Source organism: Meriones unguiculatus, chromosome 11 (genome assembly GCF_030254825.1).
Source record: "Meriones unguiculatus strain TT.TT164.6M chromosome 11, Bangor_MerUng_6.1, whole genome shotgun sequence".
In the NCBI taxonomy this organism is placed as follows: Eukaryota; Metazoa; Chordata; class Mammalia; order Rodentia; family Muridae; genus Meriones; species Meriones unguiculatus.
Window position 1 is genome coordinate 1,097,520 of NC_083359.1, and position 60,948 is coordinate 1,158,467.

The 60,948-nt window shown below is 42.9% G+C and overlaps 1 protein-coding gene across 1 annotated transcript; it reads right to left on the bottom strand.

Annotated features, from left to right (window-relative positions):
* Window positions 1-5,630: 5,630 nt before the first annotated feature.
* Window positions 5,631-58,104, bottom strand: LOC110563436 (NACHT, LRR and PYD domains-containing protein 1a-like). Its single transcript, XM_060365005.1, has 14 exons — window positions 58,044-58,104; window positions 55,649-55,657; window positions 50,138-51,812; window positions 36,144-36,314; window positions 35,263-35,433; window positions 32,343-32,432; window positions 30,295-30,386; window positions 28,713-28,872; window positions 24,412-24,635; window positions 16,634-16,896; window positions 16,052-16,177; window positions 14,994-15,135; window positions 7,107-7,151; window positions 5,631-6,734 (listed from the first exon to the last, which is right to left on the bottom strand). Exons 1-14 carry the CDS (start codon window positions 58,102-58,104, stop codon window positions 6,442-6,444), a joined length of 3,522 nt encoding a protein of 1,173 aa, XP_060220988.1. The 3' UTR covers window positions 5,631-6,441.
* Between the last annotated feature and the right edge of the window lie 2,844 nt (window positions 58,105-60,948).

Here is a 60,948-nt window from a genome sequence, read left to right on the forward strand (position 1 = left end):
TCATCTGCTTTTGTGATTTTCTTTATGGCTATGAAGCAATCTTTCTTCACACCTAGAGACCTTTTTGCTGAGAAGGTATATAAACCTAAATACAAAAATAAAAGTTATGCATACCTCTTTTCTTCATCCATTTTGTGTGTGTGTGTGTGCCTGTGTGTGTGTTTCTTTCCTTTCTCTTTCCCACTGGCTCAGAGAGTCTTAGTAAGTTCTGAGCCCCAAGCAGGCCACTTCACCTGCCTGTCTTTGAAGTAAAAAAAAAAAAAACAATTTTTTTCCATAGGCTTAAGCTGCTTTTCTTAACAGCCTGCTGCCAATTAGCAGGAGGCATTAGCTAGGGAAAGCAGCCCTTTCTTCAGCTAGTGCATCAGACTTTAGGTTTCTTTTCTTTTTCAGAATTCTGCAGTGACTGGTAGAGGCCCAGAGAATTTCAGAGTTTCTTGCCTGTTGTAAAGTTTTGGTCCCTAAAGAGTTATATCACCTGTTATAAGTTACGACTATCCTCCTTCACCAGCTCTGTATGTACCTCCACAGTTTTTCCTCTACGTCCTGCCAAAGAGGATGCTGGGGCCAGAGCCCATGTCCTCCTTCTTACATAGCAAGTGCTTTGTCCCCTGATCCTTCTCTCAGCTCTTACCCATCTGTTAAGCACCTGTGGAATCTGCCTCTTCACTGCCCAAGGAGACTGCTGGGCCAGCCCCTATCCTGTGTCTCTTCCAGCATCCTAACTCTTCTGCTATTTTTTGTCTATTCTCAGTCTTGAAGCCAGAGTCACACACCTAATAGGTAAATTAATTTAAATAACCTCCTCACCTAATCTTTCAATCCTCCCTGTCTTGCTCTGAGTGAAAATCATCTTTATTGCAGTTTTTCACAAGGCTCTCCATAACCTGCTCATTCCCACCCTGCCCTCTTTCTGGCTCCCTCTTCATGCTCCTCATGTACTCTCCCATTGGTTATCTGCTGTGCCTTTCTATTCCTTGACTACAGCAGGAACACGCTCACTCAGGGCCTTCACACTGGCTTTACCATTCTCTTGGAATGACTTTGCTCTAGTCAGGAGCTTGCTACCTGCTTTCTGAAGCAGCACACCTCCCAGAATTCCCTCCTTTACTCTCCTGTTGACACTTGTTACGATCCAGCACCACACACTTGCAAAGAGAATCAAAGCTCTTGGCAGACAGGACTTAGCCTGCTTTGTGACTGTTGTGTCCCCTGTGCCCAAGTTAGTGCCTGACACACAACAGCACAAGAGTGCTCACAGTCTCTGAGAGGTGGGTATGTTTAAATGTTAACATTTATTTGTGTGTGTGTGTGTGTGTGTGTGTATGGGAGTATGCTTGTGGTGTGTGTCTATAAAACGCATGTATGTCTGTACTCTGCATGTGGTGTATGTTTGTTTCTATATGTGTGGTGTGTATGGGTAAGTATGTGGTGTGTGTGTGTGTGTGTGTGTGTTCCCACAGAACCTGGGCAGTGAGAGCATTAAGCAAAATAGATGTTCCCCAGCCCATCTCTGGTCTTCATTCCATCACTAAAATTCTCAAGTTGAAATAATCTGATTAAATGTAACACTTGCTTATATACAATTTTACACTCAGTCCATATCTGCATTAATGTGTAGCCTCAACTTTGTATGTTTAAATATTTGTTGACCAACTGTGTGTGGCCTTTCTAGGGATATGTAAAATTAATGTCTGTTCCTATCTCCTGACCTCACCACAGCACAAGGAATGACTGATTGGACCATCATTATGAACAGACAAGAATTTATTAGAGATTACATATGGAGAAACAGAAGACCAGATCCTGCTGGTCTGGGCAAACACTGTCCACCTTGGGAAGGTTTGCTTGTTTCACTGCAGTTTGGCATTTGGGACAGCTGCATTCAGGCTGCAAGGTGGACATGAAGAGGATTGAGAGGTCTGGTCTCATTCACCAGCTGATACACAGCCCAGACCAATCATGGCGGCCACACCTTGAAGGAATCACTGCTCCCTGGTTAAAGTAACCTTGTAACCAAGCCAGCTAATGCACCCACGAACCTGTTGCAAACCCTATGACCTTGTAGACCAGTAGAATCCAGAACTGACATTGTGAGGAAGAATGGTAAAGAAAGGGTCGGCATACTTCTAAGGTTTAATGATGTCAGATGGTGTTGGGAGACGTCACAGTTTGAAATTACACCAGAAGGAAGAATGATACAAAATTAGATCAGATTTTACTAAATGGAAATAATAGAGCAATGCTGGCTTCCATAAGTTAAGGGCTTGAAGTATGAGGGCATTTCCTTGACTTTCACTAGATTCTGGATTTTTTCAAATTTTTAACATTTAGAGCACATAAAAAAAGTTTGTGTTATAGGGAAATGCTTTGAAAATAACACCCATTTTATGCTAATCATGATTTTTTGGAATAAGAGGTTTTTTTTTTTAATTTAATTTTTCTTTTTAGTTACATTTTGTTAACTCTGTGTCCCCGCTGTATCCTGCTCCCTCATTCCCTCCCCAACCCCACACTCCCTCCCTGGTCTCCTCCCTGCCCCTTTCCAAGTCCACTGATAGGGAAGGACCTCCTCCCCTTTCATTTGACCCTGTTTTATCAGGTATCTTCAGGGCTGGCTGTAGAGTCCTCCTCTGTGACCTAGCAGGACTGCTCCTCCCCTAGGGGGGTGGGGGGAGTCAAGGAGCCTGACCTTGAGATCCTGTTAGAAATAGTCCTTGTTTCCCTTACTTTGGAAAACTACTTGGTTACTGAGCTACCATGGGCCACATCCGAGCAGAAGTTCTAGGTTATATCCATAGATGGTCCTTGGTTGAGTGTCAGTCTCAGAAAAAACCCTGTGCCCGGATATATTTGGTCCTTGTAGACCATTCTAACTTTCCATATCATACTAACTCCCCTTTTTTCATATGATTCCCTGCACTCTGCCGAGGGTTTGGTTATGAGTCTTAGTGTCTACTTTGAAACACTGCTAGGTAGAGTCTTTCAGATGCCTTTGCAGTAGATTCCTGTCATACCTTCAATGCACCTCCCATTTGTCTTTCTAAATGAGGATTGATCATCTCCGCCTGTGTGCATTTTCTTGATTATCTTCTTTAGGTTTGTAGATTTCATTATGTCTATCATATCTTGTAGGTCTATATAAGCGAGTATATACCATGTTTGTCTTTCTCCTTCTGGGATACTTCACTCAGAATGATCTTTTCTAGATCCCACCACTTGCCTGCAAATTTCATGATTTCCTCCTTTTTGATTGCTGAGTAGTATTCCATTGTGTAGAAATACCACAATTTCTGTATCCATTCCTCCGTTGATGGACATCTGGGTTGTTTCCAAGTTCTGGCTATTACAAATAAAGCTGCTACAAACATGGTTGAACAAATGTCCTTGTTGTGTACTTGAGCAAATTTTGGGTATATACCTAGGAGTGGTATAGCTGGGTCTTGAGGTAGCACTATTCCTAATTGTCTGAGAAAGCGCCAGATTGACTTCCAAAGTGGTTGTACCAGTTTACATTCCCACCAGCAATGGAGGAGAGTTCCCCTTTCTCCACAACCTCTCCAGCATGTGTTATCGCTTAAGTTTTTCATCTTGGCCATTCTGATGGGTGTAAGGTGAAATCTCAGGGTCGTTTTGATTTGCATTTCCCTAATGGCTAATGAGGTTGAGCATTTCTTTAAGTGTTTCTCTGCCATTCAATGTTCCTCTTTCGAGAATTCTCTGTTTAGCTCCATTCCCCATTTTTTAATGGGATTACTTGGTTTGTTGCTTTTCTGCTTCTTTAGTTCTTTATATATGCTGGATATTAGCCCTCTGTCAGATAAAGGGTTGGTGAAGATTCTTTCCCAATCTGTAGGCTGTCGTTTTGTTTTGATGACTGTCTTTTGCTTTACAGAAGATTTTCAGTTTCATGAGGTCCCATTTATTGATTGTTGCTCTTAGAGCCTGTGCTGTTGGTGCTCTGTTCAGGAAGTTGTCTCCTGTGTCAATGAGTTCTAGGCTGTTCCCCACTTTTTTTTCCAACTGATTTAGAGTATCTGGTTTTATGTTGAGGTCCTTGATCCACTTTGACTTTAGTTTTGTACAGGGTGATAAATATGTATCTATTTTCATTTTTCTGCATGTAGACATCCAGTTGGTCCAGCACCATTTGTTGAAGATGCTGTCTTTTTTCCATTGAATGGATTTAGCTTCTTTGTCAAATATTGAGTATTCATAGGTGTGTGGGTTTATTTCTGGGTCTTCTATGCGGTTCCATTGATCCTCCTTTCTGTTTCTATGCCAATACCATGCAGTTTTTATTACTGTTTCCCTGTAGTACAGCTTGAGATCGGGGATGGAGATACCTCCAGATGACCTGTTGTACAGGATCGTTTTGGAGATTCTAGGTTTTTTGTTTCTCCATATGAAGCTGAGAATCTTTTTTTCAAGGTCTGTAAAGAATTGAGTTGGTATTTTGATGGGAATTGCATTGAATCTGTAGATTGCCTTTGGCAGGATGGCCATTTTCACAATGTTAATCCATGAGCACGGGAGATCTTTCCATCTTCTGAGATCTTCTTCGATTTCTTTCTTCAGAGACTTGAAGTTTTTCTCAAACAGGTCTTTCACTTGCTTGGTTAGAGTCACCCCAAGGTACTTTATGTTATTAGTGGGTATTGTGAAGGGTGTTGTTTCCCTGATTTCTTTCTCGCCCTTTTGTCTTTGGTATACAGGAGGGCTTCTGATTTTTTTGAGTTGATTTTGTATCCTGCCACTTTGCTGAAGGTGTTTATCAGCTGAAGGAGTTCTCTGGTTGAATTTTTGGGGTCGCTCATGTATACTATCATATCATCTGCAAATAGTGACACTTTGACCTCTTCCTTTCCGATTTAAATCCCCTTGATCTCCTTTAGTTGTCTTATTGCTCTGGCTAGGACTTCAAGTACTATGTTGAAGAGATATGGAGACAATGGGCAGCCTTGTCTTGTCCCTGATTTCAGTGGGATTGATTTAAGTTTCTCTCCATTGAGTTTGATGTTGGCTGTAGGCTTGCTGTATATTGCCTTTACTATCTTTAGGTATGTGCCTTGTATCCCTTATCTCTCCAAGACTTTAAACATGAATGGGTGTTGGACTTTGTCAAATGCTTTTTCAGCATCTAAGGAGATGATCATGTGGTTTTTCTCCTTTAGTTTGTTTATGTGGTGGATTACATTGATGGATTTCCGTATGTTGAACCACCCTTGCATGCCTGGGATGAAGCCTACTTGGTCATGGTGGATGATATCTTTGATATGTTCTTGGATTCGGTTTGCAAGTATTTTATTGAGTATTTTTGCATCAATGTTCATAAGAGAGATAGGTCTGAAGTTCTCTTTTTTTGTTGGATCTTTGTGTGGTTTAGGTAGCAAGGTGACTGTGGCTTCATAGAAGAGTTTTTTTTTTTAATAGACTAAAAAGTAGAGATAGTTTTTGTTTTAAAAAATAGTAAAATGTTTTTTAAATTTTTTATTTAACTTTTATTAATTACATTTTATTCATTTTGTATCTCCCCATAAGCCCCTTCATCCTCCCCTCCCGATCTCACCCTCCCTCCCCTTTCTGCATCCATGCCCCTCCCCAAGTCTACTGATAGGGACTCTCCTTCTTTCTCCTCTCCTTCTTTCTGATCTTAGTAGATGCCAGGAGCCAAAGTTTTTGGTTTTTAACTTTGTAAGGTTTATCTTGGAAAACACAAAATATTAAATAAAGAATTCTAACATTGTAAGGAAGGATCAAGCTTGAAAACCCAGCTATGCCTCCTCCAACCCCCAGCAAAGAAACAAGACCATTCGGCTCTCTGTAGTGACACAGGTAAACACATTTTATTGACCGTAAGCCACAGCTGGTGACTTGACACAAAATGGTCTTAATTAACGTGTATTTCCAGAGAAGGTGTCAAGACCTTGACAAGAACAAAGGTTTGTGCATGTGCGACTGCTCAGGATCACTTCACAGTGCGCACTAGTCTGCAGTGTCTGTGCTGTGAGCACCGTGTTGTGTCACGTGACTTCCTACACCTGTGTTTCTGAGCAGCGAGTGTAAAGAGCCCCTTCCTTTCCTATTCCAAAGACAGTCACTTTCCAGGGAAAAGTAGCATCTCTTTGTTCCCAGTCCTGCTTGTATCATGGTGGGTCAGGGTGGCTCGTGGCTGGCCACTCTGACCATAGAGCTGGACAAGGCCTCTATAGACTTGCAGGCTCCACTGGGTGTTTTCTGAGATGCTCAATCTGCATGAACATCTGGCTGGGGAAGGCCAAGACTGGACCTCTGAGTCCCCAAGAGATGTCCTGGATACAGTGCTGTCATAAAGGCAACTCAGATGGCCAGTGGGTATAGATGGAGAAACTGAGAGCCAGAGGAGGGTCAGGAAGAGTCAGGACCCTAAGCAGAGTGCTGACCCCTCAGTCACTATAGATGTCAGGATCCCACAGAGACCCCAGACAACTTCTCAAGGAGGTCCATGATCAGGTAAGGATGGGTTTCCTTCAGAGCCTGGTAGAGTAGGTCTTTGCTGTCCCTGCTCCAGGAGCGGCTGAGGCTGAAGAGCTTCCGCATCTTGTCTGGCCTGGTGGCTTCAGTCCGCACGGCCTCATACTCCTCCTCACTCAGCACCAGACCATGCAGCTTGTCCAAGACAGGGTCCACTGATGTCACACGAGCCACCAGCTGCTCCCGATGCTGGTCCACAAAGTGCAGCAAGACAGGAGCATCTAGGAGTAAAGATGAGAATGGCAGTGAGCAAGGAAAAGCTCCTTTCAGGGTCTCCTACTCGCTTCTCACTTCTTGCGCTTTCCCTCTGGAAGGTCATTTCTTGAGGCAAGTTATTAGTCTGACATTTTGCCTGACCAGCGCACGGGGTCACGGTGGGTCCCTAAGGTTGGGAGTGGGTGGAGTTATTGTCACCATGGGAAGCAGCAAGGGGCATGAGAGGAACTGTATCCTGGGTTTGCACCTCTCCTACCTTTCCTGGTGAGGTCTGCAAAGTGAGGATTTCTCCTTTCTCACTGCCCTTCTCTCAAGAGTCAGATGATATACGTGCAGAATACCATTGGTGTCTATGGCCTCTTACAGTCTTTACTAACCTCTGGGGGCTGGAGCGATCCTGGGCAGCACAGGTCTGAGGTCCCCTGGAAGAAATGAGACATGAAGCACATGTCATGATGCTCATACCCACACTCAGTGCACTTGGTGACAATCCCACCCATGCCTGAGATCTTGGGAATGAACCACAGATTCTGATATTGTCTGGAAGGTGAGCATTTCCTTGGTTATACAGGGCATCTTAGTCCCTGAGCCTTAGTCATAGAGAGAGAAAACATGTAAATGAGCAATTCATGATTACAGCTTCAATTTTATCCTAGACTGAATTCCTCACAGTGAACGAACCAAGTCTCTTGCTTGATAGAGCAGATCATTTGACATCTCATTTTGACTTTGTATGCTCAGATGCCACAAATGTGTATTCTGGATTTAATGGCAGAATCAAGATGAATGAAGAGTGAGCAAATGGAAGCAATGAGTTACTTTTAGCAACAATTAAGACAATTAGTAAAATTCAGCTTACAAACGAGCCCCAAGGGTTTGAGAAAACCCTACATTCACTGTGCTCTTACAGTTTAGGAGTCATCCCAAGGACCTAGTTTGTAGTATTGGGAGCCTGGTTCCATTTGTGTGAAGGAAGGATGGTTTTGCTTACAGTCCATGCTTGCTGGACCATCTTGGTACATCCTGACTTGTAGCAACTAATGAAGAAAGTAACTGAGTGGCCATGAATTTTAGAACCAACATGTAAGATTGGGGATACAAGGGAGGACCATGATTACAATCTTCCAATGCCTGAGTACTTTCCTACATGGAAAGGACTAGATCTTAATGAGTCAATTATAAAATTTAGGAAAAAAAATATGTGTAAGAAGCTGGCTTAGTATAAAGAAAAAACAGCATCATTGTTCCCATCAACTAAAAATAACCTGTGTCTAGGAACAACATTTAACCTTTCCAAAAATGAAATGAATTGCTCATTCTGATCTTTGGTTCACAGGTGAGGAACGTCAGACTCAAATGTGTTAAGTTGTTTTCCAAGCTTGCTGAGTGAATCAGTGCTGGAGTGAGACTCAAACCCTGGCCTGATTCTGGGGCAGGACAGTTCCCCGCCTGTGTATCATGCAGGTGAAGGCAGAGCAACGACTATTCTCTGACACGTGTGTAGTCTGTCTGTAGCATCCCAGGAGCAGGAGCCACCACTGTGTGACACCTGACAAGGGCTGGGCATCCCCAGAGGTCTGATCAGAGGAGCTTGGTTTTGGCATTGTGAGTGCTGGACTAGGGCTGTACTGTTACTGAACTTAAAATTTTCACTATTTTCACAGTTTCCTCCTGTCTATGTCAGCTGGAAAATGTTGATGAGATAAAATAGCAACAAACAAACAAATAAAATAAAATGCTGGACAGAACACCTAAGAATAGAAATAACAGAACTCTGCAACAAAACCTTTAAATTATACATCACAGAAATAAAACAAGGAAACCCTTAGAAAATGAAAGGACACCCTAGCCGTGTTCATTGTTTAAAAGAATAAATATTGTGAAAACAGCTATCCTGCTAAAAGAATGCTACAGATTCAATGCTGCCCCAATTAAGATTCCAGGAACGTCTTAACAAATAGTAGGACAACACACAAGGAACCACAAGAAACATAGGACAGTCAAATTAATGTTGAACAAAAACCCTGTTATACAAAGCCACAGTAATTAAAACAGCATGGTATGGGCACAAACAGACACCCAGAAATCAAATAGAGAGTCTGGATAAGGTGTACACAACCACAGCTACCTGGCTTTTGATGAGGAAGCTAAGAATATACTCTAGAGAAAAGACAACCTGTGACATGTGGAAGAATTCCACTAGACTTCTGAACGTCACATCTAAGAACTCACCTCCAAAATAATGAAAACCTAAGTGTAAGAAACAATCACTGAACCTGGTAAAGCGGTAAGTAGGGCGAACATTTCAACATAGCAACATGAGAAGGATTGTCTGAGTAAGACTCTGGTAGCACAGGAAGCAAAGCAGCAACAGATAAATCGGATCTCATGACACTAAAAATGTTCTGTATGGTAAAAACAAAAAAAATAAAAATAAAAACAAAAACAAAAAACTCATTTGACTAAAGATTCATCGAAGGAGGAGACAAACTATTTCTCCACTAATATCTAGCAGTAGATTAGTAACCATAATATACACAGAATTTAAAAATTTTAAATTCCAGTTATAATCTAATAACTCAATTATAAGAAGGGCCATAAGAGTAACCAGAGAATTCCCAAAAGAGGAAAGGCACATAGATAGGGAACATTTAGCTATTAGGAAAATTCAGGGTAAAATGACTTATGATTCCATCTTATCTCGTGCCTTGAAACTGTCCAATATCAAGGAAACATGATAACACACGCTGGAGTGGATGAGGGGAAAGAGGATCACTTGCTCACTGCAGTGAGGTGTCAACTAGTGCAGCCACTAGGAAATCAATCCACAGGATTCTTAAGACCTAGAACCACCATATAACCCAGCTGTTTACCTGTAATACATCCAACAAAATTTACATTCTACCATGGAGACATTTGCACAGCCATGCTCCCTGAAGGTCTGTTCACAACAGCTAGGAAATGCAGCCAGCCTAGATGTCCACCAACAGACGATTCGGGAACAGATTTGTGGCACATGTGTACCATGGGATTTGACTCAGGTGTGAAGAAGATGACTTTACAAAAGGTCAGTGTACAGAGCAGGAAAAGTTTCAAGCAACATAACCCAGGTCCAGAAGGAAACACAACACCTCTCACGGGCAGTTTCTACCCTGGAGTCTTTAGCTTGTGGTGTTTACATGGAGTGCCCCGGAAACCTGAAATCTAGATTGGGGTCAGGGCCTTAGGGGGGAAAGGTCGACAGCAGCATGGCAGTAAAATGAGGGAAGAGAGGAAACACTGGGGCAGAGATGTTTTAACTGGAAGAGTGTGGGGGAGGGAGGAGGGAGGAGTGGGTGGGATAGATGTTTGAAAATGAAGCTAGTGTTTAAAATCATATAGGACATTTTATTTGATACATAATATAAAAAAATCAGAAAGAAATTTGCACACAAGATACCCTATGAGGCTTTAAATGGGAGGTCTTAGAAGAACTAAGTTTCAAAACAATAATCTAGTTCTGGGTGTGGGATACCTTCATAGGAGATTTGGGCAGAGTGGCCCTGGAGGTTCTAAGGTTACGCTGCTCTTCTTGGTCCCCATCAGAACTAGTGGCTAAGACACTACCCTGGATAAGGTGGTCTAGAGAATCCAAACATCCTGGATATGTGCCATAAAGAATTCCAGCTGGAATTGGGCTCCTTCCCGTTGCTAGGGTTTCCTAGTGTTATGCAACAACTGTCTGTCCCAGGTGTGTGCTCTGTGATATTTGTCTTTTCTTTTTTGTTTATTCTCTCATATATTTCATTCTGACCACAGTTCCCCCCCTTTCCTCTCCTAGATCCGCTTTCTTTCAGAGAAGGACAGGACTCCCAGGGATAGCAATCAAACCTTGCATAACAAGTCACAACCAGACCAGGCCTGTCTCCTCATACTAAGGCTGGATGAGGCGACCCAGTAATAGCAAAAGGGTCCCAAAAGCAGACAGTCAGAGGAAGCCCCATTTCCACTGTTAGGAGCCCCATAATATCACTAAGCTACACAAACATAACATATGCCGAGGACCCAGATTACACATGTACAAGCTCCCTGATTGTCGCAGCTGGGAGCTGCTATGAGCTCTGACTAGTTGATTCTGGGGCCGTGTTATATAACCAATCTGCCATGTCACATGGCACCACTGCTGTACTAGCAGCACAACTATGGTGGGAGCAACCAGTTAGCCCTCTGTCAGATGTATGGTTGGCGAAGATCTTTTCCAATCTGTAGACTGATGTTCTGTTCTATTGACAGTGTCCTTTGCCTTACAGAAGCTTTTCAGTTTCATGAGGTCCCATTTGTTAATTTTTGATCTTAGAGCCTGAGCTGTTGGTGCTCTGTTCAGGAAGTTGTCTCCCGTGCCAACGAGTTCAAGGTTCTTTCAGACATCTTTTTGTAACAGTGCCTAGTTTTATGTTGAGGTCTTTGATCCACTTGGACTTGAATTTTGTGCAGGGTGATAAATATGGATGTATTTGCATTTTTCTACATGTAGACCTGCAGTTAGACCAGAACCATTTGCTCAAGATTTTTCTTTTTTTCCACTGTATGGTTTTTGCTCCTTTGTAAAAACTCAAGTGTCCATAGGTATGTGGGTTTATTCTTCAATTCAATTCCATTAACCAAACAGTCTGTTTCTATGCCAGTATAATGCAGTTTTATTACTATTGTTCTGTAGTACAGTCTGAGATCAGGGATGGAGACACCTCCAGAAGGTCTTGTATTGTACAGGATTGTTATTGCTCACCTGGGTTTTTTATTTTTCCATAAGAAGTTGAGAATTTCTCTTTTAAGGTCTGTAAAGAATTGTGTTGGTATTTTGACGGGAAGTCATTGAAGCTGTAGATTGCTTTTGGTAAGATTGTTAATTCTACTGATCCAGGAGCATGGGAGATCTTTCCATCTCTGATATTTTCTTTAAGTTATTTTTTCAGATACTTGAAGTTCATGTCATACAGATCTTTCACTTGCTTGGTTAGAGTTACACTAAGATACTTTTTTTTGTGGCGATTGTGAAGTGTGTTGTTTCCCTCATTTCTTTATCAGCCAGTTTATCATTTCTAGTGATGAGGGCTACTGATTTTTTTGAGTTAATTTTTTTGAATTAATTAAAGTATCCAGCCACTTTGCTAAAGGTGCTTATCAAATGTAGGAGTTCTCTGGTAGAATTTAATGGTATATTATCATGTCATCTGTGAATAGGAATACTTTGACTTCTTCCTTTCCAATTTCTTTTAAAAAATTATTTAATTTTATTCTCTGTGCATTGGTATGAAGGTGTCAGAATGTGTGGAACTGGAGTTACGAACAGTTGTGGATGCTGGGAATTGAACCCGGGTCCTTTGAAAGAGCAGACAGAACTGTTAACCACAGAGTCATCTCTCCAGCCCCTTTCCAATTTCTATCCCCTTGATCTTTATTTGTCTTATTGCTCTACCTAGGACTTTAAGTACTGTGTTGAACAGATATGGAGAGAATGGACACCTTGTTTGTCCTTGATTTTAGTGGAAACTCTTTAAGTTTCTCTCCATTCAAATTGATGTTGGCTATGGGCTTTCTGTATATTGCTTTATATGTTTAGGTATATTCCTTGCATTCCCTGTTCTTTCCAAGACTCTAATCATGAAGTGGTTTAGATTTTGTCAAATGCTTTTTAGGCATCTAATGAGATGACCTTGTGTTTTTATTTTTTCAGTTTGTTTATATGGTGGATTATGTTGATGGATGTTCATACATTAAACCACCCCTGCATGCCTGTGATGAATCCTATCTGATCATGTTGGATGATATTTTTGATGTGTTCCTGGATTTGGTTTGTAAGTATTTTTTTTTTTCACATTTGCACACGCCTTTAATTCCAGGACCAGAGAAACAAAGACAAGTGGATCTCTGTGAATTCAAGGCCAGGCTGGTATAAATACCCAGCTTCTCTACATAGTCCTAGTTGTCCTAGAACTCACAATGTAGAACAGGTTGGCCTTGGACTTGTGATCTATCTGCCTTTGGTTTGCAAGTATTTTATTGAGTATTTTTGCATCAATGTTCATAATGGAAATTTGGTCTGAAATTCTTTCTTTATTGTGTGGTTTATGTATCAGGGTGACTATGGACTCAGAATGAGTTTGGTAATGTTTTTGTTTTGATTTTGTGGAATAGCTTGAGGAGTATTGGTATTAGCTCTTTGCTCTTATTGAAAGTCTGGTAGAATTCTGTGCTGAAACCATATGGCCTCTTTTCTTTCTTTTCTTTTTTTTCTTTTCTTTTTTTAGATGGGAGACTTTTAATGACTGCTTCTATTTATTTAATGGTTATAGGACTATTTAACTTGTTTATCTGATCTTGATTTAACTTTGGTAATGGAGACTGAAGAGGTCACCTTCTAACTAGACAGGACTTCTAGTTTAGGAAGAGGAACACCAACCCACCCACAAAAAATTGGACCCAAAATTTAGCCTTCCTATAAGATATACAGAGATAAAAATAAAGCAGAGATTTAGGGATGTTCTATCAAGGACTGGCCCAACCTGAGACCCACCCCACAGGAGAGAGCCAACCTATGACACTAGTGATGATATTCTGCTGTGCTTGCAGGCAGGAGCCTAGAATAACTGTCCTCTGAGAGGCTTTACCCAGCAAAAGATTGAAACAGATGTTGAGACTCACAGCCAAACATTGGGATGATCACAGGGAGTCTTATGGGAGAGAGAGGGGGGGGGAATAGAGGGACCTGGAGGGGACAGGAACTCCATAAGAAGATCAAGAGAGCCAAGTAACCAGGGCCTAGGGGAGCTTGCAGAAACTGGAGCACCAACCAAGGACCATGTATGGACTGGACCTAGGCCCCCTACACATATGCACCCAACGGGTGACTCAGTCTTCATGTGAGTCCTTTAGTAAGGGGAGCAGGAGCTGTTTCTGACATGGACTCTTTTGCCTGATTTTTGTTCACTTCCCTGTGGCAGGGCTTCCTCACCAGGAAGGGGGGGGGGCAGGATATGCTCAGTCCTGATGCAACTTGATGTGATGGGGTGGGTTGGTATGTGTGTGTGTGTGTGTGTGTGTGTGTGTGTGTGTGCTCCCTTTCCTGAGGAATGGGGAAGGGAGGATGGGGGAAGAGGGAGGGAGGGTGAGACCAGGAGGAGAGGAGGGACAGGGCTATGATCGGAATGTAAAGTGAATAAATCGAAAAAAAAAAAAAAAGAAAAGGGACTGTTGAGAGGAAGAAGATAATATATATATATATATATTATACTTATATACATGGGTGGAGTGCAAAGAATGCATTGTATGCATGTTTAAATTGTTAAAAAACAAAATTTATTAATAGAAATTATGGATGGATTTAAATCAAGCATCTCATGTTGGCAAAAATCCCTTCACTTTAAAGGTTAGCTTTTATGTGCACTGGAGCCAGATCTTTGTGCATCTCCATCTGCCGCTGCCAGGGCAGTGGGGGCAGAAACTGTACAGGACTGAGAAAATTGGACTTAGGGTGTGTGATGGTTTAAATAGAATATGTTTTCTGAGGAATGATCATGTGTTGAAGGACTAGTCCTCCACCAGTGTTTTGAGGTGACTAGTCCTGAGGGCTGTAAATTTAGGAATGAACTCACACACAAATGCACTCATTATTGTGTGAATGTGAGGGTGGCATTAGCACCAATGTAAGACTGTATGGATGGAGGAAGTAGGCCACTGGGCCATGCCCTGGAAGAGAAAAACTTGCATGGAATTCCTCCCTCCTTCTCTTTACTCCTCTCTTCCTCCGATCCTTTCCACCTACGCCTCCTCTTTTCTCCTTCTCTTCTCTTAGCGTCCTCTTCTCGCCTCTCCATCTGCTTATCTCTCTCCTCCGCTCTGCTTTGGAGTTAACTGGAGAACAGCCTTTTCTCTCACAAGCTCCCACTCCATGGTATTCTGTTTCACCTCAGGTCCAAAAGAGGTGGAGGCAGCTGATTATGGACTGAAACTTGGTTCAAAGACCTTGAATCCAAACAAACCTTTATTCTTTTTTTTTTTTTTTTTTTTTTGTTGTTGTATGAATTGATAAATATTCTTTTTTTTTTTTTTTTTCAATGCAGTTTATTCAGGAACATTGATCAATCCTCGGACAAAATTCTTCTAGCATGTTTTCTCACAACAGGAAAGCTGACTAACACAACCTCACAGTTTAAATTGTGCTCATACCACCTGCTATGGATCTAGCAAAAGTCACACAACTGATTCTGGCTTTAAATCAATTTTACCTGGTTTCAGCAAAGACTGCCATATGAGATTATTATGCTTCTTGTCTGTGATTTGCAGCTTAATCCCCGAATCCATGTGGCCAACGTAGATCTCAGAGAAGAGCTGGGATTCCCCAGGGCTCCGGTAGCACAGCTCCAGTTCCTGGAGGGGGGTTAAGAAGAGGAAGAGGGAGAGAGAGAGAGAGAGAGAGAGGAAGAGGGTGAGGTAGAGAGAGAAGGGGGGAGAGAGAGAGGGAAGGAGAGAGGGGGCGCTTTCCCCACCTCATACTTTTTAAATTTTGCTCACATTGGACACTGTCTATCTTTTGCACTGAGGTAACCCACAGCCTTTGAACACAGATCTTCACTCTGGGGACTGAGGACCCATTTGGGAGCCCCATGTGCTGTTTTCCTTCTCATCGGTGTAACAAAAACCTGACAGAGAACAACTTAAGGAAGGGTTTATTTTGTTGTTTAGTTTCATGGTGGCAAATGCATGGAAGCTTTGGTTCCATTCTTGGGGGCAGGACCTTGTGGCACTGCTTGTTATATTTCAGAGGATCAGAGTCAGAGAGCATGAGGTGAGGAGCAAGTCATGGCTATAACCCTCCAGGCCTGCCACTGATGACCTGCTTCTCATAGCCAGACCCTGTGTCTTTTGTATCTACAAACTCCCAAAATACTTCTGCTATCAAAATACTAACTACTGAAATACTAACACTGGTAAGACCCCGTGTTTAAACAGTTAGGAGACATTTCAGATTCAAACAGAACAGCCTCGGATGACTGGGCGCTCATCCTGAACGTGCTGCTCGCTCAGCCTGGCTGGCACTCTCCGCGTTTAGATGGACCTCGCTCTGTGCGGTATTGAATCTAATTCTTCAGTTCTCCAGGCCTAGTCTGCATTGCTGTGTGGTCCTTTAAAGGGATTCCCGCCAAACTTGGATATATTCTTGCTCATCCCAAATTGCAATTGCTTTCTACATGATCGCAACTCTCTGCAAAGCCGTGTGACCTGCCCCACAGGGTTTCAAGTCTGGACTCAGACCCTGACGAGCAGTGAACACCTGGATGCTTACCTCTGGGGTGATTTCAAGTTTCTTGGAGCCAGACACGATGTAGCGGGAGCCGATGTAGAGAGAGTCTACGGGGGGTGGCTTGTTTATTCGCACAAACTGGAACTTCATTTCTTCATCATCAATGGCCTAGGGAACATTACAGTGAGCGATTTAGCTAGTTTTCAGGGTTACGACATCTGGTGTGAAGGAGGTACATTTGTGTGGGATAGCAATGGTGGCATCTCCTGGACACCTTGAGTTCTGCCACACAGATGGTTGGATTCCTGACCCTGCCATGTTCATTGTGAGGACAGGGCCAGAGGGGAGGGGAGTTGACCACAGGTTGGGCATGGATAATTCTGATGGTTGGAAAGAGACTATAGAAGGCTCTTCAGGGACTATTAAAGGGGCCTTAAACACAGTTGTTGGAGACTCTGGTGTAAGGGAGCCAAGAAGATGGCAGAATCATGAATACCAGGGTTCCCCTATGCAAATGCATCCCAACTTTCAGTTGAGAGTCTCTCCAAGGGGCTCTCTCTAGTTGGGTCCACGGTGCATTTCTGTCACCCACTCTGGGCCCACTTTGGAGGCTATCTGTGTCACCTTCCGAATGGTGCAGTCATTGGGGACCAGGTAAAGGTGAAGGGTGACATCCTTAAGACTGAGGTGATAGTAGGTCAGTGTGATGGAAGTGATGGGAATGTTGTGCCCAACAGCAGAAAATATTTTTAGTAGAACTCCCATTGAGGAGAAGCTTGGGTTTTCCAGGACTGTGTAGTGCTGCTCCACCCTGGCTGGCTTTTCTAGGACCATCCCGTGTTCTTGAAAGTGGGCCACATGGAACAAGGAGGCGTCCATCTGACCTTCTGTGAAAAAACAGATTCAAAGATGCAGATTTAGTGTTTCCATTGATCTATGTTTGGCTTAAAAAATAGCACTCTACTCTTTAAAATGACTGTGGTGATTTGGATGAGAATGGCTTTTACAGTTGGTGGAGCTGTTTGGGAAGAATTAGGAGATGTGGGCCTCATTGGAGGAGGTGTGTCGCTGGGATAAATTTTAAAGTTTTAGAAGCTCAGGCTATTTCTAGTTTCCTTTCTCTCTCTCCTTCGTTTGGATAAGAAATAAGGTCTCGGTTACCGCTTTAGTGCCATGCCTGCCTGTCTGCTGCTGTGCTCCATGGCATAATGCTCATGGCTTCACCCTCTGGATTTTTAAGTACCCCCCAAATATTTTTTCTCTAAGTTTACTGGGTCATTATGTCTTTTTAGATTTATTTATTTTTTAATGTCTATGAGTAAAACTGTGACCAAAAATTATAAGTGTTATTAATCTCCAGTGAGAACACAAAAGATCAATTAACATTTTTTTTTTCTCACCATCAATTCTTCATGCCAGGGAGGGTGAATGTGACTGGAGGGTGACTCGTCCAGACTGCCTCTCATTGGAGGCTCCTTGGCTTTGCCCCTGACTAGCTGCTGGGTGAGTATTCACAGTGAGTGGAGGTTCTTGATGGTCTCATCTATAAACTCGTAGCTCTGGGCCACGCCTGTGGGAGGTAGGAGCATTGTGGCCACTTGCTGCATTGTTTTTAGAAAATGTCCCCTAAGACTCTCTACTAATTTCTCTCCCAAACCCTGCTCCTGGCACACTTTAAAAAGAATTTCATTCTGTAGGGCCACAAAGCTGTTTAGTGTGTAGAGAAAGGGATGCCCAGTCCATAGCAAAGGGGGCTGGAAAGAGTGAAGATTGTTGGCCAATGTAACTGTTTCTTCTGGTTATTTTTTTAGCCAGAAGGAGGCTGGACTGGAGCAGCATATTCTTTAGAAAAGAAACAAACAAACAAAACCAAAGTCTTTTTTCTTTTCTTTTCTTTCTTTTTTTTTTTTTTTTTTTTTTTTTTTTCTTTGAGACAGGGTTTTTCTGTGTGTAGCCCTGGCTGGCCTCAAATCCAGAGGGATCTCCCTGCCTCTGCCTCCTGAGTGCTGGGATTAAAGGTGTTTGATGCCACCACCACCACCACCACCACCTGGCTAACAGGTCTTTCTTATGTGGTGGTATGGCTAAAACCCAGGGTCCTCTGGGTGATCGGCACTCCACCACCAAGCTCCATGCCCAGCCCACCTCGTATTCTTTATTTCTCAGCAGATGAATTTAAAATCCACTCTCCGAGTTTCCAAAGAGTTTTTTTTTTTTTTTTTTTTTTTTAAGGGATGGGTGAGGCTTCAATTTAACTTGTTTTGTTTTTTTAAGACAGGGTCTCACTATGTACACTAGGCTGGCCTTGAACTCATAGCGATCTGCCTGCCTTTGCCTCTGTAGGGCTGGGATTAAAGGCAACTAACTTTTAAAACAAGAGTCAGCTGATGAGGGAAAAGATAGCAAGGACAGCAACAGCTTCTCTGTGACTCCATTACTGGAGAGAGAGAAAAGCTCCATTGAAACCACAACCCGGAAGCAAGGAAAGTTTTGTTTGTTTGTTTGTTTGTTTATGAGAGAGGATGTCATGTAGCCCAGGTTGGCCTCAAACCCCTATGTAGAAGTTGACAACCTCGAACTCCAGACCTACTTGCCTTCCACTTTGTAGGTGCTAAGATTACAGGCATGAGCCAATGCATCCATTTTCTTTTCTCGTAATTAAAAATGGCAGAGCAGTGAAAAGGCTCAGTGAGTAAGGGCACTTGCCGGGTCAGCTTAAGTTTGATCACTGAGACCTTCAGGATGGCAGGAGAGAACCAACTCCTACAGGTTGTTCTTTGGCCTCCACATGCTCTACATAGCATGCACATCCCTTCCTCGCGAGCGCGCGCACACGTGTGCGCGCACACTCACACACGTACTGTAATTTTTAAATGCCAAGGATAAAGCTGCCCTCTGAAGGCAGGAAACTGGAGATGGAAAGCAGTGGAAACCTTCCAGATGTTTGGACCATAGATGAGTGCTATGAAGAATACAGCCTCAGAGGCTGCCCTCAGAACCTTGAAAACCAGCAGGTTCTCTGAGGTGGTGCTATGTCCTGGAATATAATAACGTGTGTGGTTTAATCTTTATTATTATTTTCTTTACAAATGTGGGCATCCTTTTATTTGGAGCATAGATGTTCAGAAATGAGATGTCATCTTGGTGGAATTTTCTTTTGATGAGTATGAAGTGTCCTTCCTCATCTTTTTTGATTAATTTCGGCTGAAGGTCTGTTTTATTAGATATTAGAATGGCTACTACAGCTTGCTTCTTGGGTTCATTTGCTTGGAAAACCTTTTCCAGCCCTTTACTTTCAGGTAATGTCTATCTTTGTGGCTGAGGTGTGTTTCTTGTATGCAGCAAAATGTTGGGTCCTGTTTACGCATCCATTTTGCTAATCTGTGTCTTTTTATTGGAGAGTGGAGTCTCATTGATGTTGAGAAACATTGATCCGTGACTGTTAGTTCTTTTTGTTTTGATGTTGGTTGTGGTAGTGTGTTATGTGATTGTCTACTTTTGGTTTTGCTGTAGTGAAGTTATATATATCCCATGTTTTTTTTTGGGGGGGTAGTTAATCTTTTCAGGTTCAAGCTCCTTCTAGTATCTTCTGTAGATTTTGGTTTGTGCATAGATATTGTTTAAATTTGGTTCTGTCGTGGAATATCTTGTTTTTTTCCATCTATGGTGATTGAAAGTTTTGCTGGGTATGGTAGTCTGGACTGACATCTGTGGTCTCTTAGGGTTTGCAAGACGTCAGCCCAGGCCTTTCTGGCTTTTATAGTCTCTGCTTAAAAGTCAGGTGTGATTCTGATAGGTTTGCCATTATACATTACTTGGCCTTTTCCCCTTGCAGCTTTTAATATTTTTCTTTGTTCTGTACATTTAGTGTTTTCATTATTATGTGGCAGGAGGATTTTCTTTTTGAGTCTAATCTATTTGGTGTTCTGTAGGACTCTTGTATGCTTATAGGCATCTTTCTGTAGATTTGGGAAATTTTTTTCTATGATTTTGTTGAAAATATTTTCTGGGCCTTGGAGCTGGGAATCTTCTCTTTCTTCTATTCCTATTAGTCTTAGGTTTTTGCCTTTTCATGGTGTCCTTGATTTCTTTTTTTAATTTTATTTTTTTTCTTATTAGTTACATTTTATTAACTCTGTATCCTAGCTGTATCCCGCTCCCTCATTCCTTTCCAAACCCTCCTCCCCTCCCTCATCTCCTCCCTGCCCCTTTCCAAGTCCACTGATTGGGGAGGACCTCCTCCCCTTTCATCTGACCCTGTTTTATCAGATATCTTCAGGACTGGCTGCAAAGTCCTCCTCTGTGGCCTAGCAGGACTGCTCCTCTCTTGGGGGGTAGAGAGGTCAAAGAGACTGCCATTGAGTTCCTGTCAGAAATAGTCCCTGTTCCCCTTACTATGGGAAACCAATTGGTTACTGAGCTACCATGGGCTACATCCGAGCAGAGGTTCTAGGTTATATCCATACATGGTCCTTGGTTGGAATATCAGCCTCAGAAAAGACCTCTGTGCCCAGATATATTTGGTCCTTGTGGAGCTCCTATCCTTTCCACGTCATACTAACTCCCCCTTCTTTCATATGATTCCCTGCACACTGCTGCAGGTTTGGTTATGAGTCTTAGTATCTGCTTTGATACACTGCTATGTAGAGTCTTTCAGGGGCCCTCTGTGGTAGGATCCTGTCCTGTTACTTGTTTTCTCCTATGTCCAATGCACATCCCATTTGTCTTTCTAAGTGAGGATTGATCATCTCACCCTGAGTCCTCTTTCTTGTTTATCTTCTTTAGGTGTATAGATTTCATTATGTTTATCATATCTTTTAGGACTATATGAGTGAGTACATACTATGTGTGTCTTTCTCCTTCTGGGATACCTCACTCAGAATGATCTTTTCTAGATCTCACCATTTGCCTGCAAATTTCATGATTTCCTTGTTTTTGATTGCCTAGTAGTATTCCATTGTGTAAAAGTACCACAATTTCTGTATCCATTCCTCAACTGAAGGACATCTGAGTTGTTTCCAGGTTCTGGCTATTACAAATAAAGCTGCTACAAACATAGTTGAGCAAATGTCCTATTGTGTACTTGAGCAAATTTTGGGTATATGCCTAGCAGTATTATAGCTGGATCTTGAGGAAGCACTATTCCTAATTGTCTGAGAAAGCTCCAGACCGACTTCCAAAGTGGTTGTAGCAGTTTACATTCCCACCAGCGATGGAGGAGGGTTCCCCTTTCTCTACAACCTCTCCAGCATGTGTTGTCACTTGAGTTATTCATCTTAGCCATTCTGATGGGTGTAAGGTGAAATCTCAGGGTCATTTTGATTTGCATTTCCCTGATGGCTGAGGATGTTGACTATCTATTTAAGTGTTTCTCTGCCATTCTGTATTCCTCTACTGAGAATTCTCTGTTTAGCTCTGTACCCCATTTTTTAATTGGATTACTTGATTGGTTGCTTTTTAATTTCTTTAGTTCTTTATATATGCTGGATATTAGCCCTCTGTCAGACATAGGGTTGGTGAAGATCCTTTCCCAGTCTGGAGGCTGTCGTTTTGTTCTCACGGCAGTGTCTTTTGCTTTATAGAAGCTTTTCAGTTTAATGAGGTCCCATTTATTGGTTGTTGTTCTTAGAGCAACTGTTGGTGTTCTGTTCAGGAAGTTGTCTCCTGTGCTAATGAGTTCTAGGCTCTTCCCCACTTTTCCTTCTAACCGATTTAGAGTATCTGGTTTTATGTTGAGGTCTTTGATCCACTTGGACTTTAGTTTTGTGCGGGGTGATAAATATGTATCTATTTTCATTTTTCTGCATGTAGACATCCAGTTAGACCAGCACCATTTGTTGAAGATGCTGTCTGTTTTTCATTGTATGGTTTTGGCTTCTTTGTCAAAAATCAAATATTCATAGGTATATGGGTTTATTTCTGGGTCTTCTATTTGGTCTTCTATTGATCCTCCTTTTTGTTTCTATGCCAATACTGTGCAGTTTTTATTACTATTACTCTATAGCACAGCTTGAGATCGGGAATGGCGATACCTCCAGATGATCTGTTGTTGTACAGGATTGTTTTGGAGATTCTAGGTTTTTTGTTTCTCCATATGAAGCTGAGAATCTTTCTCTCAAGGTCTGTAAAGAACTGATCTGGTATTTTGATGGGAATTGCGTTGAATCTGTAGATTGCTTTTGGCAGGAAGGCCATTTTCACAATGTTAATTCTACCAATCCTTGAGCACAGGAGATCTTTCCATCTTCTGATATCTTCTTCAATTTCTTTCTTCAGAGACTTAAAGTTTTTTTCAAACAGGTCTTTCACTTGCTTGGTTAGAGTCACCCCAAGTTACTTTATGTTATTAGTGGCTATTGTGAAGGATGTTGTTTCCCTGATTTCTTTCTCAGCCTTTTTGTCTTTGGTATTCAGGAGGGCTTCTGTTTTGTTTTTTGTTTTTGTTTTTGTTTTTGTTTTTTTTTTGAGTTGATTTTGTATCCTGCCACTTTGCTGAAGGTGTTTATCAGCTGAAGGAGTTCTATGGTTGAATTTTTGGGGTCACTCATGTATACTATTATATCATCTGCGAAAAGTGACACTCTGGTGTCCTTGATTTCTTGGATGTTTTGTGTCAGGAATTTTTTAGATTTAACATTTTCTTTGATGGATGTATCAGTTTCTTCCACTGTATTGTCTTCACCTCAGATTCTTTTCTCCATCTCTTGTATTCTATTGGCAATGCTTACCTCTGCAGTTCCTGTTTTCTTCTTTAAGTTTGCTCTCTCCAGGATTTCCAGTTTGGTCTTTCAGTTGCTGTGCAGTCACTGTTGTTCTGCTGATCAGACACAGTGTGGGATAGGTGCTGCCATCTTGGATCTAACCTAGACTTTCATTATTAAGACCAGAAATTTCACAAAGCATCTAAGAGAACTTGGTAAGTTTTTTTTTCATTACTTTTCTTCTTTTTTATTTTAAATACTGTGATTCACAGTGTGACTTTGGCTAGAAGTCACAGTCCTCCTGACTTAGCATTCAGAACTCTGGAAACACAGGCATGTGATTAACCTGGCTCTGTGACTGTCCTTCTTACACATGTTGCTTTCGTGCATGTAACAGAATCACTTTCTTTCAATATTCCAATAGTGTAATTGTCAGAGAGTAAAGCAAGCACAGGGAAGATGAGTGGAGACTGGGGTAGTGCTGTTGTTGGAGAGACCATGAAGTCTGTGTGGAGTTGCTTGACTGGCCTTATTGGACACACTGGAATGGCACCTCTGTGTAGCAGTGCTGCTTGGAAGGTGTTGAATTCTTGGCCTCTTGCGTTTGAGAGTGTAACTATTGTTTTCACTTGCTTTGTGAATTCTTTTCAGCTGAATCCTGCTTCATCTTAATTTGTTTTCTTCTTTTGTGATTGACATTAAGTATGAATATTTTAAAATTGAGGAATGCTTAATTTGTTTTCTCCTTATGGTTCTGCCATCTGGAGCAGTTTGTGTTTCTGTTTTACTTTTCATGACTTCCTCAGCTGTCACGTTTCCCCTCTTTAATGCTTAGAGCTACTCAACATCTTTATCACCACGAAGAAAAACCATAATCATTGGCCATGAGCTAGATTCTCTGTGGTGGGCCTATTTCTGTGTTCCTTAAAGTAGAAGAGGAAGTTGGTCTCACTTGACAATTGTAAAACACCTTGTTCCCTTGTTGTTTTTCCTTTTCCCTCTTTTAGTGAGAGTCTTGTGGTATAGTCTAGGCTGCTCTTGAATTCTAAATTCTCTTGCCTCAGCCTTTGGAAAACTGGGGTCACAGTCATATGATAATGTTTTTCTTTATGAGATCTTTCACTGAACCTTGCATTTGTTAGAATACCTAATGAAGGAATCTTTGGAGATGACTGAGGTAGAGACACTTCACAAGCTCCTCTCTTTTCTTAGGAAACCCCTCTTCTGTGGCTCCAATTCTCACATGGAATTTGGTGACAGAATTTTCTTCCTGCCTGCAGGAATGTATTGGCTTACAGTGTTGATAAACACTGGGTACTAAATGTATCTTGTTAGTTTTCTTAGCCTTACTTTGCAACAGTCTCTCCAAGTTGATAAATTTATTCTCTACTTCCTGCTGGGACAGTGAGGAATATGACATGTGAAGTGCATTTAATAAATGGTAATTAATGTTGCTGTTGGGTACATTTCCACATAAGGACTACTTCAGGTAAAACAGAAATATAATCACAAGGCTCAGAGACATGTGCTTCAAAGAATAAGATAAGAGGAATGGGGGAAACATCTCAGTTTTCATAACATGCTTTGATTGCTAAGAAAGCTGTGAGATCTTTCATCATCACTCACCGTTCTACACTCTCCTGTGTGACCTGTCAAGTCTCCAACTACCACCACCCTCCACCTTCTGCTTCCCTTGGTTACCTTGGAGAGCCACAAAATGAGGGAGGTACACAGCAGTCACAGCTCCCTGCTCAGCCTTGATGTCAAACAGAGGCCCGGCCACCATGTGACTGTGCTGCAAGGGAGTCCTGTCCAGGCACTGGCTCCAGGCACAGAACGCAATCTCGATTGTCACTGCCCTTGTCACCACAAAGTGGAGTCCTGTGTTGGGACAGTGGTAGGCACCAGCCATGGGCAGGTGAACTCTAGAAGGTGGAGAGACAGACACCGAGTCAACACCAGCACTGCTCATCTGCTGTGTGTACATGCATGCAGGGCTGGGTACAGAGTAGACTTCAGCCAGATGGCTCTGAGTTCTGGTTCCTCTGCTGTCTTTATGTAAAACCCTGATTAAGTCACTCCCCAAAATTTACAGGTAACACACACCTGGGAGCTGTTAGCTATTCCTATAATGATGAGAGAGAGAGAGAGAGAGAGAGAGAGAGAGAGAGAGAGAGAGAGAGTTTTAAGGGCTCTATCACTGAGGTACATCTTCAGTTCTTAGTGTTTATAGTCTTACTGCATACATTTCCAAATAATAAGAGGCTATATGCTAATATTAGTTATAAATTCTTGGCCCTGAAACAATGCTTAGTGAGTTTAGTGAGTTTCTCAAAGACTTTCCATTTGATTACTGATTGGTTACTAATGTTAGTTTCTGTGGGAGGAAGCCGAGAGTGACAGTTTTTACAGCTGGGGCTGTTGGAGAAGGAAAACAGGTAAGGGAAGACACTATGACTGTCCCATTAATCATAGGACTCTGCCCTTGAAGGACAGAGCTGCTGTATTCATCCTCATGTTCTCAGTTTCTAATGGATTCTTGTTACACAGTGGTGGTTAGTAAAGCAAGAATGCAGATGACAAGGATTTAAGGGATATTTAAGAGACAAGAGAACCTAAATATAATGAAAGAAAAGATACTGTTTACACCATCAATAAAATAATCACACAAAGACCACATTTCAGATAATTGAGCAAAGTTTAAATCAGATAGTTTGGATAAAATGAGTGAGTCATGTCAGCTCTGTTGATGTGACAGTGGTGTGCTGCTGTGCTGGTTATGGAAGATAAGGTCCAGTCTTAACTATGAGGAGATTCATAGTGAAATATTTGGGATGAAATAACTTGATGTCTTAGACTTAAAATACTGTGACAGTGATGTCAGAGGAGGAATGTGAATAGTTGGATAAAATTTACAAAAATGGTCACAGGAGCAGAGACATTAGACAGGAAATTCTTCTGCTTTCCAGGTTTGTAAATGTTTGAAAATTTTTATGATAAAGACTCCATTTTCCTAACAGCCACAGTTCTTTTTTTAATTTATTTTTTTATTAATTACAATTTATTCAGTTTTTATCCTAGCTGTAGCCACGTCCCTTGTGCCCTTCTAATCCCACCCTCCCTTCCCTCAGCTCCTTCAATGCCCCTCTCCCAGTCCACTGATAGGGGAGGTCTTCCTCCCCTTCTGTCTGACCCTAGCCTATTAGGTCTCATCAGGTTGGCGGCATTGTCTTCCTCTGTGGCCTGGTAAGACTGTTCCTCCATCAGGGGGAGGTAATTGAAAAGCCAGCCACTGAATTCATGTCAGAGGCACTCCTTGTTCCCATTACTAGGGAACCCATTTGGAGACTGAGCTGCCAAGGGCTACATCTCTGCAGGGGTTCTAGGTTATCTCCATGCACAGAGATAACTCCTTGGTTGGAGCATCAGTCTTAGAAAAGACCCCTGTGCCTAGATTCTTTGATTCTGTTGCTCTCCTTGTGAAGCTCCTGTCCCCTCCAGGTCTTTCTATCTCCACCTTCTTTCATAAGATTCCCTGCATTCTGCCCAAAGTTTGGGTATGAGTCTCAGCATCCGCTTCAATACCCTGCTGGGTAGAGTCTTTCAGAGGCCCTCTGTGATAGGCTCCTGTCCTGTTCCCTGTTTTCTCCCTCTTCCGATGTCCATCCCATTTGCCTTTCTGAGTGAGGATTGATCATCTTACTGAGGGTCCTCCTTCTTGCTTAGGTTCTTTAGGTGTACAGATTTTAGTATGTTTATCCCATATTATATGTCTAATGTCCACTTATAAGTGAGTATATACCCTGTGTATATACTTCTGGGATACCTCACTCAGGATGAACTTTTCTAGTTCCCACCATTTGCTTGCAAATTTCATGATTTCCCTGTTTTTTAATATTTGAGTAGTATTCCATTGTGTAAATGTACCACAATTTCTGTATCCATTCCTCAACTGAAGGACATCTGGGTTGTTTTCAGGTTCTGGCTATTGTGAATAAAGCTGCTACAAATATGGTTGAGCAAATGTCCTTGTTGTATACTTGAGCATCTTTTGGATATATGCCTAGGAGTTCTGTAGTTGGATCTTTTTTTTTTTCCCTAGGGTATGATTTATATAAATAACATGTCAACATACCACAGTCATAGAAACATTTCCAGGGAAAAAGCACCCAGGGACAAATCTTCTTCTTAACATGTTAGGACAATTAAAAAAAAATCTTAACTTTTACAAAATGAAGAAGTTAAATGTGGAAATTTTCTATTTTCTATTTTATTTTGTTAATTTGAATTATGTCAGTTCAATCTCAAACCTTGCACATGCTAAGCGAGCATCCTCCCATTAAACTATCTCCCAAGCCTGATACATGAGTGTTGACTGATACATTAAAGAAATCTTTCATGATTAAAATAAGACAACAAAATATTGACTAATTGTTATCAACCTTCCAATCAAATAATTATAGCAGTTTAATTTGTCATAGAATTTGACTTTAAAAAAATTGGGCTTTAATGTATCTATGTAGGAAGACAGGGAAACATAAATACCTTTATTCCAGGGATATGCCTTGGATGGAAAGGCAGAGTGATTATAAGCAATGCTGTTCTCCTGCCTTTTCGTGATACCTTGCATTGTGTGTCTATCATTTGTTTTGGGCTGTCTCCTTGACTAGCTTCTTTTTTTTTTTTTCAATGCAGTTTATTCAGGAACCTTGAACAATCCACGGACCCTGGGGAAAGCCAGCCCACAGCTTAAATAGCCTCTGGGTAGCCAACCCAGGCGTGCTACGTGGGCAATGCAGATAGGTCCACATACATGGAAGCAAGCCAGATCCTCAGCCTTAGCCAAATGGCAATTGTTCGTGACAGAGAGCACTCACCATCGGGAAGGTGGAAGGCGGAAACCAGCTCCATCTTTAAGGCATAGCATTCCACAGCTCTCTACAGTTCCCCCTTTTTGTTTTAGATGCATCGGGCAAGAGTAGAGGTCTGATCTCTGATATTAGAAATAAATTGGGACTTTGTACCGATGTTCGTTTAGGTGTCATCCACACAAAGAGCATCAGACCCGTCCGATACCTTTTTCTCAGAGGCGGGACCTGGGGCATCAACCCGCATGAAAATATGCTGGACTTTGAGTCACTAGCATATAACATGAGAATTTTTCCTGTGCTGCAAATCTGTCTAAACAATTGTCGAGCTATATTTTAGGTAATTTGGACTGGAGAATTCGATACTACGATGGAGCAGCTGAGAGTGGCCATTGTCACAGTAAATTCTACCAGAGTGGACGCAGGACTAGCCACAGGATTATCATCATGGATTGCTGCAGCCATGAATCATCTGAAGGAATGGGCGGGCATGGGAGTGTTAGCAGGCCTTCTGGTGTTGGTCTCCTTGGTTTGCCTGTGATATATATGCAAGATTAGAGTCTCACAACAGTGTGATGCAGCCATGATCATTCAGGCCTTTACAGCCATTGAAGCAGGACATTCTCCCCAAGCATGGTTGGATACCATAAAAAGCTAAAATGTTACGCTCAGGATGCGAGGCTAAGCACTGCACTCAGGGTCAGCCGCTTTGGACCCAGAGAAGAACATGTAGTTGGATCTTGAGGTAGCGCTATTCCTAATTGTCTGAGAAAGTGCCAGACTGATTTTCAAAGTGTTTGTACCAGTTTACATTCCCACCAGCAATGGAGGAGGGCTCCCCTTTCTCCACATCCTCTCCAGCAGGTGTTGTCACTTGAGTTTTTGATCTTAGCCATTCTGATGAATGTAAGGTGAAATCCCAGGGTTGTTTTGATTTACATTTCTCTGATGACTAAGGAGGTTGAGCATTTCTTTAAGTGTTTCTCCGCCATTCGATACTCTTAGTCCAGCCTGGCCTTGCCCCTGGGTAGGCGAGAGTAGGACACACAGAAGAGACTAGTGGGTGCTGTGTGGGGATCCCCTGTGGAAAGGGGCCTGGGGAAAGCCAGCCTGTTCCAGGCAGAGCCCACTCACCGGTACAGGCCCTTCTCTCTGTCAACCACCTCAGTAGCCACGGGTCCTGCAGGGCCCCAGAAGTCATCATCAGTCCCCAGAGTCCCCGGCTTGTCTCCAGGAGAGGAAGGAGGAGATGAGTGGAAGAGCTCAAGGGGTGCAGGTTGGGAGGACCCCTCCTCTAAAAGAGGACAGACAGTGGTCACTCTGTGTTGTCCGTGCAGTCTCCCCAGCCCTCACCAGTACTGGACCATGGCTGAGCTCTTTTCCAGGTTGGCCAGCTTAGGTCCTAGCAAGAAGGGTGTCTACAGTCTTTATTGGTGTTGCTGGGCTACCTGTATGCTTTTTATTCATATGTTGCATTTTGTTTCATTTCTACTGCTTGCCCTCTGAGTAACTCTGCCACCCCAACTTGTGCTCCCAACTCAGCCACTGTTTTTCTGTTCCTACTGGTCCAGAAATGTTGATTTTCCTAAAACTCCTCCAGTGAATATGTTGAGAAAAGAACCTAACTAAAAAAAAAAAAAAAAAAAATTGGGAGAAGGGACTGCCTCTGACATAAGCTGATTGGTCTGCTCTTTGATAACCTCCCTCTGAGGAGGGAGCAGCCTTATCAGGCCACAGAAGATGACAATGCAGCCACTCCTGATGTGATCTGATAGACTAAGATCAGAAGGAAGGAGAGGAGGATCTCCCCTATCAGTGGACTTGGGGAGGGGCATGCGTGAAGAAGGGGGAGTGAGGGTGGGATCAGCAGGGGAGGAGGGAGGGGCTTATGGGGAGATACAAAGTGAATAAAGTGTAATTAATACAAATTTAAAAAAATGGATGAGCAGGGATAGGGAGGTGATTCCCCAGTAATGGCAGCGCAGAATGAGACAGGGAGCCCTTGCTCAGAGCCTGATGCAAGCCAAAGACTTGAGAAAGGGCAGCAACAGCCCTCGAGTCTTGGAGAAAAGGAACCCCTTGGTTCTAGATGTGGAAGATATTGCAAGCAATGGGGCTCTTCTTTGTGGAGAGCCTGAACTGTTCTGTGTCAGAGATGGGGTAGAAGTGATGAAAGCTTCTAGGACAGCTGCTGCAAGAGCGTATCCTTTCATGTGTGGTGGGAAGTTTTACCCATGAAATCCCAACAATATCACTGCTCAACTTCAGTATAGTGACAACACCAGCTGACACAATAATGTGGATAGGTGAAGTCTCTCAAGGTCCGTCCCCAGATGAAGAGCTATAAGTGATTAATAGAGGCTGAGAGAGGGATAAAATCAGCCTTCCTCAGAAAGAGCTTCCTAGTAGGTTTTCTGTCTAAGTGGGCAGCCTGGAACATAGATACATGACTAATACTAAACGGACACATCTATATACATATGTGGACACACATGTATTTAACAATAATATTTAAGAAGAGGCCATGCATTTGAAAGAGTTTGTAGGTAGGACATAGGGAGAGTTGGTGTGGGTAGATGGAGGGATGAAATGATGTAAATATAGTACGTGTATATAAAATTTTTAAAAATTGAAAAAGAAAGAAATGATTACTTCCCCCTACAAGTGTCCCTTCATGTGGCAACCATGACGCTCTGGGTCTGATCTTTTCACATGCCTGGCTGTAGTCTCTGCCGCTTGACTGAGATTGGGCTGTCTCCCATTTCTTCTTCATCAGTGTTCTTAGAGGGGTCCATCACACGTGGCTTCCTACAAACAGACATTTTCTTTCCCTCAGATGTCAGGAGAAACCAGGAAACCAGGGCTGTGCACACGATATCCCCACATAAAATCTAATTCATCTAAATTTGAACTCAGTCTCATGCTTCTTCTCTATATCATAACTCCATGAAGGACCAGATCAACCTGGGTATCCACGGTGCCAGAACCAGGATAATCTCAACCCCTCTTTTGCTCTAACTTGAATGTATTCCCCAGTGATCATTCATTGGAAAGTTAATTCCAGTGCCACAGGGCTGGGAGGATGGAGGGCAAGACATGGAATCATTATGGATCTGCCTTCATGATGGTGTGTAAATGTCATCATCACCACAGTAGATTCCTGTCTACTTGAACTGATACAGAGCCAGCTTGGCCCCTTGCTCTCAACCTTCCCTGTTGTGCAATCAGATGGAAGAGCAAGAAGGGCTTCTCCTCATGCAGGGTCCATGTCCTTGCCCTTTCTTGTATCCAGAATTGTAAGAAATAATCTCTATTCTTTATATTCAGTGTCCAGGGTCAGATGTTGTACTACGTAAACAAACTAACAATCATTCACTCTGAAGGCCAGTCACCTAGAGAACACCTCCTCAATCTTTCTCCTTTCATCATCCTAGGCCCAAGATATAGTGAGCAGTGTCCTCTGACAGCGAGCTGCTTCTGAGCTGCTCCCTTCTAGGACATTTTGTACATAACAGTTGATCATAAACTATGGGCAGAGATGCCACTTTATGACTGAGGCTCTAGATTGCCTCTCATTGCCTCTGGGGGGAAGCAGTGAGTTCTTAGCATAGTCCACTACTTTTGTCATGGCCCCTGTTCCCCTCATGGTCCTCCTACACCACACCACACATTTCTGTTCTAGACCTCTGACTTCTAGACCAGTGGCTCTCAAATCACTGTGCTCAAATGTCACCTGGACAGCGTGATAAATTGAAGGAGACTGCCCCACAAGGGCTTCTGAGTCAGCACAGATGGAGTGAGGCCTGAGAACCTGCATTTCTGTGGATCTTCCCATCTTTGAGAGCCCACAACACCTCATCTGAGCTGTGGAGGGGTTCAGACAGACAGCGCCTGCCCTCACAGCTTCCCAGGTGCAATTATGTGGACTGTGGGGAACAAGTACCCTCCTTGCTGGACCGAGATAAAGAATGTTGGGCCATGTCTTCCTCCTTCACTGCTGTGCCCTCAGATGTCCAAATACTGTTCGATGCATGGTGGGTGAGCCAGAATGTTGATCAATGGATGGCTGACCCGTAGGTCTACCCCATCCCCCTTCATTTCTCATGTGGCACAGCAGGTAGGAACTTGAGGACAGATGTGTTCATGGTCATGAGTGGAAATGTCCAACACCGGGCTTCAGTATAGTCTCCTGGGGGTGGAATATGACTTTGCAGTCCTGAGGCGTCCCCTCGGTCCCAGAGTATAGTATGTATGCATGTGAGTGTGTGAGTGCGTGTGTGTGTGTGTGTGTGTGTGTGTGTGTGTGTGTGTGTGTGTGTGAGTGTGTGTGTGTGAGTGTCCGCACTGAGGTCAGTACACTGATACACAAGGTTTTTTTCTCCCTTACGTGTCTTTCATCTGTGTCTTTCTTTCCTGGTGTGGTGACGGCTTTCATTGTTTCCATAGTTTGTGTTTACTGGCGGCTACCACTGTCATACTTGCTGTGCCCAGAAGACTCACCACTGACTCAGCCTTTCATACTCTTTAACTTTTCTTCTGATGGAAGAACTTAAGCAGGCATGTGATGTGATTCTATTTTTACTAAAAAGAATAAAACTCATACAACACCTCCCCCCCAACACACTTCACTTTGTTCCCTGTGATTTCCTGGTTTCTTCCTGGCTCTCTTCATCTTTCCTCTCACCTCAGGACCATTCCCCACCTCTCATCTCTGGAGCAGCCCTATAGGGCTTGTGTTTACCAGACAGAATTTTGTGTCCTTACTGTGTGCTGGAGATGAGCAGCTGTGGCTTCTCTGCCTCCAGGGCTTGGAGCTCCATAATCACCTGGTCACTGAGAGAGGCCTGGTCCAGCCTGCAAACACAAGAGGGGGCTGTTTGTTCTGGGATCCCCACAGGATTTGAGAGCTCAGGGCCCAAGATCATGGATTCTGTTGTCTGTGGATGATGCTAGTGAGGAGGCTTATTCAGGTCTATTCTTGATCAAAAATCAGGAGAAAGGACAGACAGCAGCCTGAGCAGAAGATGTGTCCATGACACAGTGTCTGTGGGGCTTGGTCAGTGTGCAGAAGATCTGAATCCAGGGTGAGGACCTTTGGAACACTGTAGACCTGATATGAGGGACTGGACCTTTAAAGCCCCTCCCACAGGCCAGTCACTGGAATCAGACTGACCCAGGGAGGTGAACATGGCCATGGATGAGGGAACCCTTGTTGGCAAAGGGCACCCTGTAGCCATCAGCATTCCCAGTGGTTGGAGGTCATGGCCATAGCCCCAAAGGGATTCTGGGAAGCTCTTCAACGTGAACACATGGTGCTGGGATGTGAGGCTTCATGGACAGTCACCTTGCAGGAAAGAGCCCTGATCCATTCTCTCCTCCCTTCCCATTTCCTTTAGTGCTAAGGAAGGAAGCCTTGTCCTTACCCAGGAACCACTCTCTAATGGCCTCTGGTCCAATTCTTCTGACCCTCAGTCCCAGGTTTTCTGATGGTGTTAGGGCAGTGACTGCCTTCTCTGGGTTTCTGATTCTCAGTTCCTAAGCACGGGTACATCACTCCCACTCTGCCTGCTCTGAGGCACAGACAAGGCGGGAGGGGAAAGGCTCATATCCCTGTGACAGGGTCTGCAGCCTGTGATTTTCTGAGCACATGAAGAACACTGGGTAGAAACTACTAGAGGAAGTGCTTGTGTGTGGGGGGGAGTATCTTAGTGATGACACGGATGGGCTCCTGGAGAAGAACATGGGTCTTCAGGGCTGTAGTTCAGAGCTTTCCTAGCTTGTATGAAACTCAAGGCACAGTGTCTCAGCTAGGGGACTATGTCAGGCTACTGTAATGAAAACCTGTGCCTCTCCAGGGCTCCACTCCTTCCAAGTTAGAGCTTTCCTCATCGCTGCCTTTGACTGGGCTGCTGGTCCCAGTCAAACCAAGGCCTATATTTCTCTCAGGATTCACTTTTGGGATGTTCAGTGAAGCAGCCGTTCTCACAGCATTACATTCTCACAATATTCACCAGTGCTTGTTAGTATACAGAACCATGATGATGACAGATACCTGTCTCTTACCACACAAGGAAGACGGGACCATTAACCTTGTTAATAAATACAATTCCAGGCTGGAGAGACGGCTCAGAGGTTAAAGAGCACTGATTGCTTTTCTAAAGGTCTTGAGTTCAATTTCCAGCAACCACATGGTGGCTTATGACCATCTGTAATGAGATCTGGTGCCCTCTGCTGACCTGCTGTCACACATGCAGGCAGAACATTGTATAAATAAAAAATCTTAAAGAAGTAAAAATAAAAAATCTTCTTCTTATAAAAAAAATAATAAATATAATTCCACAGTTCCCAGCTGCCCACCTGGTATTATCTTATGGTGGCGCCACTCACAACTTAGCCAGAGGCACTGCATGATTGCTGCTTGGTGTGAGTGGGACCATTGTTTGGCTAAAGAGGAAGTGGATTAAAGTTACGGTTTCTCATTGAGTGGATATGACCCCAGTTCTTCCTTTAGTTTTATTTCTTAAAAAGTAAAATCATTTGCATAAGTGGTTTTTGGATTCAGTGTCTTATTTCCTTTTGCCATCAACACATTGATGGTCTGAGATGTTCTGGGATAGCAAATGAGATAAAAAACCTTATTTTGAAAAAAGTAATATCAAACCTACACATTTGAAAGTTAAAAATATTAATAATGATGAAATGGCTAAATAGGATATTCTAAGTTACTCCCTGGTGATCAGGATGAAGGCCAAGATTGTCAAGGTACAAAAACCCACCCATGAGTCTGGGAATGTTTTCTGCTCACTTTATAGTGAAGATATTAACACTTTTATAGATATGAAATGAAAATTTTAGAATTGAGAATCAAGAAAAAGAATATGATTTTATGCTATAAGTTAAATCACTAGAAAAGTATAAAAATAATAAAGCTAAAAATATTGCAAAAATTATATTTGAGGATATATAAAGAATTAAAATAAATTATGGTATAATTTCTTAAGAATTTTAGCTTTATTATAAGTTGACAATTGGTCTTTTAAGATTCTTAATTGTTTGGCAATACACCACAAGGAAAAATCAAAAGCCTCTCCTACCCCCATTTAGTTAAACTTTATCTCTCTGCCCCAGGACCTGTGATCATTACATTTTATGATTTTTCAAGGATGGTTTGATTCATGTTGGTTAAATAGTCACATACTAGGCATTTTTTGAAATGCAAATATAGATTGATGTAATCATTGTTGCAAGATACAAAAATAAACTCCGTGTCCTGGGAAGTCAGTCTGTCCTGTAAACTGCCTCCTGAGTGCAGTAACAGTAACGGTAACAGTAACAGTGACTTTCCTAGAAGCTCAAAGATTCAAGCTGCTGTCCGGTGCAACTTCTTTATGTCGCCTGCTACGTCCACCCTTCTCAAGCCCTCTCCTCTGCTGGCGCTGGTCTCCAGCAATCTCTGTTTTTACATATGTATATTTTATGTCATTATGGTCCATGATTTTGGAATGACATTCCCATTTAACAGAGGAGAAGACTGAATCTTAGAGATGACAGTGACTTGCCGGGGTACAGGGTGCAAGCCGCATGGCTGGTCAAGAACCAGGCTGACTATGCATTATCTTCCTTTTTCTTTTTTATGTCCCATAATCTGGAAGCCCACCCATGCCCTTCTCAAGGCTTTACTTACCTCAGGATGCTGAGGGTGCAGGCAAGATTCCTGAGTGCCTTACACAGCAACCTCACGCCATGGTTGCCCAGGTCATTCAGCTGCAGGTCCAGCTCAGCCAGGCTGGAGCAGGTCTTGATCACTGAGGCCAGGACTTTGCAGTGGCTAGATGTGAGGCCACAGTTGACAAGCCTGCAAGGGAGACACTCACGGTCCGGCTTCTCCAGTGCTCTTGGGCACCGACCTCAGGGTTCCCTTTGTGAGCCCTGGCATGCTGTGCTGGCAGTGCTTAGCTCCCTGGGGTGTTTTTGCTTTGTTTTAGTCTGTGTGGATATTTTTTACAGCTGAGCTGCAGGAGCAATGGAGTACAGGTTGGGACCACTGTTCTGCTGCCACTGGTCATGGTAGAGTTCCATGAGGCCCAGGGCCAATTGATGTGAAATTCGCCAGACACAGAATAGGGCACGATTTCACTCATCATGTAGATTTTAGTAAAAATGGAGTTCACGGAAACAGAAACATAATAGAAAGCTGGTTTGAGGGCAGAGAACAGGAGGAATAGGGGGAGAGGCCTTTCTCTGGGCCTGGAGATTTCCTCCCTCATGCTTTATTTAGCTTCCCTTTTCTATTCTTTACCCTTCTAGCCACCTCTTCAAGTTCTTATTCCACTTGAGCCTTCATGAAACCTTGTGTTACCACCAGCTAGTGGTGTTCCTTGAAAAAAATGTCAGTTTCTCATGATCCCCAAAATAGAATCCCATTTGTTTATCAGTGCAAGTCTGGCATCTGTTACAGGTGTGGTCAAAGGGTTCAGTGACTATTTGTTGAATACCAAGCCTCACTCTAGACTCTGCTTTTCCCTTTGCTCTCCTGTTTCAGGGGTGAACCCAGGCCAGATTTACCACAAGGTCTTCAGGTGGCAGCCAGGATGTTTCAGGGTGTTACAAAGACTCTGCACTGCAAGGTAGCTGAGCGGATTTCCACTGAGGTCCAGCTCCTCCAGGCTTCTAGTGTAGTTAAGAATGAAGAAGAAAATGTTCCAACTGGCATTAGTGATTGGGGTCCACCTGGTCCTGAGGGAGAGATAGAGATGGAAGTGAGGAATGAGGGTTGTGCATGCATGGTCAGAGGTGCACAGCCCCACTTACGCAGATCCCAACTACCTGAGCACCAGGCCTGAAAACACCATCCCCAGAATGCTCCTCTCCAACATCTTGGCTCTCTCCTCTGGGATTCCTTATCTATACCCTTCAGCACAGCGTCTTGTGTGCTTAGTGGGTCTCTCTCCCTGACTCAGTCCAGGTGTCCCACAGAGTGTGGATGGGTGGCTGGCATCTTTTCTTTCTCTTCAGGAGTACCCAGCACAGGGCCTCACACAAAGGAAGGCCTTGGTAATTCAGACAGCCTTCTTCCTTTTGATACAAATGACTTGTTTTCCTTTGGAACAGAATTCTAGAGGCCATGAAAAAAAGTGAAAAGGGGAGGTGGGCAGAGAGCCAGGGAATGTTGAGCATGACCACAGTTTGGTTGTTGGTTTACATGGTCCCTCTTTCCTTTCAAGAATAGAGGAGCACAGAGAAGGGAGGAAGAGGAGAGGAGAGATCAGCTTGGAGTGGTAGTACATTTCTTTAAAGCCAGCAAGCAACCAGACAAAGGTAGGAGAACAGTGAGTTTTAGGCCAGCCTAAGCTTCAAACCCCAAGGGGCTAGGAACAGCCCTGTGCCTGGTCTACGCAACATTTGATCCCCAGCACTACAGACCAAACAAAACAAGAAATTCACAAAACTACAATTCTAAACACATTTTAAACAAAGGTGCAGGCTGCTTTACTGTGATTACACAAAAGCGGGGTGAGCCATCTGATGTGGTGCTGGGAGGGGCCCACACCCTCTGAAAGAGCAGCAAGTGCTCCTCCTGGCTGAACCAAAGCCTGTGGTGCCATCATGAGCCACGCACAGAGAAGTGTGCACACATGTGCTCACACATACACACACACACACCCAATGGTCTTCTGCTTGTCTCCCTGTCTTGCCTGTCTGACCTCTCCTCTCAACTTTCCCTCATCACTAGCAGACAAAGCCTCTTAGTTTCCCATGGAGTAGTCCCAGGTTCCTAAGGCCACTGTACTTTTCAAGCAGGCTGGTGTTCCTGGTTTCCCTTGTCCTATCTGGCCTCTGTCTCTGTACATACTCAGAATTCTTCTGAAGGTCCATGTCAGAACTTCTACTTGTAACATCTATATCAGGGTCATTTATGGCTCACTTGTTTATAACCATAGACACTTAGAGAGAAGAGGAAAATGGTCCAATTGAGCAAGGTATTCTCCCTAGAGAATACTATAATGCTATTTAAAATGGTACTCTACTAGACTTTTAGTACCTGGAGCAGATAGCATTGGTTCATTAACAAAATAAATGTGAGTAGAAGAAAACAGAGAGTCCTTCTCAGTGTTCCCATAGATAAGTACATAAAGAAAAGATTAAAGTGTATACCATGCATTTTCTTTCATGCTCTGAATTAACCTTAATATCTTGAGCTTGTAAGTATAATGTTTTTAATGAGATTTCACCCAGAATCATAGGCATTTTGAGTGATCCTCAGTAGGTGCTATTTTTTAAGGATTCTTTCTTTTTTTAATTTTTTTTATCAGTTACGTTTTATTAACTCTGTATCCCAGCCGTGTCCCGATCCCTCATTCCCTCCCAGTCCCTCCCTCCCTCCCTCCCTCATCTCCACCGTGCCCCTTTCCAAGTCCACTGATAGGGGGGACCTCCTCCCCATTCATCTGATCCTGTTTTATCAGGTATCTTCAGGACTGGCTGCAAAGCCCTCCTTAAGGATTCTTAAAAGGTGTGGTCTTGTCAAAGGAAGTATGTTACTAGGGGCAGGCATTAAGACTTCAAAGACTTGGGGTAAACTCTGCTCTGTACTCTATGTCCTTTATTGCCTGGCTCACAGATCTTCCTGAATTCCCAGAGGCCTGCTGCCATCTGTTGGGTCCCCTCCAGGTAAAACCAGCAATGATGTGTTCCCCTGGTGCCCTGTATGCCCTGTATGACAGCCCCACGGCTCTACCTGCATTCCCAAAGGCCCATCATCATCAGGGACCACCAGAGGCCTTTTGCCACTGGAGATAACCAGGCCTGCAAAACCAAGGACAACCAAATGGATAAAGGCCAGAGTAAAACACAATCAACAAGAGCCAGGGCAAAATGGCAACATCAGAACCCAGATATCTTAATACAGCAAGCCCCATATATCCTAACACAGCTGAAGCACAAAAATGACTTCAAGTCCAATCTTATAATGATGATAGAGAAAATATATAAAGAAAAAATAAGTAAGTCCCTTTAAGAAATACAAGAAAACACGATCAAACAGATGAGGGAAATGAATACAACTGTTCAAGCTGAAAATGGAAATAGAAGCAATAAAGAAAACACAAACCGAAGGAATCCTGGAGAGGGAAAACCTAGATAAGAGAACAGGAACTGCAGATGCAAGCATCTCCAGCAGACTACAAGAACTGGAAAAGAGAATCGCAGGTGTAGAAGATATGATAGAAGAAATTAACTTATTGGGCAAAGAAAATGTTAAATCTAAAAAGTCTCTAACACAAAACATCCAGGAAATTTTGTATACTATGAAAAGATCAACCCTAAGAATAATAGGAATGGAAGAAGGAGATTCCCAGCTGAAAGGCCCAGAAGATATTTTCAACAAAGTCATAGAAGAAAATAACCTAAAGAAGGAGATGCCTATAAATGTACAAGAAGCTTACAGAATATTAAATAGATTTGAACAGAAAAGAAAATTGTCCTGCCACATAATAATCAAAACACTAAATGTACAGAACAAAGAAAGAATTTTAAAAGCTGCAGATGGAAAAGGGCAAGTAACATATAAAGGCAAACCTATTAGAATCACACCTGACTTCACAACACAGATTTTGAAAGGCATAAGGTCTGGGCAGCTATCTTGAAGTCTCTAAGAGACTACAGATGTCAACCCAGACTACTATACCCAGCAAAACCCTTAATCAGAATAAATGGAGAAAACAAGATATTTCATGATGAAACCAAATTTAAATAATATCTATCCACAAATCAAGATACTAGATGGAAAACTCAAACCCAAGGATGGATGTTAACTACACCCAAGAAAACATGGGAAAAAAATAACATTACACCAGCAAAACCAAAAGAAGGAACCCCCCCCCCCCCACGCACACTCTACCACCACCAACATCAAAGTAACAGGAATTAACAATCATTTGTCATTTATATATTCCAACATCAATGGACTCAATTACCCGATAAAAAGGCACAGACAAACAGAATGGATACGAAAACAAGATCTATCGTTCTGCTGCATACAAGAAACATGACTTGCTGGGTGAGGTAGTGCATGTTTGTAATCCCAGCACTCAGGAGGCAGAGGCAGTCAGATCTCTGTGAGTTTGAGTTAAGCTTGGTCTAAAAGGGAGTCCATGACAGCCAAGGCTACACAAAGAAACCCTGTCTTTAAAACAACAAAAACAAAAACAAACTAAAAAGAAAGAAAGAAAGAAAGAAAGAAAGAAAGAAAGAAGGAGAAACAAGCCTCAGCAACAAGGATAGAGGTCACCTTAGAGTAAAGGGCTGGAAAAAAAGGTTTCCAAGCAAACAGACCCAAGAAGCAAGATGGAGTAGCCATTCTAATACATAAAAACATAGAATTTCAACTAAAATTAATGAAAAGGTTTGTGGAAGGACATTTCATACTCATCAAAGGAAAAATACATCAAGATGATATCTCAATTCTGAACATCTATACCCCAAAAGCAAGGCCACACAATTTGTAAAAGAAACATTAGTAAAGTTTAATTCATGTATCAAAACCCACACATTAATAGTGAGAGACTTCAAAACTTTAATCTCACCTATGGACAGGCCATCGAGACAGAAACTAAACAGAGAAATAATGACACTAACAAATGTCATGAATCAAATGGATCTAACATATATAAAACCTAACAGATATCTATCTATCTCTATCTATCTATCTATCTATCTATCTATCTATCTATCTATAGAACATTCCACCCAAACACAAAAGAATACACCTTCTTCTCAGCACCTTATGGAAGCTTCTCCAAAACTGACCACATAATTGGTCACAAAGCAAGCCTCAACAGTTACAAGAAAATTGAAACAACTCTGTGTACCTTATTAGACTATAATGGAATAAAGCTGGAATTTAACAACAGCAGAAATAACAGAAAGCCTACAAACTCATGGAAGCTTAACAATTCTCTACTCAATGACCACTGTGTCAGGGAAGAAATAAAGAAAGAAGTTAAATGCTTTTTAGAATTCAATGAAAATGAAGTCACAACATACCCAAACTTTTGGGACACAATGAAAGCAGTTCTCAGATGAAAGTTCATAGCACTAAGAGCTTTCATAAAGAAATTGGAGAGATCTCATACTAGCAATTTAAAAGCACACCTGTAAGTTCTACAACAGAAAAAAATAAAACATACCCAAGGGGAGTAGATAGCAGGAAATACTCAAACTCAAGACTGAAATCAATAAATTAGAAACAAAGAGAACAATACAAAGAATCAACAAAACCAAGAGCTGTTTCTTTGCGAAAATCAAAAAGATAAACAAACCCCTAGACAAACTAACTAAAAGGCAGAGAAACAGTATCCAAATTAATGAAGTCAGAAACAAAAAGGGGTATATAACAACAGATACTGAGGAAATCCAAAGAATCATTAAGTCTTACTTCAAACGCCTGTCCTTGTTGTGTACTTGAGCATCTTTTGGATATATGCCTAGGAGTGGTATAGCTGGATCTTGAGGAAGCACTATTCCTAATTGTCTGAGAAAGCACCAGATTGACTTCCAAAGTGGTTGTACCAGTTTACATTCCCACCAGCAGTGGAAGAGGGTTCCCCTTTCTCCACATCCTCTCCAGCAGGAGTTGTCCCTTGAGTTTTTTATCTTAGCTATTCTGATAGGCGTAAGGTAAAATCTCAGGGTCGTTTTGATTTGCATCTCTCTGATGGCTAAGGACATTGAACATTTCCTTAAGTGTTTCTCTGTCATTCTGTATTCCTCTACTGAGAATTCTCTGTTTAGCTCTGTATCCCATTTTTTAATCAGATTGCTTGATTTGTTGTTGTTTTTTTTTTTTAATTTCTTTAAGTCTTTATATATTCAACCATGTTTGTAGCAGCTTTATTCATAATAGCCGGAACCTGGAAACAATCCAGGTGTACCTCATTTGAGGAATGGATACAGAAATTGTGGTACTTTTACACAATGGACTACTACTCAGCAAGGAAAACATGGAAATCATGAAATTTGCAGGCAAATGGTGGAATCTAGAAAAGATCATGCTGAGTGAGGTATCCCCCAAACAGAAAGACACACATGGTATATATTCACTTATATAGACCTATAAGATAGGATGAACACACTGAAATCTATACACCTAGAGAAGACAAACAAGAAAGAAGACTCAGGGTGAGATGATCAATCTTCACTGAGAAAGACAAATGGGATGGACATTGGACATAGGAGAAAACAAGTAACAGGACAGGAGCCTACCACAGAGGGCCCCTGAAAGACTCTACCTTGCAGTGTATCAAAGCAGATACTAAGATTCATAACCAAACCTGCAGCAGTGTGCAGGGAATCATAAGAAAGAAAGGGGAGTTAATATGACCTGGAGAGGACAGGAGCTCCACAAGGACCAAATATATCTGGGCACAGGGGTTTTTTATGAGATTGTTTCTCCAACCAAGGACCATATATGGATATAACCTAGAACCTCTGCTCGGATGTAGCCCATGGTAGCTCACTATCCAAGTGGGTACCCTAGTAAGGGGAACAGGGACTATTTCTGACAGGAACTCAATGGTAGGCTCTTTGACCCTCCCCTCCCGAGGGAGAAGCAGCCCTGCTAGGCCACAGAGGAGGACTTTGCAGCCAGTCCCAAAGATACCTGATAAACCAGGGTCAGATAAAAGGGGAGGAAGTCCACCCCTATCAGTGGACTTGGAAAGGGACAGGGAGGAGATGAGAGAGGGAGGGTGGGATTGGGAGGGAATGAGGGAGCTGGATACAGCTGGGATACAAAGTTAGTAAACTGTAACTAATATTAAAAAAATAAAAAAAAACATTTAACGAAATACTTTGGCAAGTTCAATGTACATGGAATCAATATTGAAATTCAAATAAATGACTATATTCAATCTTAAAAAAAAGCCTGTACTCCACAAAATTGGAAATCCAAATGAAATGGATAACTTTCTTGATATACACCATTTGCCACATCTAAATCAAGATTCCCTAAACAATTTCAATAGGCCTATAATCTCTAAGGAAATTTTAACAGTCATTAAAATCTCCTATCCAAAAAAAAAAAAAAAAAAAAAAAATCCCTGGGCCAGATAGTTTTAGCGTAGAATTCTACTAATCATTCAAAAAAGAGCTAACACCAACACTCCTCAAACTATTCCACAAAGTTGAAACTGAAGGAACATTGCCAAACTCAGTCTGTGAAGCTACAGTTACCCTGATACCAAAACCACACAAAGACTCAACATAAAGAGAATTTCAGATCAATTTACCTTACAAACATTGATGCAAAAATGCTCACAAACCAAATCCAAGAATATAACAAAAACATCCACAATGATCAAGTGGGCTTCATTCCAGGGATTCAGGAATGGTTCAATATATGGAAAGCCATCAATGAAATCCACCATATAATCAAACTGAAGAAAAAAAAACCCCACATGGTCGTCTAATCAGATTAGAAAAAAGCCTTTGACATAATCCAATACTCCTTCATGTTAAAAGTATCAGAGAGATCAGAGATACAAGCTACATAACTAAGTTCAATAAAGGCTATAGATAGATATATACAATTCTGTAATATACAGCAATATAAAGGCAGTATATAGCAATCTGATAGCTAACATAAAATTAAATGGAGAGAAACTTAAGGAAGTTCTACTAAAATCAAAGATAAGACAAAGCTTCCCAGTTTCTCCGTATTTATTCCGTATAGTAATTGAAGTTTTAGCTAGAGCAATAAGACAACACAAGTTCATCAAGGGGATACAAATTGGAAATAAAGAAATCAAAGCATCACTATTCACAGATAATATGATTGTATACGTAAGTGTCCCCAAAAATTCTATCAGAGAACTGCAGACAATGAACATCTTCAGTGGGCAGTTCCAAGACGGTGGCAATAAGTATGCACCGTATCTGAAAGACAGAGGATGTGAAACTCCAAAACTGGTGAGTGGACAGGCAGCTGGATGCAGGGCTTTGACTCTGAGGCTTCCCAGACTAGAGGGGACAACTCATGAGTTGGGGCCTATCAGATCCAGGTGGCAGTTTCCAGGCTCTGGGAGTGGTGAAATGAACCACTCTGACGAGGGCCAAGCCCAAGGTCCAGGACTCTCTGCATTTGCGGCCAGACTTTGGATCTCTCCTGCTCCCCTGTGGGAGGCAGCACCAGGATTCCTGGGGCATCTCTGGTCAGTTAGATCCAGGGCCCCCTTGGCTGTAGCCCAGATCTGAGAGTCACTGACCATGGCCATGCGCTGCCTGCATACTCCAGCAAGTGCAAGTAAAGCCCCAGGTGTGGGGACCCTCAACTCTAGCGACCAGATATTGGATCCCTCCCTCTTGGCTGTGGGCAGCATCAGGATTCCTGGGACGGCATTTCCAACGTCCAAGCCACTGTTCTGTGGTTCACCCCATGGACACCAGGCCAACAGTAGAAGCACGTGATTCCTGGATTCAAGATGGCACAACCCATTCAGATCTGAGTGACAGGAACACAGTCTGGCAGGCCTGTAGGCCATGACTCAGCTCCCATCTTAGACAACCTAGAATTGCTATCCACACTGAGCCATTCAGGGTACATGTGTATTGTACCCACAAACCATGCCAGCACCCCCACGGGGCTTGAGCTTCAGCCTTCCAGGCATATGCATGCACTTGCCCTGGCCTTCAAGGAATGCTCCTTTGCACACTCCTGTGTCTGTGCACATGTGCCTGTGACCTTCCTTCCTTAGCTGCATCTGAATCATCAGCACCCATTTTCGAACCCCTAGACATCTCTCATCTTTCTGAAGACTACTCTAGACTCCAGAGACAGGTGGACCCAGTCTGTAGTACAGGTTCTAGGAACAAACAGCCAAGGCTACGGGCAACCAGATGGCTAAAGGCTGGTGTAAGAACACAGCTAACATCACCTAGAACATCATTGCTTCACCAGCAATCCCCCAAATCAATGGATATTCTAATGCATCTGAAACACAGGAAAATCATATTAAATATATGCTTATTCAGTTATTAGAGGCACATAAAGGAGAAACAAACAAAGCTCTCAAAGAAATACAGGCAAATACAGCTGAACAAATAGAGGTCATCATCATGGACAGACACATAATCAAACAGAAGGAATGGTGCAAGGCATGAAAACAGAATTAGAACAATAAAGAAAACACAAACTGAGAAACTCCTGGAAATGGAAAACTTAGTAAAGAGATCAGGAACCACAGAGGTTAGCATCACCAACAGAATACAAAAAATGGAGGAGAGAATCTCGGACACTGAAGATACAATTGAAGAAATTGATACATCTGTCAAAAAGAGACATAAAAAATGAAAAGTTCCTGACACAAAACATCCAAGAAATCAAGGACACCATGAAAAGATGAAACCTGAGAGTAATAGGAATAGACGAAAAAGAAGATTCCAGACTCCAAGGTCCAGAAAATATTTTCAAGAAAATCATAGAAGAAAAATGTTCCAACTTAAAGAAGGAGATGTCCTTAAACATACAAGAGGCCTACTACAGAACAACTATTAGACCAGACCAGAAAAGAAATTTCTCCCTCCACATAATAATCAAAACACTAAATTTACAGAACAAAGAAAAAATATTAAAAGCGGCAAGAGAAAAAGGCCACATAACATATAAAGTCAGACCTATGAGAATCACACCAGACTTCTCAACAGAGACTGAAAGCCAGAAGGGCCTGGGCAGATGTCACTAAGAGACCACAGATGCCAACCCAGGCTACTATACTCTGCAAAACTTTCAATAAACATAGAAGTAAACAAAATAATCCAGGACAAAACTAAATTTAAACAATATATACAATAATAACCCCTACCTATAGAAGACACTAGAAGGAAAACTCCAATCCAATGAAATCAACTACACACAAGAAAACATAGGATACAGATAACTTCACAACAACAACAACAAAAATAAAAACAAACAAAAAAACAAGCACGCAAACACTATCACCACCAACTTCACAATAAAAGGAACTAATATTCATTGGTCACTACTATCTATCAACATAAATGGACTTAACTCCTAAATAAAAAGACACAGACTAACAAGATGGTTGTGGAAACAGTATCTAACATTCTGCTGCATTCAAAAAACAACCTCTGCAACAAAGATAGACACTACCTCAGAGTAAAAGGCTGGAAAAAGGTTTTCCAAGCAAGCAGACACAGAAAGCTAGAGAAGCCATCCTTATATCTAATAAAATACACTTTCAACCAAAAATATTGGAAAGAGATGGGGAGGGACACTTCATTTTCATCCAAGGAAAAATTCACCAGAAGGACATAATAATCCTGAACATTGATGCCACAAATACAAGGGCACCTGCATCACAAATGAAACATTATTAAAACTTAAATCACACATTGATTCCAACCCATTCATGGGAGAACTCAACATTCTACTCTCATCAAGGGACAGATCATTGAGACAGAAGCTAAACAGAGAAATAATGAAACTTACAAAGGTCTTAAATCAATTGGACCTAATAGATGTCTACAGAACTTTTTATCCAAACACAAAAGAATACAACTTCTCAGCATCTCATGGAGCCTTCTCCAAAACTGACCATATAGTCGGGCACAAGGCAAGCCTCAACAGATACAAAAAGATTGAAACAATCTCTTGTATCCTATCAGAAGACCATGAACTAAATCTGATCTCAACAAAAACAGAAATAACAAAAAGCATGCACACACATGGAAACTGAATAACTCAGTGACACCTGGGTCAGGGGAGAAATAAACAAAGAAATTAAAGACTTCCTAAAATTCAATGAAAATGAAGTCACAACCTACCCAAATTTATAGAACACAGTAAAAACAGTGCAAAGAGGAAAGTTCATAGCACTAAGTGCAATCATAAAGAAATTGGAGACAAGCAACTTAATGGCACACCTGAAAGCCCTAGATAAAAAGAAACAGACACACCCCAGAGGAGTAGACTGCTGGAAATAATCAAACTCAGGGCTGAAATCAATAATTTAGAAACAAACAAACAATTCAAAGAATAAATGAAACCAAGAGCTGGTTCTTTGAGAAAATCAACTAGATAGAAAAACCCTTAGTCAAACTAACTAAAAGGCAGAAAGAGAGAATCCAAATCAACAAAATCAGAAATGAAAAGGGGGACATAATGACAGACACTGAGGAAATCCGAGCAATCATAAGGTCATGCTTCAAAAGCCACATTATTGTAAAAATTTAGATGAAATAATTGATTTTCCTTAAAGATACCACATGCCAATGTTAAATCAAGATTAGGTAAACAATTTAAATAGACCTATAACTTTACCCTAAGGAAACAGAAGCAGTCATTAAAAGTCTCCCATCCAATAATAATAATAATAATAATAATAATAATAAGCCCAGGGCCAGGTGGGTTCAGTGCAGAATTCTACCAGGCCTTCAAAGAAGAGCTAACACCAATACTCCTCAAACTATTCCACAAAATAGAAACAGAAGGAACATTGCCAAACTCATTCTATGAGGCCACAGTTACCCTGATACCTAAACCACACAAAAAACCAACAAAGAAAGAGAATTTCAGGACAATCTCCCTTATGAACATTGATGAAAAAATACTCAATAAAATACTCGCAAACTGAATCTAAGAACACAACAAAGATATCATTCACCATGACCAAGTAGGCTTCATCCCAGGTATACATGGTATAAAAACAGACAGATTGATCAATGACATCAAATTGAAGACCCAGAAATTAACCCACACACTTATGGACATTTAATTTTTGACAAAGTAGCCAAAACCATACAATGGAAAGAAAAGAGCATCTTTAACAAATGGTGCAGGTCTAACTGGATGTCTGCATGTAGAAGAATAAAATAGATCCATATTCATCACCCTGCCTAAAACTCAAGTCCAAGTAGATCAAAGACCTCAATATAAAACTGGTTCCACTAAATCTAATAGAAGAGAAAGTGGAGAAGAGCCTTGAAAATATTGGAGACACCTTCCTGAACAGAACACCAAGAACTCAGTCACTGTAATCAGCAAATTAATAAATGGGATTTTATAAAACCAAAAAGCTTCTGTAAGGCAAAGGAGGCCATCAATAGAACAAAATGGCAGCCTACAAAACAGGAAAAGGTCTTCATCAACCCTACATTTGACAGAGGGCTAATATCCAGAATATACAAAGAACTCAAGAAATTAAACTTCAACAAACCTAATAACCCAATTTAAAAATGGGGTACAGAGTTAAACGGAGAGCTCAACAGAGGAATGGCCAAGTAGCACTTAAAAAAATTAGCATTCTTAGCCATCAGAGAAATACAAATAGAAATGACCGAGATCCATCCTATACCCATTTGTTGTCTAAAAAAATTCAAGTGACAGCACATGCTGGTATAGATGTGGAGCAAGGGGAACAATCCTCCACTGCTGGTGGAAATGAAAACTTGTACAACCACTTTGGAAATCAATCTGGCAGTTTCTTAAAAAATTGGGAATAGTTCTTTCTCAAGGCCCAGCTACTACCCTCCTGAGTGTACCCAAAAGATGTTCCACCATACCACAAGGACACTTACTCGATTTTGTTCATTGAAGTGTTATTTGAAATAGTCAGAACTGGAAACAACCCAAATGTCCCTCAATGGAAGAATGGATAAAAAACTGTGGTGCATCTACACAATGGATTACTACTCAGCTATTAAAAAAATGGCATATTGAAATTTGTAGGCAAAAAGATGGAACTAGAAAAGATCATCCTGAATGTTGTAACCCAGACCCAGAAAGACACTCATGTTATGTATTCACTTATAAGTGGACATTAGCCACAAAGTATAGGATAACCATGCTACAATCCACAAACCTAAGAAAACTAACAAAAACTGTCCAAGGAATATTACTCAGAATAAAATAGACATTTGAAGTAAATGGAGGGAGCAAACTGGGTGGGAGTGGGAGTCGGGAGGTGAACGGTGTGGTTATCAGGTGTGGGGACTGGGAGAGAGAACAGAAATCAGTGGGTGGTAGCTAAGGGATGGGAGGGAAGACTTCCAGTAGTCTTTGGGGGTGACCCTATCTGAGACTCCTAGCAGGAGGATATATGAAGGCTGAAGAGGCCACTTCTTTAGTCAGGCAGGACTTCCAGTGGAAGGAAGGGGACACCAACCCACCCATAAAACCTTTGACCCAAAACTTGCCCTGCATACAAGATGTAGAGGGAAAAGATGGAACAGAGATTGAGAAAATGGACAACAAATGATTGGTCCAACTTGAGACCACCCCATGGGAGAGAGCCAACCCCTGACACTATTAATGACATGCGGGCATTCCTGGCAAAGGGCTCATGGCCTGGGGCATGACCTGATGTTGGAGAGTCTGCCCAGAGGTGAACAACCAAAGGCAGGCTTGGAGATGGTGTGGAGGAACCTGATTGGTTTCCCAAAACTATATAATTCTCTCTTCTGGAACAAATGAGTCTGCGTCTACTTGCCCTTAGAATACATTCATCTGACCCCTGTGTCTGGACAGCAACTCTGCACCTCGCACCCCCTCGGCCTGAACCCCCTTTCCTCACCCACGGGCTGGAACCTTGGGAGGAGGACCAAGACTATTATAATGGCAGACAGAAGCCTAGCATAACTGTTTTTTTAGAGGCTCCACCCAGCAGAAGATTGAAACAGATGCAGAGACCCACAGACAAACAATGGGGAGAGCTCAGGGAGTTCTGTGGAAGAGTTGGGGGGAAGGAATGAGAAAGCTGGGGTGGCCAAGGATACTATGAGAAGACCTACAGAGTAAACTAACTGGGCCCTTAGGGTCTGAATCACCAGCCAATGAGCATGCATGGGCTGAACCTAGGCCCCCTACACATATGTAGCAGATGTGCAGCTTGTTTTTCATGTGGGTTCTCTAACAGTTGGAGCAGGTACATCTCTGACTCTGTTGCCTGGCTTTGGATCCCTTTCACATAGCTGGGCTGCCTTGTCTGGCCTCAGTGGGAGAGGATGTGCTTATTCCTGCTGTGATTTGATGTACCAGGGTGGGTGGATACCCTGAGTGGGTACCCATAGGTTGCCTCACTTTTTCACATAGAAGGTAGTTATCTGGGCAGTGAAAACATAGGGATTATCATACATATGCATTCTGAGGTAATGGGGGAAACCCTCAGGGCCAACATCACTGTCATGGGAATAGGGGATGGCGCCTGCAGGAATGAGAAGTTTCTCAGAGAGAAAGCATGTTAAGAGAGAGGATCAGTAACTGTGGCCATTGTGGCCTGTGAAAGGTGAAGATGATTTGGGTTGGAAGAGCTGGTTGGTCCTCAGCGAGGCACAGGAAGAGACAGAAGAGACAGAAGTTCATAGTCCTGTCCCATGCTCAGGCACACAGGGGTGAACAGAGAAAAGTGGTCAGATCCAGCAGTTACATGTCACTGGTCACCTGTATCCTGCTGCCCTGGAACCAGCCAAGAGTGCTGCTGGCTCAGACATGGGGGCTGGTGGGATCCACGGGGAAGCTGGAGGGAGGGCTGTGTCTGGATACTCACAGAACTATCCTTGGAGCCATCAGCGTCGTTCGCTGCTGCCCTGCCCCATTCAGCTGGAGTGTCTTCCCGTGGCAGCAGAACTTAATGCAGAAAGTGACCACCATGAGCTCCACATCTGTGCGGACCACCAGGTGACTCACGTTTGGCTGGAAAACAGCGTGTGCCATATGTGTGGGACCATGCACCTCCTTCTTTTGAAGACCGTGCAGCGCCTGTGTCAGGAACTCCACATTCTGAATCTCATAGAGGCAGTGAAACAACCCCAGAGAATGGAGATGCTGGTGCTGGGGCAATGCTCTGGCTTTCCCCAGGAGTTCCCACGGTGTGTGCAGAGGCAACTGGCTGTTGAAGAGTGTCTTCATCGCGTTCACTCCCTGCTCACTCAAAAGGCCAAACAGAAAGCGTATAGTGGGTGCGCTGAACAGGTCTTGTCTTCCATACACTTCCATCAGTGTTTCCACTATTCTGTAGTTTTCCGTACCATCACGTTTCTCCTCAGTATCCCCCAGGACACAGGCCATTGCTGCAAAGAACTCCTGGAGACACAAGTGGGCAAAGCTGCAGCTCAGAGAGCCGGGCTGCTGTTGAAGGACACCGATCTTCAGGAAAGTGGCAATGTCAGCCTGAGCTAACCCTTGCTTATGGAGGTCGCTTTCACTGAATAGGCTCCTTCTTCTGCAGATCCCCTCAGCAGCCACTGAGCAGAGAGCCCTGAGCTGGGTCTCCAGGTGCTGACCTTGGATTGACTGGGAAAGGTATTTCAGGCAGAGAGTGGTGGTGGTCTGTGAGGTCAGGGAGAGGTGTCCTCCCTGCTCCATCTGCTGTGACAGGCAAGTGCAGACCAGCCAGCACACCCAGGGAACCACACACAGGGTTGAGAGTTCTGGGTTTAATTCAACAAAGATAAAAATTTTAAATGCGTCTTTTTCCTTTGCAAAATATTTTCTGAAATATTCCTTCCGTCCTGACTCAGAGAAGCCCAGGACTTCCACCCAACGTGGCCGCCCCAAGGAAGGAATGATCTTCTGGAGAGCTGTGGTCCGAGCTGTGAGCAGGAAGGAAGCCCCCGGGAGGATGGATTTCCCCAGCAAACTGCCCAGCAGTGTGTGCACTGGCTGTGTCTGACTCCAGTGCAGACACAGCTCAGGATTCTGCCCCTCCAAGACCCATGCTGGCTCATCTATGCCATCCAGGATGAAGAGCAGTTTCTCAGGCCGAGACAGGATCTGCCTGATGGGAGCTGTGGGCACAGTCTGGCCCTGTGCTATGAGCTCTGCCAGACTCAGCTGCTGGCACTGGGCCAGCTCCCTGCAGCTGAAGAAGAGGACATGCTGGAAGTGATCCCTGTAGAGCTGGCCTCGCCTCCAGGCTCTGCTCACATGCCTGGCCAACGTTGACTTCCCAGTCCCAGCAGCCCCATATAATATGACTAGCTGAGGCTCTTCCTGGGTACCCAGGCTTGGGGCAAATAAGTCTTGGATCTCAATCAGACGTTCTTTCTCCTCTGGTCCATATTGATGCCAGCTTTTCCTGACCAAGGTCTCCCAGTCTCTTGGGCAGGATTTTTGTAGGAGTAATAGCTGTGTGAATTTTTGGGGCAAATTCTCCATTTTCAAGTACCATATAGGGTAAAGATTCTCTTTTCCTTCATTTTGATATATTTCTGGAATAGTTCCTAAAAAAGAGAAAGAAAGATGGAGCATAAATATACACATTAAAGTTGTCCTTCTTTCCTTCCTTCCTTCCTTCCTTCCTTCCTTCCTTCCATCTAGCTTTCATCAACTTGATGAATTTTGGCATCTGTTTAAGCTGTACAGCATATAGGCTGTGAATATTGATATATTAAAAACAGTGTAGAGCAAAGAATGTGAGTTTTAGAGTAGAAGAAGTTTCTAGTTCAAGTCCTGACTAATTAATAACAATGCTGTATGACATTCATCCATATGTCACATATTTATCAGTGCCTTACCCTGTGCCAGACCTGTTCTTGAGGCCAAGAATAAAGGGTGAGTTCTGTCCTTATTCAGTCTATGGGATGATTCATTGGGTTCACTGAGCTCAGCTTTCCCATCTGTAATTTGGGGCTGTGGAGAAGTGGGGGAGATTACAGACAATGGAGCAGATGTCTGCTCCTGACAGAACCCACTGGTCCCCACCATTGCAGTTTTGACAACATCATTCTGAAGGATGATGTTGGGCTGCTGTAGAGTTTATGTTTCAGGACATAGACTTTGTCCCCTGTCTTTGCCTTCCTTCTGGCAACAACAGGCATATTTTGTACTGTCTTCCAGATATCTTTGGTAACAACAAGGCTTGTTTGTAGTTACTGTTTGGATGCCTTTTGTACCCACTGAGATTCATGCTGAAACTCAGTTGCCAGTGTAAACTCAGGTTTAGTGTGAATGTTTGGGGTCATTGGGCAGCCCCCTTAATAACTGATGAATACTTTTCTAGGAATGGGCAAGCTGTTGGGAGAAGAGGAACATTTTCTCTCCTGCAGACACCTGCTTGACTTTACACATTCTTTTTTAAAGCTAAGCAGCCATAGTCACAATTTTGGACTTTTAGCCTCCAGAACTACAACCAAATATGCATTTTAAAGAAATCACTGAGCGTGATATGGTCCTACAATTTATCACTCAGAAGACGGAGGCAGCAGAGTCAAAGCTCAGGCCACCCTTTCCATATGGTGATTTTGGAAACATCAAACCAACCAACCAATCAACCAACTAACCAATCAATAAATGAATCAAAATACAAAAGTTGCTCAGTCTCTGTTTTCTGTCCTGGCAATGGAAAATAAACTAAGACATTTGCTCTTGGTGTAACCTGCTCCACAGTTTGCCACTTTGTACTCTGCTGGACTTCACCCCTCCTGTCCCACTACCCTTCCTCCAACTACTTCACATGAGGATTCACCTCCCCAGTTTTGGACTTGAACACACATCTCATCACAGCATCTTCTTTGGAAGGAACTCAAGACAAGGCAGGCAGGAGGACACCACATAGATCAGAATCCAAGTTCATCCCCATTATCTGCCATTTTCCTAAAGTACAAGGCAGCTGCCCGTCCTGCCATGGACAAGGTGCTGGAGAGTTTGGGAGAACACTGAGTGCGTCATGAGTTCACACAATTAGCCCCGAGGACCTGGCTTCAGGGTCAACTTGCCTCTGAAATCAGGATCTCTGGATCTGCTCTTCCTGCCTTCTGTAGGAAGACTTCTAACATCCTGAGTGCAGCAGGCTGGCCACTCATGTCTGTGGCCAAGTCTGCCTGGCTCAGGCCATGTCTGCCCAAGGTACCAAGAGCGGGCTCAGCTTGTCCCAGGCTGTGCTCTCCAAGGCCTTCTAGCTGGAATGTATCTGTTACCATGTACACATCTAAATCCTCTTCAGATCTGTCACAGTTCAAAAGCATCTGAGGTGGCAAGATGGCTCAGCAGTTAAAGAGCTTATAGCAAAATTATGGACTAAGGTTTGGGTCCCTAGCTCCCCTGTACATGCTCTGTTTGCATTATGGCTCCTGTAATTTCAGGCTCAGAAAGCTAAGACAGGGGATCCAAAGAGCAAAGTGCCTAGCTAGACCTGCTTCATGGATGAACTCTGGGTGTGGATTATGCAAGATTCTGCCTCAATGAGTAACAGAGAGTAACTAACTGGGGGAGTTTCCTTACATCAGTTTAGGGTGTAAATTCCCACATCATTTTCATCCATCCCTGTCCTCCTTACAATTCCTCTTGTTAATGCTTTCTTCTTTAATGATTGTGACATACACACACGAACACAATGCTGAGTCTGTTTAGTGCTGCTGTTATGTGTATGTGTGTAATGCTGATCACTTGGTATTGGATAACCTATGAGGAGTTCATCTCTGGAGAAGACCGTTTCTTCTCTTAGCATCCATAAATTGCCTGTAGCTTTTCATCTAGAGGTAAAAACACATGAGACTTATTTGGAATGGCTTTAGAGGTTAGGAAAATATAATGAGTTCAACAGAGAGCTAGGGAAAGAGGTCTTATGTCATATGTGCAGAGTAGAACACTTGTGATATGAAAATGGAGTTTAAGGTTTAAATGAAACTAGGGAGTAAGTGAGAGGGGAGAGAGCTAGGTTGGGATAGGTTAACCAAATCTATGTAGAAAAGATCCTTCCAGAAACACTACTTTTGCAAGTGTGCTGGGCAGTTTTATGCCAACTTGACATAAGCTAAAATCATCTGAGAGGAGGAAACCTCAATGAACAAAATGCTGCCATAAGATCGGGCTGCAGGTAGACCTGTAGGAAGTTTTGTTAATTGGTTATTGAAGGGTGACAGGTATCCATTGTAGCTGGCCATCCTGTGTTCTATAAGAAAGTAGGCTGAACAGGTCTTACATAGCAAGTCAAGAAGCAGCACCTCCATGGCCTCTGCATGAGCTCCTGCCTCCAGGTTCCTGCCCTGCCTCAGTTCCTGTCCTGGCTTCCATACAGTTGGAGTTTAGTTTTGCTTTGTTTGAATTGTAACTATGCCCTAGTTCTTCCATCTTGAAATAAGGAAGTTTTGAGAAATGAGACCATCCTAGACTAGAAAGAAAAACAACTGGACCTTGAATGAGGGCCAGCTTAGAAAGAAAACCAGCCAGGGCTACTAAACCTTGAATAGAGGCCAGACCAGATGGCCCTCCCTAGAGGACAGAAGGAGCTTATTTTGAGATAAGAAACCTGGGGCAGGGAGGACTGCTCTGGGAAGAAGCCACAAGCTGCCAGCTGCAAAACTGTTTTTCATGTTATCTTTCTGCTGACTAGTCAATGTAAAGAAACGTGTGGTCTGATTTTTAGGTATAAAATCTCTGTGCTTTGTATGTTTGGGGTCATCTCCTGCCTTGAAGGGGTGACCCCATCATGATCGGAATAAACTAATGCCTCTTGCTTTTGCATCGAACCACAGTCTGAGTCTCATTGGGAGGGGAGCGGTCCGGAGTTCCTGCAGCGGGACTGCAGGTCTTACAGTATGTAACTTAGTTTTGATTTTTTTATAGGAGCCTACAATTGAAATATTCAAACTTTTAAAAGATATTTTGGATTTTTAAAGAAACTAGATGTATTAAAGTGACTGAATTTTTAATGTGTTTGGACTTATTAAGCTGTAAGACTTTGTAAAGTATATTACATTTTGATGTGAGATCTTGAGAGTGATTTAAAAAAGTAAAGGTAGCTGTGTGTGGTGGTACACACCTTTAATTCCAGCACTCAGGAAGGCCAAGGAAAGCAGATCTCTGAGTTTGAGGCCAGCCTGATCTACAGAGTGAGTCTAGGACCACACAGAGAAGCCCTGGCTCAGAAAAAGAAAGAAAGAAAAAGGAAAGGTAGATTGATGGTGACTTGTTAGTGTATCAAGCTGACAAGGGATTAATTGTGTTGGATGGTTTTATGTTAAATTGATACAAACTAAAGGCAGCTAAGAAGGACTTCTGGTGGATGGAGGAGTTTACCAACCCATTCACAAAAACCTCAATCCGAAACTTACTCTACCTTCAAAACCTGCAGGGGCAAAAGGAGAACAGATAGAGCAGATACTGAGGGTCGTTGCAACCAGTGCTGGGCCCAACCCTGAGACCCACCTCCTGGAAGAAAGCCAGCCCCTATCTCTACTAACGGTGCTCTGATACACGGACAGGAGCTACCAGAGCTGTCCTCTTAGAGGCTCCACCCAGCAACGGCTTGAAACAGATGCTGAGACTCACAGCCACACATTGAGAGAAGCATATGGAGTCTACTGGAAAAGAGGGAGAAAGGATAAATGGACCTAGAGGTGACAAAAGTTCCACAAGAATACCAACAGAGACAACCAATCAAGGCCCAAAGGGGCCTATGGAGTCTGAAGCACCAACCAAGGACAACGCCTAGTCTGGGTATAGGTCCTCTACATGTAAGTGGCTGGTGGGCAGCTCAGGCTTCATGCGGGCCCACAGGGAGGGGAGCGGGGACATCTGACATGGACTATGTTGCCTGCCTTTTGATCACGTCCCCGATGGGACTGCTCTACCAGGCCACAGAGGAGGAAGATGGACTCAGTCCTCATATGACTAAATGAACTGGGGTGTGAGGGTAGGGGGACTCCCCTATTCTGAGGAATATGGAAGGGGGAATGTGGGAGGGATGGTAGGACAGGGAGGAGAGGATGGAGGAGCCTATGACTGAGATATAAATTGAATTAATTAATAAAAAAGGAAAAATAAGTGCCTCTATAAGATCCTTCTGTACGCAAGCCTATAGGGCATTTTCTCAATTAATGATTGATGTGGTAGTGTCCAGCCCACTGTGGGTGGTGCTAACCATGGACTGGTGGTCCTAGGTTCTATGAGAAAGCAGGATGAGCATGCTGTGTGAAGCAAGCCATGTGTTGTATGGCAGTAAGTAGCACCCCTTCATGGCCTCTGCATCAGTTCCTGCCTCCTGCCCTGTTTAAGCCCTGTTTAATTTCCTTTGATGATGAGTAATAAGCCAAATAAACTCTTTCCTCTTCAAGTTGCTCTGGTCATGTTTCATCACAACAATAACAACCCTAAGACAATCAGCTTATCAAAAATATAACTTAAATAAATGTTGAATACTGAATAATGGGTGCACAGTGCTTTCCTCAGAAGGCATGAGTTAAAAAGGGCAAATCCCAGTGACAAGCATGGAGTACCTCCCTCAGTGTCAGGGAAGAAGCAGGGACTTGCAAAACAACAAAACCTGTCATTGTTCTTGACAGTCCACCAGAACTAGAGTTAAGACTCTATTGCTGAAGATACAACATACTGTTTGTTACAGGATGTAGAGAAACCAAATGCACACTGAAGCTCTCCCATCCTGCTAGCAGCTTTCATAGAGTTAGGAGGCACCAGGAGGTCACTGGAGGACAAAAGTTATCAATACTATTCAGATGACCCTGAGTGTTACAATGCTGACCTTCCAGGCAAGATGTGCTCACTGGTTCAATAGTGGCATGAAGGTTATAGAGTAACCAACTGCTCTCTGAGTAGATTTGGGAGATTCTTATTAGATTTGAATTCCACAGGAGGAAATTCATGCCTGGTACTATAAACATGGTCTAAAGCTCTTGGCTCAGGGGTCAAAGGCTCTGTTGTTTTGATAAATGGACATACCTTTAAACTACTTCTGAAGTTTATGTTCATGCACATAGATAGTGTTTCTCTCAGCCTTGGCTAGAGAGGCTTCTCTCTGCAGTGGGCCTCAATTAAGACAGTCTAATAGTAAAAATGCTGATTAAGTTTCTGTTGTGTTCTTGGTCCTAGGCAGGATATCCAGGTGGGGTCACCAAGGCTCTGGAAACATTGCAAAGAGGTGGCAGAAAGAATGAAAAAGCTAGATGACAGGACGAAGTACTGCCATGTGTTTTTTTTCTGGGCAGCACTTGGTTGTTGCACTGATGAACTCACTATAGCCATGGTAACTTGTGCATGATTATCACAAGATCAAGCCAACAGCATTCACTCTTCCATCTGGCAGCACTAACTGGACTGAGAGATTTAAAAATTATCATCAATATCAAACAAGACAACAACACAATAAAACGGGGGAGAGGGCATGAAAATGGGAGTAGGTGTGTTGGAGTGAGAAGGGTTGAGATAGACATGCTCAAGCTACAATATATACAGATAGAAACTTTTCAAACAAATAAAAGTTATGGTAGACCTGCACTCCCACGCACAGTACCCTCTCCCATGCTGGTCACTCCACAGCTGCTTGCCAGAAGTCCTGATCTCCTGGACCCTCTCTCTTCCCTGGGAAACCCCTGATCCCCAGGGACATCTTAGCTCATTCAGGTGGTATGAAGACACAGATAATCTACCTGTACTCTCTGGCAGAACCCTCCTGCTCTGCCTAAAGCAGCTGTTTCCCAGGGAAAATGACCTCTCACTTCCTTTGGGGCTCACGAGATCACAGACCCCTTCCTGCAAGGAACCCTCTTTCCCACTCATGCGGCACAGAGACACAAGCAAGGCACATGTTCTCTGTGTGCTCTCTAGTGCAGCCACTATGTGAACTCTGGTCAACTCACAGCTTCTTACACCACACCTATCCTCTATGCTTATCCTGATACACATCTTGTGCGCAGGTCCGGCCTGGTGAGTCTGCCTGTCCCTCCCCAACCCACAGACCTGTCTCAGTTCCTCCAAACAGGACCCCAGCGCAGGCTGATGAGGTCTACCTAACTTCAGGTTCAGGCCAGGCCCTTGGCACCCAGAACCTGTGCATGTCTGGTTGGTGTGACTGCCCTCATTGCCATGATGCCAGAGAAAGGAGGGCAGAGACATTGAGTGTGTGAGTTGTGACAGTGAAGGCTAAACTACAGTTCTTCAACTGTGAGCCTTTACTTCTCCCAACCTTGTTCTTCTTGACCCCAAAGTGGGACAATAGCTCTCTTTCTTTCTCAAGACTGGTTCTGAGATTTAAATTCAAGTGAGATGCAAGTGAAGTCTTCAGGTCCCGGGGGCTATGCTGTGCACTTTGTCCTCAGTGGACTGAGTCTTCACTCATGTCTTTGTGTCATCAAAGGAGTTCATCTTACCTGAGCAGTGACTTTAAAGATTCATCTGGAGGCTACTTCAACTCAGGGCCCTCCTGATTGCTGGTGATGGGTTGGAAGGAGGTTCCCAGTCCTCAGACACCCCTTATGATGTTAGAAGATTGGGTGACTTTGGGCCTGGAAATTCATGGTCTAGGGGTTGGGTCTGGAAAAGCATGGTAAAGGTGTGAGTAGTGCTCTCCCAGTGAGAAAGGACAGGGAAGAGGCAACTAGTTACCAAACAGTCACTGTGCCTCAGACTCTCACATTTTGAACTCTCACAATGATCCTATGAGAGGGTATGATGGCTGGCATTCTTGGCATCTCAGAATCTAGAGTAACCTAGCAAACAAGAACCTGGGGACACTGGTGAGGGATAGGTTAGGTTAGCTGAGGTAAGAGGTTCACTTTAATTGTAGATGGCAGCATTTCAAGTGCTGGAGCCCTGGACTGAATGAAAAGGAAAAGGAAGCTGAGTGCCATTCATTCATCTCTCTCTGTTTCCCAACTAAACACAACGTGATGAACTCTTTCAATCTCTTTCACCTATTACACGTCTGCTCTGATGAACTATGCTCTTGATCTATGGGCCAAATAAATGCTTTATTATTTAAGTCTCTTTTGTTACAATAGCATGACAATAACTACTACCCCTGAATAATTAACTTTTAATACAGTCTCACTATGTAGCTCAGGTTAGTCTTGAACTCAGGTTCCTTGTGCCTCAGTTTTCCTAATCCTGAGTTGACAGGAAAATGTCTGTGCCCAGTTAATTGTTGTGATTTTGAAGCCATATGATTTTATTAATTCTTGATCTAAAACTACTAGGTGAAAACAGTTTACATTAGGCAGAGAGATTCTGACAAACTTCATTCTGGCTGAGGTTGACATTTCAAATATGAGCTGACCATTATTAAGTGCCATCTTGAGGGGAGAATGTTTACTGCCAAGCACAGTTTTGACATCCAGTGAAACCTGAGCACACAAGTTGGAGATGGAGTGGAATTGCTTCAAATGGAACAAATGGTTGAGCAAATGTCCTTGTTGTATACTTGAGCATCTTTTTGCTCAACCATGTTCATAGCAGCTTTATTCATAATAGCCAGAAACTGGAAACAACCCAGATGTCCCTCATTTGAGGAATGGATACAGAAATTGTGGTACATTTACACAACGGAATACTACTCAGCAATTAAAAATAAGAAATCATGAAATTTGCAGGCAAATGGTGGGAACTAGAAAAGATCATCCTGAACGAGGTATCCCAGAAGCAGAAAGACACACATGGTATATACTCACTTATAAGTGGATATTAGGCATATAATATAGGATAATCAGACTAAAATCTGTACACCTAAAGAAGCTAAACAAGAAAGAGGACCCTGGAAAAGAGGATCAATCCTCACTCAGAAAGGCAAATGGGATAGACATCGGAAGAGGGAGAAAACAGGGAACAGGACAGGAGCCTATCACAGAAAGCCTCTGAAAGACTCTCTGCCCAGAAGGGTATCAAAACAAATGCTGAGACTCATAACCAAACTTTGGGCAGAGTGCAGGGAATCTTATGAAAGAAGGGAAAGATAGAAAGATATGGAGGGGTCAAGAGCTCCACAAGGAGAGCAACAGAGCCAAAAAATCTGGGCCCAGGGCTCTTTTCTGAGACTGATACTCCAGCAAAGGACCATGCATGGAGATAACCTAAGACCCCTGCAGAGATGTAGCCCTTGACAGCTCAGTGTCCAAGTGGGCTCCCTAGTAAGGGGAACAGGGGTTGTCTCTGACATGAACTCAGTACCTGGCTCTTTGATCACCTCCCCCTAAGGGGCAGCAGCCTTACCAGGACACAGAGGAAGACAATGCAGCCAGCCCTGATGACCTGATACACTATGGTCAGATCCCCTATCAGTGGACTAGGGACGGAGCATGGGAAGAGAAGAGGGAGGGAGGGGATGAGGAAGGGCATTAGAGCTGGGATACAAAGTGAATAAGCCGTAATAAATAAATAAATAAATATATAAATAAATTAATTAATTTTAAAAATGGAACAACCAGGTACCTGGAAACAGTGTAGCAAAAAGCAAGGGAGGGAAGAATGCTTGTGGGAACATGAGAGGAACTCTTGTGGGGAGAGTCATGAGCAGTCTAATCTCTGCTACAATATCTTCAGCAAGGTCTTCCCTAAGCCCCACATGTGAGGGACTTGTGCAGAGCTTGAAGATGTGAGGTCTGTACTTGAGAGGGCAGTAATGGTGAGCAG

What these genes read in the sequence shown, in the direction of transcription:
- LOC110563436 (XM_060365005.1), bottom strand. Translation starts at nt 58,104, where the DNA reads ATGAGTGGGAAAGAGGGTTCCTTGCAGGAAGGGGTCTGTGATCTCGTG. An exon ending in AGAGAGAAGGGCCTGTACCG is followed by an intron (nt 24,636 to 28,712) that starts GTGAGTGGGCTC and finishes TCCACCTTCTAG; the next exon opens with AGTTCACCTGCCCATGGCTG. An exon ending in ATGACTGCACCATTCGGAAG is followed by an intron (nt 16,178 to 16,633) that starts GTGACACAGATA and finishes AATGTTCCCTAG; the next exon opens with GCCATTGATGATGAAGAAAT.